Consider the following 63,536-nt stretch of genomic DNA (forward strand, 5'->3'; position numbering starts at 1 on the left):
ATTGAATCAGTTGTGATATTCCATGATGAACATTTTCCCTTCAATTTGTGATCACACAACAAATCTTTTGTCTACATTTAATATCTTTAAAGTGTTTCAAGACTATTTTTCAAGATACTTAAAAAAGATGATAGAAATAATGGAAAAAAGTGAGAGATCATATCTGGTTTACACATACAGTTGTATCACTAATGATTCAAGAAACTATTATTTTGTTGACTAACACATGTCAAACAGTTCTATTGCAAAGCAGAGACAAACTCAAAATAATTCAGGAAAAAATTATCAGGAGGAGATGAAGGTATCTTAACCGGTACAGGTATCGCAAAAGTTAATGGGTTCAAATCCCGTACAGGTCTGAATTTTTTCCAGGCCTTATTTTCACTACTGCTTAAGTAGTGTTCATTACTGCGAAGATCGCTTTCGTTTTCACGTCTTTATCCGCAGTTCAAATATATATTACTTTCATATATTCACAGTCGTTTAAAAGTACATGTAATTAAAAAGAAATAGAGGGTTTAAATTGGAGTTAAGGAATCCTCCTAACATCCAACATTATCCGGGCAAAAGAGTACCTGTGACAAACAATAACTCAATTATCGGGCGGTATGGGAAATGTAAGAAAATCATGAAATCTAAATAATAGATGAATGGAAAAGAAAATATTCTACTCCAGTCCTCTGGTGAAGATGTCAGGGCTGATTAGGACTGGGCTCTAGACACTTCCTCTATCATTATCCGGGATACTGATTCCCATCCAGTGTTAGCATCACCCAGTGTATAACCGTGACATTGTCCTACCCATAACTCCACAGTAATCCTGCCCTGTGGAATGTTTTCACAGTATCCCTCAAATGATCTGTGATGAAGCAGCTGAGGATTCCCAGATGGCCAGTGGTTGTACACAACAGCCTCAATTGTCATTGGTCCACTGCATTCATTTCCATTAAACTTGAAGAACCACCGGTTGCATTTAGAAGAAGTGCCACGGACTTGTGTATTTCCCTGGAATGAGACTTTAATAGCTGTATCAGACTGCAGCTTGTTGAATGAGCAATCCTATAAAAAATGCCATCAATACAGAAAAATAAAATATAAGAACAATAAAAATAAATCAAAAATATTTTAAAAGAGTGGTAAAGGAAAAATTTGATGATGACCTTGTACTTTTGCAGCCTGCAAGAATGCACAGAATTGTTAATTGATATTTTTAGTTTGGCAGCATTTCTCAAAGTCTCTTTCAGAGATGGCCATGACAAATTGGCACTAATGCTTAAATCGTTTTTCATTGAATTTTCTAGATATTTCTGTACCTTAATCTTTCCACTATCTCTACCATCATTATTTTTCCACACACACTGTTTCCAGTTGGTCTGTGACACTGCACTATTCACGATTTCTCCTTTCTCTCCTTTAGATCCCTGCTCTCCTTCCACACCCTTGATTCCTGGTGGTCCACTGCTGCCACGTGACCCTTCATAACCTTTATCTCCTTTTATTCCCATCATTCCAGGTGCACCATTTTTACCAAGTGACCCTGGATTTCCTTTTAGTCCTCTTGTTCCCGGCATACCTCTCGGTCCCTTGATACCAGGCTCCCCCTTAGCTCCATCTTTTCCTTGTTGTCCTTGGGGCCCTGGGGCGCCAGGAATTTCCGGCATTCCTGGTATGCCATTCGATCCTGGAATCCCAGAAAATCCGGTAGCAAAAATGGATTTCTGAGGAAGAAAAAAAACACATTCTAATTTGATGGATGTACTTGTGTTCATTGATATTTACTTGTTAGCCGAAGTAGCCCAGTAGTTTCTTCAGAAACTAATCTTGATGAGAATTTAGCTTCCTTTGAGGAGAAACAGCTCGGAACATCGAATAATCTCGTAGCGATCTATACGTAGAGATATCCCTAAAAGAAAATTAATTCAGCAATGTTCCACTTTGTCTTTGAAAACTTATGATTGATGAGGAATTTCTTTTGCGCTTAGCTTGGCAGACATGAGTGGTTAAACTTAGATGTGACAAATGAACGCGTCATGAAGTACATGCGATTTTGTAGTAAATAACCTTGGATAAAGCATGCTTAAGAGTACCTCACATGGGTCTTTGTCAGCGCCAGTATGTGGATTCTGTTGTTGAGGACTGGTGGTTGTTCCCACGGAACTTACTCCTGTTTTGAATGAGACAAATGACAAAGCAGCAAGGATCAGGAGCTTTGCCATAATTCGATGGTTACTTTGCGCGAATAGTGCGTGTTCTATGACTGAAATAAATATCTCCTTATGTACGCACCTATTTATATCCTACTGAATTTCATTTAATGCAGCTGTCAGTTCTCATGTTAAATAACAATCTTAATTAAGAAGCCTGGAACTCAATGATGAGGATGTCTGAAACTACTCGAACTCACACAGCGGGTAAACAACTTGACTGTGATATCCCTATCAGTTCACTAATGAAGCACGTACTGACTAACAGACCAACGTTTCACTCAGATTCAGAGAAATTACGCAGTAAAATCTTGGCCACAAAGAAGCAAAAAAGAAGTTTGATATGGTCTGTGATATGATATTCATTTGTCCCTTGCTCTTTTGGTGTACATGTTATTGGATCCACTCCATTATTATTACTCCATTATTTAATTGAAAAAACAGGTGATAGCACCCATAGGCGTACCTGCCGTTGGGGCTGGGGGGGCTGAAACACCCCTCTCCCCCCGCCCTTCCAAATTTTGCGCGACTCAGATTTCTGGGGCAGCAAGAGAAATTTGGGTAAACCAAATTTTCACAAAAGTTTCCATGTTTCGTTTCGATAACGGCATCGCACTTATTAACTTTGAAAGGGCCTATGCCAACTCTGTAGTCAGCAATGGATCGTATCATTGACATCTTGGTTCGTCGAAATGGCAGAGACAACTTTATATTTCTTTTAACGTGTGTTATAGGCTCATATGATAGATTGATAGGAAATAATATATTCATTTCATGTAGGCCTATGTTAGTTTATCGTATGACCCCTGTTCCTCTTCGACTGTTTCATTTTCGGGAAAGTGGTTCACTCCGTGTTCAATCCACACCTACGTGTGTTATAGGCTCATATGATAGATTGATAGGAAAGAATATATTCATTTCATGTGGGCCTATGTTAGTTTATCATATGACCCCTGTTCCTCTTCGACTGTTTCATTTTCGGGAAAGTGGTTCACTCCTTCACCCTCCCCCCCCCCCCCCCCCGCCGGCAACAAATGGCCCCTACCGGCACCCATTATGGCATTGGTTAGTTTGACCCGCTATTAAATATCACAGATAACAGTGTTGTAATTTACAAACTGCGGCAGGATAAAAGTGGGCAAGCCCTTACATGTTCAGGAGAGTGTTTCTGTGGACTCTGAAGCGCCTGATATCATGTTTATTTGTTCTATGGTCGATTACTGTGTTCATGCTTATATTGAGGCGGTGAGATATGTTTTCTTCTGCAAAATCTGCTTTTGTGTATAAATGGTACAAATGTCAGACACTTGTGTGTAGTTAAAATTAAGAACGATATTTTCTACTGGACTTAATAGGTTTTTTATCAGCGTAAGGGTCACATCTGTTACTGTTATCGGATGGAGGAATTTATCTCTAGAATGTAAACCTTCAGTGCTTCAGATTATTTTTCACACAGTCTTATGTGCCGCTATCTTGCTGGAATGACTGATTAGAATAGTTGTATCAGACTGCAGCTCGTTGAATGAGCAATCCCATAAAATATGTCGAGAAGACAGTCTTAGGGGAAAAAAAAAGGTTTTAAAAGAATGTTATAAGAAAAAATTTGATGATAACCTTGTACTTTTCCTGTCTACTGGAATGAACAGAATTGTTAATTGATATTTATAGTTTGGCGTTTCTCTTTTGTTTTTTTCAGAGATGGCCATGACAAATTGGCTCCAACATTTAGTTTATTTTCGTTATATTTTCTGTATATTTCTGTTCCTTAATCTTTCTGCGATCTCTACCGTCACTCAGATATTTCCACACACACTCTTTCCCGTTGTCTGTGACAGTGTACCATTCACGCTTTTAAATATCACAGATCACAGATAACAGTGTTGTAATCAACAAACTGCGGTAGGATAAACGAAGGCAAACCCTTAGATGTTCAGGAGAGTGTCTCCTGCGGACTCTGAGGGGCCTGATATCATGTTTATTTGTTCTATGGTCGATTATAGTATTCATACTTATATTGAGGCGGTGAGATATATTTTCATCTCCAAAATCTGTTTTTGTGTATTAATGGTACAAATTGCAGACTTGTGTTGTGAAGTTAAAATTAAGAACGATATTTTTGTGTTTCTTTTTGGTATGTTCTCGGAACTGATGTTTCTATAATTACCATTATTTTGTTGTTTTGGGTGTTTTATTTTTCTACAAGACTTAAAGGTTTCTTATCAGCCTAAGGGTCGCATCTGTTTTTTCGGATAACGTAGCTTATCTCTAGAATGTAAGCCGCCTTGAATGCTTCAGATTATTACACAGTCTTATGTGCTGCTATCTCACATGGTGCACAGGTGTGGTGTCTGCTTCCAAGGTTAAGAAAACACAACCAAGTGAGAATATCTTTGCATATCTTTTTGATAGTAGTTAGTGAGAGTTAGTCAGGGTTAGAGTTGTAACAGCAAGACATGTTACATAAGATAAGAAGATTATGAAATCCAAGATTCATGGTGCCTTCCACCCAGTTTGCTCAAGCTATTTCCTCTATATGTTCAAATAATTTTCCAACTGAACATCTAATTAAACTGGCGTACTAACGTGTTTGATTTAGGACATAGGTGATAGCATTCGTTAGCTTGACCCTTTTTTCAAATATCGCAGATAACAATTTTTTTTATCAGAAAAGTTAGCAGTAAAGGGTGGCCAAGCTCTTAGATATTCAAAGAGGGTAATTTTGTAACTGTGGTACTGCGTCGGTGAGGGGTATTATAGGATTATTTGGTAGAGCGGGAAAAATTGCCTAATGTTCATTTAGTACAATGATTGGGTATGTTCTGATTGGACTTTGTACGTTGTTTTCGTAATACGTGATGAAATGTACGTTGTTTGGCGTGTGCGTTGTAAGAAAAGGAGCGGGAAAAACACATTTTAACTTTAAAATTTTACAATAGTAGTACAAAGGCCACAATCATAACACTTATCAAATAAGCCCAAATTTCTGGTTAATGTAGATCAGATTGGTGCGAGTAACACACCACTCTTCTCGTTAAAATAGAGTTTTTTAAAAAAAAAAAACTCAATAAAACGTCCTACTAATTCTATAAAACTAGTCCAGGAAAGTAACGTCAGCGACTCTCTCGTGATGAAATGAAAACATTCCTCATCTGCAGCTCCAGACAGCCATATAAGATACATCAATATGCTTACAAAAAAAATATCCAGATTGTAGTCTAGATGTTCTGGATGCTTTAGATTCAACACGTCTTCTTCAGACATTTCTCTAAATCTTTTGACTGAACGTCTTGGCTTTTTTGGACTTTTCCCGGTGTTTCTGCATTCTTCTTTCAAATTATTTGTTTCTTTAGCTTCATCCTGACTTTTTTCTGTTGCAAAGCAAAAAAATTAATCGGTTAAAATGTCTGATCCATCAAAATGTATATCAACAGCTGAAATGTTCTTTTTGAAAGCTTTTATTAGTGCAGAGTGACACACAAGTGATCTCGTTTGGTTAAGGCAGAAATATAAATGCCACTCACAAGTAAGGGCTGTAACAAAGGGATCCCTCTTTATTCTGCATCCTTTTATTCGTGATCGCGTTAAGTTTCAGTCGTGAACCAGAGCATACATACATACACGCCCACCGATTCACCAAATCGATGAGCTTATCGTTCTTAAAAGTTATGCGCCTGTAGTAAGATCACCAGCGGTAAAAAGTACAAAGAATCTGGTATATCAAATATGCTGATTTTCAACACGGCGGCCGATTGAAACTACAACAGGCTTTTTTACCTTTGAGAATTCCATGTTTGAAGAAAAAGTAGGAACGATTTTACGGCGCCTCTGTGTGCATTAATTCTTGCCCTTTTTTATTGCTGGAGCTGGGATTGAGCTACTTATGATGATGACGGTTCGCATTGGAAAGGAAAGTTTTTGTAAGTGAGCTTAACTATTATTATGATAAACTGGGTTGAAAACGTAAATTAGCCACTGTTAAGGGTAAAATAGCTGACGTTTCGAGCGTTAGCCCTTCGTCAGAGCGATCTGACGAAGGGCTAACGCTCGAAACGTCAGCTATTTTACCCTTTACGGTGGCTAATTTACGTTTTCAACCCAGTTGTTAACACTAAATTACCTGCTATACTCTCCCACCGACGCAGCACCACAGTTTCTTTAGAAACTTACCCCTTTATTATTATGATAAAGTTCGGATATAACGCGCGCTGTCATTGGTTGAAAGAGCGTGCTCTATGAGAGTATAGAGCATAGAGCTGAGCTAAAGCTGTCACGCCATCTGCCAAATTGTGCTATGTTCGACCTTTTCCGGGACTTCTTTTTAGCTTTTTTCCGATAATTGAAAGTGAAGTTTCGGAACAAGCGAGCCGGCAAGTAGCAACAGAAGAACCAAATAAAGGTTTGTAAACATACCAGGCGCCGTAATTTACGTTATTAAAACGTGAGCACATACGAAAATCCTCAAAGGAAAAACAAAATAGACATTCCGAGTTTTAAAGATTAATTCACGCTCAGTTAGATTGCAAGCTTACGTACGGAAATAAAAATCAAACACAGCTAATACTCATATAGTATTTAAAGTTCAGTGTTCAAAAATAAAACAGAACAAAACAGAAATGATGAAAAATATAACCAAACTGGCATAACTGTTAAAATTCATTCTAATCATGACGGTGTCTGAGCGAATATGATCATGCTGAAGTCCATCGCGGCTCGCTCATTATGGCGATCTCCGGTCATCACAGTAAAGCAAGTCTCAGAAACTATATCGGCCGCCCTTCGAGTGAAAAAATAAGAGCTTGCTCTGATATCCTTTCCGATGCGTTGAGTGGAAAGTCACTGCAGCCGAGTTTTGCCGTATCCCGAGCGATCTTCATGTTTCGGTGAATTCGGCTGTCGTTCATTCACTCGCCTTGAACAGTTTGTTTCATACCTTGTCATGTGAAAAAACTCGCGTGTTTTTATGAGCCATAATTCGGCTGAAGTTTACTGAACATTTCACTTATAGATTCTGCATTAGAGACTTAAAAACTTCAGGCAAAAGTGTTGAATTCGACTTACCGAACTATTTTAGTTTGTAAACGATCGCATAAAGTGAACTTTGATGGTTTTTGAACTTTGATGATTTGACACTTTTGACAGCTTTAGTCTTGTACAGCCAATCAGATTATTTCAACCATTCTAACAGGGATTCTGATTGGCTTATTGTAGCGTGCTTTATGAGAGTATAGAGCATGCTGACGACACTGTTCTTCGCTTTGGAAATAAAGTTTGTTTTGAAAATTGAAAGTAATGCTCGGGGAATTTGATGGATTCTTTATTACAAAACAAATAGAGAAGCCTTGACTGTGCTCTGTTCTGTTATAAAGCACTTAGGAAGCGGCTAGAGCACTCAAGAAGTGGGGAGAAACACTCGACTACGTCTCGTGTTTCTCCCTACACTTCTTTCGTGCTCTAGCCGCTTTCTGCGTGCTTTATAACAGAACAGAGCACAGTCAAGGCTTCTCTATTTGTTAAATCGTGTACGTTGATCTAGTAAAAGTACTGTCTTCTTTTATTTATATTTGGTTTTTAGTAATCAAAGCTTTATCAACAGTTCGAACACATTTTATTTTAAGTGGGTCATTTTTGTTGTATAATTCTCCATATGAACTATTCACGACCACTTTGAATAATAAGACTTTGTTTGCTGCATGAGGATCGCTTGCAGTTTTTAAGGGCGCTGTTGACTTTTCCTTTCGTAGTCGCAAAATGACTGGGTTAAATTTCTTCACAGCTCCATATGCCATTATGCATACAGTACTTGGATAATGAAAGTAATGGCGTAAAGAGTAGATGGTCTCTGTGAATACGGCTTTGTTTTTAAGTGTAGGACTCCAGTCACCATCAGAAACGTTGGCATTTGGTAAGTGGGAAAAATTGAAATTTTTTTGAAATCTTTAAATTTGAAGTGTTTCCTTTCATTTTAAATTGACTTTGAGAGAGGTATTGTACAAAAATGAATCAGCTGACGCAAAAGGAGAAACGGAAACAGTCATTTGTGATGGTCATACTTTGCTAACCCTTTAACTCCCATGAGTGACCAAAACAGAGTTTCTCCTTACAATATCAACACAATATTAAGCAGAAAAGTGATGATATAAATATCAAGAAGCAATTGTTAGTTGATCCAATACCAAGTTCTCCAAACTCACATCACAAGAATTGTTTGGCAGAGAGTAAGGAGAATTACTAATGAGATCTTGAGAATGAAAACATTAACCAGAAAGTAGACAAATGAAGATCAAGCCTCTTACTTGTATGTCCCACAGATGAAGTTTATGTCAGAAAAGAGTCAGAAAGATGTCTAGAAGGAAGAAAACAAGAACAAGAAAACACAAATAAACAGCAGAGTATAGAACCATAAATTTTGAGGATGCCTGCTGGGGTATCCTGGCCTCAATATTTAACCTGCTTTGCAGTCAGTTCAGCAACTTGCCTGGCAGGAAGTTAAGAGGTGCATTTGTACTACAGACCAAATCTGGTGAGAATGTTTTGTTGCGTTTTTTTTATGATTCATGAACATAGAAGAAAGAAGATCCTGACTAGAAAACTACCCTTTGATTTAGCTACATTTCAGAAAAGCTTCCTTTCTAATTTTAATTCTGAAAGATGAGCTGAGTTATATTTGTTTGTTTGCAGTCTAGAAACTTGACTCTTTATTCTCAAGATTTGTTTTTTTATTCTCCCTAGCTGCTATATATAAGATTTGTTATAAAGCCCAGAGGATTAAGACTTGTATCTTGTGTCTGATAAGTTAAAGTATTCTTACTACTTGCTTGCTGAATGTTGCAGTGGAATTATGAAGAGAAATTTCTTTTTTTCCAATTAATCGCTTTTTGGAATTGATGGTAGGTTTCACTGACTGTCAATAATTAACTAGAGCAGCCCCTTTTAGGTGAAGCTCTTTGTTAGCCAAATTTTTTCCACTTACAGGCATGAAAACCCAGATCAAAAGAGGGCAAACTTGTTATGAAAAAGTTTTGATTCTGTCAAATGTAGCTTATTTCAAGTTGTCATTCATGAAGTACACAATCAGCTTCCAACTGAATTCTCCTCTGCCTTATGTTACAAAAAGTGACTAAGGACTGGGAATCAGTAAGGATTAAAAAGGAAAATGGGAATAATATGTTTTATTAAACTACCTAATTTGATTTAGAATTGATGAATGAAATCAAGTATAGGACAGTACAAAGAGTTTAAACAAAGGGATTTTATTTTATAGTCATGAATTCTTATGGAGAAAATATATTTCCATGAAAAGAGACTGGTGTTTACAATCTAATTGAAAAATATTGAGTGAGTTGTGAGATTCTATGGTAAATGTTTTTCTCAATTTGTGATCAAACAAGAAATCTTTTGTCTTTATTTAATGTTTAAAAAGGTTTCAAAACTATTTTTCAAGATACTGAGAAAAATGTGATAGAAATAATGGAAAAAAGTGAAAGATCATATCTGGTTTGTAATGTAACCAAAAATACTAAGAAGCACATACAGTTGTATCACTAATGATTAAAGAAACTACCATTTTGTGGACTAACGCATATCACACAGTTTTATTGTAATAAAGAGACAAACTTAAAACAATTCAGTAAAAAACTTTAAGGAGGAGACGAAGGTATCTACCGGTACATAGCATAAAATAAAAACTACCTAGAAAAGTACGTGTAATTGGAAAGAAGCAGAAGGTTTAAATTGGAACAAAGGAATCCTCATAACACTATCGGGGCAAAAAAGTACTTATGACAAACAGTAACTTCAATTTTTGGGTGTTATGAAAAATATGACATCTAAAAAATGGATGAACGAAAAACAGAATATTCTACTCCAGTCCTTTGGTGAAGACGACAGGACTGATTAGGACTGGGCTCTAGAGACTTCTTCTATCATTATCCGGGATACTGAGTTCCATCCAGTGAAAGCATTACCCAGTGTATTACTGGGACACTTTCCTACCCATAACTCCGCAGTAACCCTGCCCTGTGAAATGTTTTCACAGTATCCCTCAAATGATCTGTGATGAAGCAGCTCAGGACTCCCAGATGGCTAGGTGTTGTACACAACAGCCTCAATTGTCATTGGTCCACTGCATTCATTTCCATTAAACTCGAAGAACCACCGGTTGCATTTAGTTGAAATGCCATAAACTCTCGTATTTCCCTGGAATGAGACCTTAATAGCTGTATCATATTGCAGCTTGTTGAATAAGCAATCCTAAAAAAAAATGCCAAGAGGACAGTCTTAGTGCAAAAGAAATGTTTTATAAGAGTGTTATAGGAAATAATTTGATGATGACCTCGTACTTTTCCTGCCTTCAAGAATGCACAGAATGTTTAATTGATATTTTTAGTTTGGCTGCATCGCTCTAAAGACTCTTTCAGAGATGGCCATGACAAATTGGCTCTAACGCTTAATTTATTTACTGCATTTTCTGTATATTTCTGTACCTTAATCTTTCCACTATCTCTATCATCATTCAGATTTTTCCACACACACTGTTTCCAGTTGGTCTGTGACACTGCACTATTCACGATTTCTCCTTTCTCACCTTTAAATCCCTGCTCTCCTTTCACACCCTTGATTCCTGGTGGTCCACTACTGCCACGTGACCCTTCACGACCTTTATCTCCTTTTATTCCCGTCATTCCAGGTGCACCATTTTTACCAAGTGACCCTTGATTTCCTTTTTAACCTCTTGTTCCCGTCATACCTCTCGGTCCCTTGACACCAGGTTCCCCCTTAGCCCCATCTTTTCCTTGCTGTCCTTGCGGCCCTGGGGCGCCAGGAATTCCCGGCATTCCTGGTATGCCATTCGATCCCGGAATTCCAGAAAATCCGCGAGCAAAAACGGATTTCTGAGAAAGAAAAAAGAACATATAGTAATTGGATGAACGTACTTGATGTTCATTGATATTTAATTGTCTGCCCAAGTAGCACAGCGGTTTCTTCAGAAACTAATCACGTTGAGAATTTAACTTCGTTTTAGAAGAAACAGCTCGCAAAATTGAAATATCTCATAACGTTGTAGAGATATCCCTTAAAGAAAACTCTTTGCAGCGATGTTCTACTTTGTCTTTCAAAACTAATGATTGATGAGGGATTTGTTTTGCACTTAGCTCGGCAGACATGAGTGGTAAACTGAGGTATGACAAACGAACACGTCATGAAGTACATGCGATTTTGTAGTAAATAATCGTGGATAAAGCTTGCTGAAGAGTACCTCACATGGGTCTTTGTCAGCGCCAGCTTGAGGATTCTGTTGTTGAGGACTGGTGGTTATTCCCACGGAACTTACTCCTGTTTTGGATGAGAAAAATAACGAAGCAGCGAGGATCAGAAGCTTCGCCATACTTCGATGGTTGCTTCGCGCGAATACTTTGTGCTCGCTGTAAATAGTCTCCTTATGTACATGCCTATTGATTTATATCCTGCTGAATTTCATTTAATGCAAACTGTCAGTTCTCCTGTTAAAATAACAATCGTAATAAAGAAGCCTGGAGCTAAATGATAAGGATGTCTGAAACTACTCGAACCCACACACCGGGTAAACAACTTGACTGTGATATCCTTATCAGTTCACTAATGAAGCACGTACTGACAAACAGACCAATGTTTCACTCAGATTCAGAGAAATTACGCAGGAAAATCAGGGCCACAAAATCTACCTACTCTGATCAAACGAGAAATATTGAGAAGGAAAGTTCGATATGGTCTGTGATATAATGTTCATTTGTCTTTAGCTCGATCTCGGTATTCATGTTATTGGATCCATTCTAAAATAGTACAGACATTTTTAAAAATGTTAACTTATCATGAGGTGGTGTGTTCAAAATCTGTCGACATTTAATGATGGTACAAATTATAGTCCCGTCTCAATGATATCAAATTTAACTGAAACTATAATGTGTTTGATTGAAGAAACAGGTGATAGCACCCATGAGCGTTCGGGCCGGGGGGAGCTGAGGGCAGCCACCGTCCTTCCCTCTCCTTCCCTTCCCAAATTTTGAGGGACTCAGATTTTTTGGGCAGCAACATAAATTTTGGCAAAACCAATTTTTACAAAAGTTTCCACGTTTCGTTTCGTCTTTTTTTCTTTCAAAGCAATGTTTTTTTATTTTAAGCTTAAGTAGACGTAGTAAAGTCAGTTAAATTCATCTTCGGACTGCGAGTGTTGAGAGTAAATCTGAACAACACTTATAGTCTGTGCCGATATCTTCAGGGAAGATTCAACAGCGTATGGCAAATACTGTTAGCAATGGGTCTGAAAATTAAGAGGTGGTTAACCGGTTCTCAGTTTGAATTGCGAGAAGCCAGGGCACTCTGAGAAACGCCATCGCGTAGCCCTCAAGACCTTGTAGGTGATCACGTGCAAAACCAAACGCAGCTGACATCGGGATCGCACCAACGTATGAACACTTACTTTGCGTCCATCGACATGGTGCTGTCCGAGCTTGAGCTCAGGTTTAGTAGAAATAATCTGTGTGTTGGGAATATCTGTCACAGTGAAACACCTGATAAAGAAAGCTTCTTCGGCGACGCCAAATCTTACAAAATCGGCGGCGAAATTCTGGAAGCTGAGAAGAAAGTGTACGCGAGATTTCGTCTTGTGCGCGGATTAGGCCACAAATGATGACTGTTTCAGAGATGCCAAGGGTAATGCACGAGAATAATTTATTTGATACGTTTCCAGAGTGTTCTAAGGTGGTACATATTCTTGCAGTGATACCTGTTGCATCGTGTTCCACAGAACGATCATCAAGTCCTTTGAGCTGATTGAGAACTTACCTCTGTAGCACTATGGAGCAAGAACGTGTCAGTAACATCGCACTTATTTACGTAACCTTGAAAGGCATATGCCAACCCTGTAGTAAAAAACGAATCGTATCACTGATATCTTCAGCCGTCTCGGCTCGTGTTGTGTTGTTAAAATTAAGAGCGACATTTTTGTGTCTCTTTCGGTATTTTCTCGAAAGTGACGTTTTTACTAATTATCAATATTTTAGGTGTTTCTATTCTACAAGACTGAGAGGTTTTTTATCAGCGCAATTTAAGGGTCACATCTGTTACCATTACCGGCTAACAGAATTCATCTCTAGAATGTAAGCCTTCAATGCTTCAGATTATTTCTCACACAGTCTTATGTGCTGCTATCTCGCTGGAATGAAAATTTTTAAATTCAAATAGCTTTACCAGATTGTAGCTTGTTAAATGAGCAATCCTATAAAATATGCCGAGAAGACAGTCTTAGTGGAATAAAAACATGTTTTAAAAGAATGTTATGGGAAATAATTTGATGATGCCCTTGTACTTTTCCTGTCTGCTAGAATGCACAGAATTTTTAATTGATATTTTTAGTTCCTCCGCGTTTCTCAAAAGTCTCTTTCAGAGATAGCCTTGACAAATTGGCTCTAACACTTAATTTATTTTACACTGCGTTTCCTAGATATTTCCTTACCAATTCAAAGAAAATTGCCCAAACAGGTCATGTTATCTATAAACAATCAGATGTTGACCCAGGAAACTTCCATTAGATACCTTGGAGTTTACATAGATTACAATATTAGTTGGAAGATGCACATTACTAATATTTCTAAAAAAATCAAGGGAAGTATAGGCATTCTTTCTAAACTAAGTTATTTCTTAAGTACTAAAACACTACTTAGCCTGTACTATGCTCTGGTTGAGCCTTTTCTCAACTACTGCATAATTGCCTGGGGTAATACCTATCAAACAACTTTGCAACCTTTGTTTATATTACAGAAGAAAGCCTTAAGAATAATCACCTTCTCTAGTTATAACGAACATTCGAGTCCTTTATTTAAAGATCTAAACGTTGTAAAGTTGTTTGACATCATAACCTTTCAACTTGCAGTATTTATGTACAAGTTTCATAATAATCTTTTACCTCCTGTTTTTGATCCTTACTTTAATTCTGTTAGGATGTTACATAATTATAATACCAGATTATCTAGTAGAATGTCCTATGCTATTCCAAAAGTCAGAACAAATTATGGAATTTTCAATATAAGATTTCAGGGTTCTAAAGTCTGGAATGATATAAGCGATCACATAAAGCTTCTTCCTTTGAAAAGTTTTAAGAAAAACCTTAAGCTAATCCTTATTGAAAAATACTAATAATTTCCGTAGCCTTCCGTCGTTCTTTACTCTGATTTTCACAGCGTTTTTGATCTTGTTTGTATGACCTTGAATGTGCATGTCTTTGTGTGTGTGTATGTTATGTCTGTGTGTGTTTGTGTATGTTATATCTTACCAAAATCACTGTATTAGATAAATTACCTAAGTATAGCTGCCCTTTTCTTCTAGCCCTTATGGTTATTTGGGGCAGCTAGTACTCCTCTACATCTTTTATTGATATATTCTGTTTATTATTATTGTAACATATTTGGGTACGAATAAATTGTTGTTGTTGTTATTGTTGTTGTTGTACCCTAAGCTTTCCACGATCTCTATCTTTGTAAAAAATCCATTTACGAAAAAAGAGACTAGCTTTAGAGTCCAAACTCCGTAGTAAATATGTATTGAATTTGTTAAATGAAAAACAACATTTGGCTAAAATAAGAACTCCAAATCCCAAACAAAGGAGTAACAAATTTACGGGAACGAAAGCTCAAAAACAACGAACTTAAACTCCGCGAAAACAAACTAAAAGTGCGCAAAAATGTCCACATCAGTTTTCCAATGTCAAGGTTAAAGTTCTCTGACGTGATTGACGAATTTGTGAAATCACACGCGCCGCGCGTGAATGCTAAAAGAATACGAAGGGTAAAGAGGGAGAGAAAAATTGTTAATTAAAATTTAGAAAAACGAGAGAGATTTTCTACAATCATCATTCAGATTTTGCCATACATACAGTCTTCAGTTGGTCTGTGACAATGTAGCATCCACGCTTTTAAATATCACAGATCACAGCGTTGTAATTAACAAACTGCGGCAGGATAAAAGCGGGCGGGTCCTTTGATATTCTGGAGAGGGTTTCTACGGGCTCTGAAGCACCTGATGTCATGTTTATTGGTTCTATGGTCGGTTACGGCATTCATGCTTATATTGAGGCGATGACATATATTTTCAACTCTTGTGTTGTGAATTTAAAATTAATAACGATATTTTTGTGTCTAATGTTGGTATGTTCTAGAAAGTGATGTTTCTACTAATTACCACTATTTTAGGTGTTTCATTCTTCCACAAGACTTAAAAGGCTTCTTATCAGCGTTAGGGTCACATCTGTTACTGTTTTCGGATAACAGAATTTATCTCTAGAATGTAAGCCTTCAATGCATCAGATTATTTTTCACACAGTCTTATGTGCCGCTATCTCGCATAGAACACAGGTGTGGTGTCAACTTGCAAGGTTTAGAAAACACAACCAAGTGAGAATATCTTTGCATATCTTTTTGGTGACAGAAATTAGTGTGAGTTAGCTGGGGTTAGAGTTGTAGCAGCAAGACATGTTCCGATGGTTACTTTGCGCGAATAGTTCGTGTTCTATGAAGGAAGTATATATCCCCCTATGTACGCGCCTATTAATATCCTAGAGAATTTCGTTTCAATTTAAACTGTGGGAAGCGCTGGAGCTAAATGATAAGGAAGTTTCAAGCTACTCGAGATCACACACGGATAAACAACTTAAGTCTGATATCCTTACCACGTTTTTAATGAAGCACGTAGCCCCCTGCAAATACATAGAGAGGAATAGAAATTTGATTAAGTCTGTGACAGACGTGATCTTCGTTGGCCTTTGAACAGTACTCACGTATTCTGTAACAATTCTTAAACAATTTAAATACCGAGCGTTAGATCCTTCCTGAGGTAGTGTATTAGATGTTCCTCTTTAAACTCCATTCATATGTTTTAATGATGGTACAAATTTCAGACGGGTCTCGCTGCAAATCTTGTTAAACTGAAACAATAATGTTTTTGATTGAGGAAATTTGGGATATCCTTAGTTATGTTGTAATTAGAAAATTTGACAGTATAAAAGCGGCCAGGCCGTTTAAATGTTGAGATGTTCAGTATGGTGTTCCTGAAACACATTTCAGAGAATTAGAAAAGTGCATTGCCTAACATCCTGTACATAAGTTCACGTATAGATAACGCATCCTTATTGAAAACTGTCGACGTTTTTTTTTTTAACGAGCCTGAGCTTTTTAGAAGGGACGAGTTGTCATTTGTTCGCGAACTATTACAGTGCCTCATGGTTGCTTTTTTTTTGGCCAGTCAATGAATACATATGAATGACGGCCATAATCGGATGTTTTCTTTGCGCAAAAAGCATCTCCATATGTAAACTCTCGGTCACTATCCTAAAATAAGAATTTTAACAAGGGAGCGATGGAACTAATTAAATGAGAAGGAGTCTGAAACTACTCGAAATCACACACGGGTAAATAACTTAACTCTGGTATCCTTATCACGTTCATTAATGAAGCACGCATTGGCCAATAATCTAAATAAATTCAGAGAAATTACCTGGAAAATCCAGGCCACGTAACATCCCTTTCCAGATCAAACGTGAAATATTAAGGAGGGAGAGATATTTGATATAGTTAGTGACTTCTTCTCAGTTTGGCCTTTGGATGGTGATCGGGGCGGAGTGAATTCGCACTTGAATAGCATTTTGACCCAAATTGAAGGCAGCGTCGAGAACCCATCCGAGGTTCTCAAGTTAGTCGCCGAAGGAAAACAGTTAATCAAGAAGCGTCAGAAGCTGATCAAGATTGCCGATAGAAATAAGCTAAGGAGGGTTGGCTTGTGGCTCAAGAGTACGAGTCCAACGATCTCGAACAGAAAAAAACTTTTTGAACACCGTTTGTTTTGATCACTGATTTTGGGGCGGTGCGATAGATTTGCATCTCCAAACTCTGTTGATGTGTTTTAATGGTACAGAATTTGAGACGCTGCGGCGTTTAATCGAATTAATAATGCGCAAGAAAAAATTACGCACTGATTAGCTGGAAACGATTGAATTCTCATGTAACACGCCTGCGAAGTTGTAACACGATTGCAAAGTTGTAACACGAGTGCAAATTACAAGTAGCGCGCGCACGCTTTCAAAATTTCGTCGGTCCTGACTTTCTGCGTTTTTTTTTTCCATGTACAGTATTAAAAAGTAATAACATGATTTTTCTTGCAATTTGGTGTCAATAAATTCTGGTAAATTTTTCAAAGACTACAAATTGCAAATTATTTCAACCAAACTACACTCGAAATCATGTTATTACGTATATAAAAAAGGTAATTTTAGAGAAATTAGTCAGAAAAATCGGGGCCTCGAAATGTTCGTATTGTGATCAAACTTGCCATATTGAGAAGGAGAGTAAGTATGGCGTAACATACAGTGAGTTTAATATGGTCTCTGATATGATGTTCATTTGTCCTCCGGTCGATTATGATATTCATGTACATTCTCGATCGATTCCAAAATTGCTCAAAATGTTTTAAAAAGCGTTTGTTTGATCCGTGCTTACCATAAGGCGGCGTGATAGATTTTCATGTTCAAAATCTGTTGATGCATTTTAATGAAGCAAATTGCAGACTTGAGTTGTGTGGTTTAAATTTAGAGCGGCATTTGGTTCTTGTTGGTCCGTTTTCGATTGCGATGTGATAATTAATAAACGAGGGAGTATTTTATCAGGGTTTCTAAACACGAGGAAACTGGTAAAAGCAAGAGACCGAGGCGGAGTGCTTTTCTGCTTTTTTTTGGTTGTTTTTCTTTTAAATTGGTTTCTCAAAAGGGTCAATTTCATTATTAGTAAAATAAAAAACAACAACAGAAAAAACATCATGCATATATTTCTTTTTTTCTTTCTATTATTGCATTATCACATGTGCATATTTGCCAGTAAGCGTGATGAAATGTGTTCTTGTTCTTTTTTAGCTAGAGTAAGTTTCACATAAATTATGCGCGAAACTTGATCATTATCGTCCTGACCGTCACCCATGGCATCGTGCCGAAAATTATGCTTAAATTTTTCTTTCTGTTCAATTCGATAATTCAAAATAACAGCTTTTAAGAACCCCTCGGCCTCCCGTACCCCTGCCGTATTCCTACCACCAACAGGTAACACTTGCTAACAAGAAAATGCTTACCGAAGTTCAGAAAATAAACATTTTGCTGAACAAATTCCTCAAGCGCAAGCAAGAAAAGTAGGCTTCCTGTTGACAGCACTCAGGATGGAATTAATTTCTTGGTAAACTGTAACATGAAGGGATTTTTATGAAGTCACTTACTATAACATTATGCCCAACATTATGCCGATATAAGTTATCTGACCCTAACCAATGTTCTTTAGAGGGGAAAAGTATTTACTGTGGCCTAAATCGTCTTTGGAACTCAGAGAAATCTCCTTACCGTGAAATATATAAAGCATTACTCGGTGCCACGAAAATAATGAATTTAGCAGAGAAATGATAATTACAGATTTGGCTGATGAAGCTATAAGGTAAATGTATTCCATGGTAAACGCTTTTTTCTTAAATGAGCATAGTGACTCTCCGTCTATGTTTCAAAAACTAGCTTCCAAGAAGTTGATAGCACACTGTGACAAACGCTTTGAGGTAGGTTCTAATCAATAAACGGAACCACTCATTATTTGTCACTTGACTAAGTCAGCCAGTCAATGAATAATGGCTGAAATATTCAGTTTTACCTGCAGAATATTTGAGCACGAACAAATTGAAACTAGTGATAGGCACCCACTTCTTGATAATTATTTGAAAAACTTCTTCGATCTTAAAATTAATGGTAATAATAGTATCGATGATTACAATGATAAAATCAAAAAAAGTTGTTATTAATATGTACCTAGATAGTGGAGAGCGTTGAAATCGCGCTACTTAAATTCCGAATTCCCTTTGTTATTCAACTCTAAGCAACGCGCGCCGGATTTGCACCTGGAATTTATTTTAGTCATTGCAAGAATAAATGAGTGATCTTTTTGTTCTATTTTAACTCACTGCTTTGGTATATAATAATTTACTTAAACAGCTATTCAACTTAGTGTGGGTGGCAAGGGTAGATATTTTCTTCGCCGCTTCGCAGCTCGGGAAATATCTTCCACCAGCCACCTCTACTTTGGAAAATATTTGTGAGTTTTATATTACGAACAGTTTCTCCTTCTCGCGCGATTGAAAAGAAATCAGTAACCTTATCAACTCAGATGATGAAACCTAATTATCTTGTACCACAATCACACAAAAAGTAGGGGAAAAGTTTTAGAAAAGAAAAAGATGTTTGTGACAAAAAGTAAAACATTACGCACTATAGGATATCAATAGTGGCGGAAAATCTTGAAAGCTAAGATGATGAAATAATATAATATTGTTCACCATTCCTTGTATGAAAGTGACGAGAGTAATCAGGACTGGGCCCTAGAGACTTCCTCTATCATTATCCGGGATACTGAGTTCCATCCAGTGATAGCATCACCCAGTGTATAACCACCGTGACACTGTCCTACCCATAACTCTACAGTAACCCTGCCCTGTGGAATGTTTTCACAGTATCCCTCAAATGATCTGTGATGAAGCAGACTAGGAGTCCCAGATGGCCAAATGTTGTACACAGCAGCCTTAATTGTCATTGGTCCACTGCATTCATTTCCATTAAACTTGAAGAACCACCGATTGCATTTAGTTGAACTGCCATAGACTCTCGTATTTCCCTGGAATGAGACTTTAATGACTGTATCAGACTGCAGCTTGTTGAATGAGCAATCCTTAAAAAAATGCCATGAATACAGTCTTAGTGCAACAAAATGCATCAAAGAGTGTTATAGGAAACAATTTAATAATGCCCTTCTACCTTTCCTGCCTTCAAGAATGAACAGAATTGTTAATTGATGTTTTTAGTTTGGCTGCATTTCTCAAAAGTCTCTTTCGGAGATTGCCATGACAAATTGGCTCTAACGCTCAATCTTATTTTTTATCGCATTTTCAAGATATTTCTGTACCTTAATCTTTCCACTCTCTCTACCATCATCATTTTTCCACACATACTGTTTCCAGTTGGTCTGTGACACTGCACTATTCACGATTTCTCCTTTCTCTCCTTTAGATCCCTGCTCTCCTTTCACACCCTTGATTCCTGGCGGTCCACTGCTGCCACGTGACCCTTCATGACCTTTATCTCCTTTTATTCCCATCATTCCAGGTGCACCATTTTTACCAAGTGACCCTGAATTTCCTTTTTGTCCTCTTGTTCCCGTCATACCTCTCGGTCCCTTGACACCAGGCTCCCCCTTAGCTCCACCTTTTCCTTGTTGTCCTTGTGGCCCTGGGGCGCCAGGAACTCCCGGCATTCCAGGTATGCCATTCGATCCTGGAATTCCAGAAAATCCGTGAGCAAAAACGGATTTCTGAGGAAGAAGAAAGAACGTATAGTAGTTGGATGGACATACTTGATGTTCATTGATGTTTATTTGTCCGCCGAAGTAGTACAGCAATTTCCTCAGAAACTAAATCACGTTGAGAATTAGGCTTCGTTCTAAGAGAAACAGCTCGGATCATTGAATGATCTCATAACGTTGTAGAGATATCCCTAAAAGAAAACTTATTCCAGCAATTTTCTACTTTGTTTTGGAAAACTTATGATTGATGAGGGATTTGTTTTGCGCCTAGCTCGGCAGACGTGAGTGGTAAACTGAGGTATGACAAATGAACGCTTCATCAAGTACATGCGACTTTGTAGTAAATAATCGTGGATAAAGCATGCTTAGGAGTACCTAACATGGGTCTTTGTCAGCACCAGTTTGTGGATTGTGTTGTTGAGGACTGGTGGTTGCTCCCATGGAACTTACTCCTGTTTTGGATGAGAAAAATAACAAAGCAGCGTGGATCAGAAGCTTCGCCATACTCCGATGGTTACTTTGCGTGAATAATTCGTGTTCTATCAGTCAAATATATATCTCCTTGGGTACGCGCCTATTTATATCCCAGAGTATTTCCTTGAAATGTAAACTGTAGGAAGCGATGGGACTTAATGATAAGGAAGTCTCAAGCTCATCGAGGTCACACACGGGTAAACAACTTAACTCTAATATCCTTTTCTTGTTTTTTAATGAAGCACGTACCCTTACAAATACATAAAATTTCCCGGAAAATCTGGGAAATGAAATGTTCCTCTTCTGATCAAACGTGACATATTGAGGAGGCATAGAGATGCGATCAAGTCTGTGACTGACGTGGTCTTCGTTTGGCCTTTGGACGGTACTCACGTATTTTGCATAAACTTAAACGTTCTAAATACCGAGTTTTGGACCTTTCTAACACAGTGTGATAGATTTTCATCTTCAAACTCAATCCATATGTATTGATGATGGTACAAACTTCAGACGCGTCACTCTGCAAATCTTGTTAAATTGAAACAATAACGTTCTTGATTGAGGAAATGCGGAATATTTTTAGTTATTTTGACCCGGCCAGTCATTAATTTCACAGAAAACTGTATTTTTATGAGAAAAATGCGGCAGTATAAAAGCGGCCAAGCCGTTCAGATGTTCAGTATAGCGTTCCTGGAGACCTGAAGCTCATTTTCGAGAATTAGAAAAGTGCATTGTTTATCTTCCTGTACATAAGCTCGCGTATAGATAACGGATGCTCATTGAAAATTGTCGACGTTTTTTTTTTTTAAATTAGCCAAAGCTTTTTAGACGGGGCGATTTATCATGTGTTAGTCAAGAACTATGACAGTGCCTCATGGCTGCTTTTTTAGATCGCCACTGGATCGGAGATAAATTTTTCTCTGAAATATGTTGAACATCTCTGAGTACAACCTTAGTTTTTAAATGAGCATAATGACCTTCTGTTTATTTTACAAAATCTAACCTCAAAGAAGTTTAACAAAATCTTTCAATTTAGCAAACGAAACTGGTATTTATCTGTTACTTGATTTAGGTGGCGAGTCAATGAATACAGATGAATAACGGCCATAATCGGATGTTTCCTTTGCGCAAATACACACTTAATATTGTTAGTTGTGAAGCATCTCCTGTACGTGCCTTTTTGTATCCCAAAAAATTTCCTTTAAATGTTAACTCTCAGCTACCATTCTAAGAATTTTAACAAGGAAGCGATGGAGTTAATCAAATGGAAAGGAAGTCTGAAACTACTCGAAATCAGGCACGGGTAAATAACTTAACTATGATATCCTTATCACGTTCATTAATGAAGCACGTAATCTACATAAACTCAGAGAAATTACCCGAAAAATCCAGGCGACGTAGCATCCCTTATCTGATCAAACGTGACATATTAAGAAGGAAGAGATATTTGATATGGTCAGTGACATGATTTCCGTTTGGCCTTTAGACGGTGATCGGGTATTCTGCGATAATATCTAAAACAAACAACCGAAAAAAAAAGTTACTATTGAGCGATATAAATTCGCTTCGTCAGGAGAGTCACGTGAAGAGTTGGGTATTAAGTTTTTTAACTATTCTTGGCGGAGGTAAACAGTGCGATGGACTTCCAATGATCCACGCTTTTCTTGGCTGATCCATAGATCTGACGCTATTCTTGTAACTCTAGAAGCGAGCATCGTTCAAATGTTCCTATAGTAAAAAGATTATTTATGATAACTGTGGACAAGTATGTTTTGCTTTTCCTCTACATCCAATTCGACCTCCAATGAATCGCACTGTTGAGAACCAATCAGATTGCAAAAATGACTAGTGATTTCAGAAGGAATGTAATAAGGTACGGCGCTATCGAAAACAGCTTTAATTCCTTTCCGTGTTTCCTTATTGGGTGAATTTCCTAGAGCTGCCTCCCCAGAAGTTGCGATTATCCATGATCATTCCAGATCATCCATGAAGATCATCAGAAGACAACCAGTATGGTCGTGTTTATGACTTGGCATCTGAAGAAGATGATCGGTCGCGGGCTCGCCTCCCCTTCAGTTGCAGTGCAGGGCGTATCTTGTTCTTCATAAAAACACATTCTCTTGAGAAGTAAAGTTATAAATAACTGGGGTTCTTTGAAAGAGGTAGTGCGGATAGAAAGGGTTTCAATTCTGGTCAATATTGGCTTTTATAGGCTTCTTCCAAATCTGAGGGAACGTGCTGAGGGAATAAAAAAAAACATACATATGCGATAATGCAAGGAAGAGAATAAAAATACAAATTAATAAAAAGAAGAAAACATAGGAACCCGTGTTACAGCGTGCAGATATCTTTTGAGCCAGACCTACACACCTGAGCCCAATACCACGCAAAGAAACTCGAAAGAGTGCTATATATGAACTGGCTCGCACGTGCAAGCAGGAAAGGCTATGACAACCAGCAAAAATGATAGCAAATGCAGATGATATCTGATTAAGTGTTACTTGAAAAGAAAACACGAACAATTCTTACTTCTCATGAAAGGTCACGCAGTCACGCTACAGATACTATTTCTACGTGGAGTTTCTTGATGGTGGAAAACACATTTTCCTGTCTTATTTTCTGGAAACACAGCGCAGTTGATAAATTTTATGGGGCATTGATATTTCTTTTCAAATAAGGGGGGCAGAGTTTCTCGTTATCTGCGGTCTGGAAAAGCCAAAGTTGTTACTCACGGGAACTTGTGGGTCAACAAGCACGCGACATTTGACTTTAAAATCTCCTCTCCTGTTACAGTCATTGTGAACTGTGCGATAATGATAATAAGCAATCAAATTATAGACTAATGAATGTTTTGTTCATTACAAGAGCCCTATTTCCTGATTTTAGCAAATCTTTAAAGCAATAAACGACAGAGGAAAGAAACGCTACGATATTCTCGTCGATTTTTCGCCAACATGCATCTCTCTAAACGTGAAATTTTTCATTCCTACAACAAAGTTTTTCACATTTTTTACCTTTCTTGATAAACATTTTGTATTAAGAGCTATAAAATGTAGGTTTATTTGGTCAAGTGGCCGCTGAGAGCAAGAATTGCGTGACAGGTGTAGTTGAGAAAAACTTGTCACAGCCGCAGATGTTGAAAGGCATCCAAGACAAAAATGCAGGGGTGCCCAAAGATTTTTTTGATGGTTTTCAGAGATGAAATGATGGATAATAAAGGGGAATTAAGATTGGTGTTGTAGCTTTCTGGCAAGGGGAGATCTTTGACCTCAAAGTTGTCAAATATTTGGATGAATCAAAAAGTCTAAAAACACAGTCGTTTATTTGCCTCTGTTTATTGACAGCCGTCGATCAAATTCACTGATACTTGCGGCGGACATTAATTAAGGATGTAAATGGTTGAATACCATCGCAGTGAGAGCTTCATACATTTTAGCTATTTTGAAGCGATTTCCATGGTGAAAACTAAGAAAAACCGGGGGGCTGGTCTATCTCCCCCCGGAAAAAACAAAAACAGAAACCAGTTTGTCTTCTTAAGTTTTGGGGTAGACCCTTTAAACTGGCAAAGTTTCATTGAAATCGGTGTGATGACATGTAGCACGACTGCCTGGTGCTCTCGTAGACACGCTCTTAATACATCAGATTATGCTATGCAGATTTGTATAATACTGCAGCCTCCTTCTGCAAGGCAACTGAGTAATGTTTTCTTTAATGAAAATTGTATTTCTCATTTCATGTTTTGACTAAAGGAAATGTAATAGATATTGTTGTTATGAGCTTGGGCTATCTGTGCTTGCTGGCCCTTAATCATTTTGAATTTACTTTTAATCGACGGCAAGTCCTAGATGTGCTACCAGATCCAAAAGACTTGCTAGAACAAACAGAAGGGAGGAAACATGTCTCTTTAAAGAGAGACTGATCATTATAATTTAATTGAAAACATGCTAACTTAGTTGTGAGACTTGGATAAACATTTTTCCTTTGTGCTTAAGGGACAACTGCTTTTTCTTCAACAATGTGCTGGAAGGCTTTCAAGACTATTCTGCAAGAACTGAGAAAAAGACGAAGGAAATGATGATAAACAGTGAGAGATCCTTTCTGGTTGGCAATGTAGCCAACATCAAAAGAAGCATATACAGCTGTATCACTAATGATTAAAAAGACTGTCATTTTCTTGATTAAAACATGCAATGGATCCTTCACAAACAGCAACTACCTAATTTACCGCCTGCAGTATGTCGTATTGAGGCCTTAAATTCCTTTAAATTCTTGAAAATTCATCAGGTAAACCTCAGTGTGCATAAAATAGGAGAGAACACTGCGCATGTCAGGTTTGATACAAAAAAAAAACGGATCACAAATAACTCAGCAAAACTACTTGGGGGGGGGGGGGGAGCAAACTGCCAAGGTTGTAAAAAGTACCAGAGTCAGAAATATGTCTAGAAAGAAGAAAGCAAGAACAAGAAAACACAAATAAACAGCACATTGTAGAAATACAACTTTTGAGGATGCCTGCTGAGGTATCCTGGCCTCGATATTTAACTTTCTTTGCAGTCAGTTTAGCAACTTGTCTGACAGGAAGTCAAGTGGTGCGCTTGTACTACAGACCAAGTCTAGTGAGAATATTTTGTTGTGTTTATTTTATGATTCATGAACGTAGAAGATAGAAGATCCTGACTCTGGAAAAAGTACCCTTTGATGTATCTAACATTTCAGCAAGGTTTCCTTTTTAATTTTAATTCTGAAAGATCAGCTGAGTTTATTTGTTTGTTTGCAGTCCAGAAACTTGACTCTTTATTCTCAAGATCTGTGTTTTTCATTTTTCTTAGCTGCTTTATATAACATTTGTTATAAAACTCAGAGAGTTAAGTGTTGTATCTTACATCTGACAAGTTTAAGTATTCTTGCCACTTGTTAACTGAATGTTGTAGTGGAATAATGGTGAGTGGAATAATGAGGAGAAATTAATGTATCATTTTTTGGAATTGATTTTAGGTTTTACTGACTGTCAATAATTAACTAGAGCTGCCATTTTAAAGTGAAGCTCTTTGTTTGCTGAAATTTTTCACTTGCAGGTAGACATGGAAACCCAATGGAAAGGAGGAAAAATTGTTATGAAAAAGTTTTGATTCTGTCAAAAGCTGATCTATTCAAAGTTGTCATTCATAAAGTACACAATCAACTTCCAACTGAATTCCCCTCTGCTCTATGTTACAAAAAGTGACTAAGGACTGGGTTTGAGTAAGGATGAAACAGGAAAATGGGAATAATCTGTGTTATTAACCTACCAAGTTGGATTCAGATTTGACGAGTGAGATCAAGTTAAGGACAATACCAAGCGATTGAACAAAGGGAGTTTATTTTATAGTCATGAATCCTTACAATCTACAATAATTCCTTACTTTGCTCACTAAAACTTTTTACTTTCTTTCAAACCCTCTAATACAATGGACTTCTTCTTTTAGGCAGAAGTTATGTTATGCTCAATGAAACCACTAATAAACATGAAAAATGTTAGATACTCTTGTCATATGCTAAGGTTATCTGTGCTCACGGAACTTTGATATTTTGTCTTTACTTTCTATTTTAAGGAAATTCCAGATGTACCTCAAGATCCAAAGGAATTTCCAGAAAAAACTGGATGGAAAAAAATACATTTCCATGAAAAGAAACTAGTTGTGAATACAATTCAATTGAAAAATATTAAATCCGTTGTGAGATTCCATGATAAACATTTTTCTTCAATTTGTCATCATGCAAGGAATCTCTTGTCTTCATTTGATGTTTTAAATGGGTTTTAAGACTATTTTGCAAGATACTGAGAAAAAGATGATTCAAGTAATGGCAAAAAGTGAGTTATCATATCTGGTTTGTAATGTAACCAAAAATACAAAGAAGCACATGCAGTTGTATCAGTAATGATTAAAGAAACTATCATTGTGTTAACTTACATATGCCAAACAGTGTCATTGTAATGCAGAGACAAAATCAAAATAATTCAGTAAAAAATTTCAGAAGGAGACGAAGGTATCTACGGTACATAAAATAAACTAAAAAGTAGAAGGGAATCCTCATACCATCCAACATTATCAGGGAAAAATAGTACTTGTGACAAGCAGTAACTTCAATTTTTGGACAGTATAGAAAATGTGAGAAATTTTGAATTTAAAATAATCGATGAATGAAAAGATATTATTCTAGTCCAGTTCTCATGTGAAGATGACAGGGCTGATTAGGACTGGGCTCTAGACACTTCCTCTATCATTATCCAGGATATTGATTCCCATCCATTGTAAGTATTACCCAGTGTATTAGCACTGGGGCACTGTCCTACCCATAACTCCACAGTAACCCTGCCCTGTGGTATGTTTTCACAGTATCCGTCAATTGATCTGTGATGAAGCAGCTCAGGACTCCCAGATGGCCAATTGTTGAACACAGCAGCCTCAATTGTCATTGGTCCACTGCATTCGTTTCCATTAAACGTGAAGAACCAGCGGTTGTATTTAGAAGTGCCATAGACTTGTGTATTTCCCTGGAATGAGACTTTAATAGCTGTGTCAGATTGCAGCTTGTTGAATGAGCAATCCTTAAAAAAATGCCAAGAAGACAGTCTTATTGCAAAAGAATCTTTTGTAAGAGAATTAAAGGAAAAATTTGATGATGACCTTGTACTTTTCCTGCTTCCTAGAATGCACATAATTGTTAATTAATATTTTAAGTTTGGCAGCATTTTTCAAAAGTCTCTTTCAGAGATGGCCTTGACAAATTGGCTCTACCACTTTTTTCATTACATTTTCTAGATATTTCTGTACCTTAATCTTTCCTTTATCTCTACCATCATTCAGATTTTTCCACACACACTGTTTCCAGTTGGTCTGTGACACTGCACTATTCACGATTTCTCCTTTCTCTCCTTTAGATCCCTGCTCTCCTTTCACACCCTTGATTCCTGGCGGTCCACTGCTGCCACGTGACCCTTCATGACCTTTATCTCCTTTCATTCCCATTATTCCAGGTGCACCATTTTTACCAAGTGACCCTGAATTTCCTTTTAGTCCACTTGCTCCCGTCATACCTCTCGGTCCCTTGACACCAGGCTCTCCCTTAGCTCCATCTTTTCCTTGTTGTCCTTGGAGCCCTGGGGCGCCAGGAACTCCCGGCATTCCTGGTTTGCCATTCGATCCTGGAATCCCAGAAAATCCGTGAGCAAAAATGGATTTCTGAGAAAGAAAAAAAGAACATTTAGTAATTGGATGGACGTACTTGATGTTCATTGATATTTACTTTTCCTCTGAAGTAGCACAGCAATTTTTTCAGAAACTAAGCATGTTGAGAATTTAGCTTCAGTGTCGGAGAAACAGCTCGGAACATTGAATGATCTCATAACGTTGTAGATATATCCCTAAAAGAAACAGCAATGTTCTATTTTGTCTTTGAGAACTTGTGATTGGTGAAGGATTTGTTTTGCACTTAGCTTGGTAGACATAGTGGTAAACTGAGTCATAAATGCTTCATGAAGTACATACGATTTTGTAGTATAAAGCATGCTTAAAAGTACCTCATATGGGTCTTTTTCAGCGCCAGTTTGTGGATTGTGCTGTTGAGGACTGGTGGTTGTTCCCATGGAACTTACTCCCGTTTTGAATGAGAAAAATAGCAAAGCAGCGAGAATCAGAAGCTTCGCCAACTTCGATGGTTGCTTCGCGTGAATACTTTGTGCTCGTTGTAAAATATCTCCCTATGTAGGTGCCGATTTATATCCAATTGAATTTCATTTACTGCAAACTGTCAGTTCTCCTGTTAAAATTACAATCTTAGTTGAAAAGCGCTGAAGATAAATGATAAGGATGTCTGAAGCTGCTTGAACTCACACAACGGGTCAAAAACTTGACCGTGATATCCTCATCATTTCACTAACAAAGCACGTACTGACCATCAGATCAATGTTTCACATAGATTAAGAAAAATTACGCTGGGCCACAAAATCTTCCTCTTCCGATCAAACGTGGCATATTGAGAAGGAAAAGAAACTCGATATGGTCTGTGATATGATGTTCATTTGTCCTAAGCTCGATTTTTGTATTCACTGTTACTGGATCCATTCCAAAATGGTATAAAACCTTTCTAAAACGGCGCATTTTTGATCTAAACTTATCATGAGGTGGTGTGTTAGATTTGAGTTCAAAATCTGTTTTTGTGTATTAATGATACAAATTGCAGACTTGTGTTGTGAAGTTAAAATAAAGAACGATATTTTTATGTCTCGTTTTGGTATGTTCTAGAAAGAACAGAAATGCTGAGGGTAATTGCACAAGAATGATCTATTTGATACGTTTCCATAGTGTTTTAAGGGGGGCATATTCTTACAGTGATACCTGCTACATCGCGTTTTAGAGAACGATCATTCAGTCCGTTGCGCTGATTGAAAAACTTACCTCTGTGGCACTATGGAGCAACAACGTGTCAGTAACATCGCACTTATTAACATTGAGAGAGCACTTGCAAACTCCGTAGTCAACAATGGATCGTATCATCGATATCTTAGGCCGTCGAAATGGCAGAGACAGGTATGTCTTTTAACGTGTTTTATGGGCTCATATGTAAGATTCATATCTAAGAATATATTTATTTGATAAGTAGGCCTATGTTAGTTTATCGTATGACCAAGAAATGGCAAGAAAGTTTTGGGCAAGTGGTTCACCCCCTGGCAAAAAAATGGCCCGTACGCCAATAATAGCATTAGTTAGTTTGACCCGTTATTAAATATCACAGATAACAGTGTTGTAATTAACAAAATGCGGCAGGATAAAAGCGGTCAAGCCCTTAGATGTCCAGGAGAGCGTTTCTGCGGACCCTGAAGCGCCTGATATCATGTTTATTTGTTCTGTGGTCGGGTGCGGTATTCATACTTATGCTGAGACATTGAAATTTATTTTCATCTCCAAAATCTGCTTTTGTGTATTAATAATACAAATTGAAGACTTGTGTTGTGAAGTTAAAATTGAGAATGACATTTTTGTGTTTCTAGTTGATATGTTCTGAAAGTTATGTTTCTACTTATTACTACCGTTTTATGTGTTTCATTTTTCTAGAAGAGTTAAAGATTTTTTTTTATTAGCGTAAAAGTCACATCTGTTACTGTTTTCGGTTAATGAAATTTATCTCTCGAATGCAAGCCCTCAGTGCTTCAGATTATTTTTCACGCAGTCTCATGTGCGGCTCATTACCTCGCTAGAATGAGACTTTTTGCTAAAAATAGCTGTACATTTATCAGACTCCAGCATGTTGAATGAGCAATCCTATAAAAAATGCCGAGAAGACAGTCTTAGTGAAAAAAAAAATGTTTTATAACAGTGTTATAGGAAATAATTGGATGATGACTTTGTTTAGGATTAGGGTTGCCTGCGGGTAGAATGCACAGAATTGTCGATTGATATTTTTAGTTTGGCGGCATTTCTCGAGAGTCTTTTTCAGAGATGGTCAAGACAAATTGTCTCTAACACTTAATTTCTGTTTCATTGAAAACACAACCGAGTGAAGATATCTTTGCACATCTTTTGGCGATAGTAGTTAGTCAGAGTTAGTCAGGGTTTCAACATTCTGGGATCCAAGATTCATGGTGCCTTCCACACAGTTTGCTGAAGCCATTTCCCCCAAACGTTCAAATACTTGTCTAACTTAGCATCTAATTAAACTGGCGTACTAACGTGTTTGATTTAGGACATAGGTGACAGCACTCATCAGCTTGACTCCTTTTTCAAATATCAAAGAGGGTAATTTTGTAACTGTGGTACTGCGTCGGTGAGGGGTATTAAAAGATAATTTGGTTTTATAAACTGAGTTGATAATGTAAATTGGCCAGCGTAAAGAGTTTCAAAACCATCTGCCACGTGAACAACCTACGTTACATTTATCTTTTTTAAATCCTTTAATTCTAGGTGCACCATCATAACCATGTGACCTTTGATTTTATTTTTCCCTCTTGTCCCCGTCATGCTTCTCGGTTCCTCCCCATTAGCTCCATCTTTTCCGTGACGTTCTTGCGGCCCTGGGGCGCCAGGAATTCCCGGCACCTTGGTATGCCATTTTATCCTGGAATGCCAAAATATCCTCGAACAAAGATGAATTTCTGAAAAAAAAAATGTATATATACTGATTGAGTGTACGTACTAGACGTTCATTTCGTTATTTACTTGTCTGTTGAGGTAGCACAGCAATTTCTGTTGGATGATCATGCAAAATATTTTCGCCGGAACAAATAAAGTTTTCACCTGACGAATGCACATTGGAGCAGTAAATATTCCCATAATTTTGCATTGAATTCCCGAAAGAAAAACTCTTTCCAGCAATTTCTCGGACGAAGGGCTTGCGCTCGAAAATTCAGCTTTAGAAACTCTTTACGGTGGTAAATTTACGTTTTAACCTGAAACCGAGACTTGAAAGGGATTGAAAATATAAGAAGGGTAATTTCCAGGAAATTCCTGTACAGAGATCAACTTTAACCAGAGCAATTTATTTTCTTATTTATCGACCTGATAAACATTATTGAAATATACTGAGCTTGTTGCAAGATAATGGAAATATTCTATTACAAATTCTAGTTAAGAGAAAACCTGAACATCTTTCTCCATGTCAAATTAAGAAACAATATGCATAGATAACAATTACTCTACTCGTAAAGTAAAACCGCTAAAAAATAAGGAATGCTCAACGAGCTTATTGCATTTTTTTTTACTGAATGGCTTATGACAATATATTATTTCCATTTATTTTCCAACACTTAAATAAGTGAAAAACACATATACAGAAAATTCTTGCTAGGTGCCATTTTTTGTCTTTTAATAGCATTAAGCTTGACAGACGTGTGGTAAAGATTTAACAATTGAAAGATTCGATATGTAAACATAAGAAAACTGCGATTTTTGTTATTAAATAATCGTGCTTTAAGCGCAAAATTTACCTCACATGGGTCTTTGTCAGCGCCAAAATTTGCTCATGTGTTTTAAGGATGCAAACTGCAGACTTGCGATGCATAATTGAAATTAAGAATAACATTTTTGTGTTTCTTGTTGGTCTCTTGATGTGATTTTTCTATAATTATCTCTTTTTTATGTGATTTGTTTACAAGAGACTTTAAGCCTTTTTAACGGCGTTAGATTCACATCCGTGAGTTTTTTCTGATTATGGAGTGTATCCAGGCTCTAATCCTTTAATCCTTCAGTGCTTGAGATTGTTTATCACGCGGTCTCTGTGCCGCTATCTCTTATAAAACATAGGTGTGGTGTCAACTTCCGAGGTTAAGAAAAACCTACCGATTGAGCATATAAGTGCGCATGTTTTTTTGCGATCGTAGTTAGTGAGAGTTAGGTAAGAGTTCATCAGAGACAGAATGCTTTAGATGTTTTAGCAGCAAGGCATGATAATGAAAGAAGACGCTTTTGTGATCCGAGGTTCTTCGTGCCTTCGAATTCCGCCCATCCAGTTGGTTTAAGTCATAGTTTCCGCTAACGTTCTAATAATTGTGTCACTGAGTATCTAACTGAATTGGAACAATAACGTGTTACATTGAGGAAATGGGATATAGCATCATGGAGAAGCTTCGCCATACATCGATGGTTATTTTGCGCGAATGCTTTTTGTTCCCCATAAAATATCTTCCTTTAAAAAATGACAATCCTGTTAGCGTCCTTTAGAACTTCGTCAGACGTATTGTCAGTAACCATGTTAAATAATAATCTTGGTAAGAAAGCCGTGGAGCAAAATTATACTACTTGCAATCACACGCGGGTAAACATTCTGATATCCTTATCAGTTCATTAGTGAAGCACGTATTGACCAATGTTTCATACGAATTTATTCGATTAAACGCCGCTCTCCAATAAACGCCGCAAATAAGGCAGAAATATAAACGAACGCCGCCCTGGAACAAACCTCACACCATGATGCGGCGTTTATTCGAATAAAAGACTCAAAAATCACATGTTACATTGATCGATGAACTAACGCAATGATATACAGATTTTTGATTGATCACTATAAGCCTGGGACTTCTTCGATTGCCACATCGAAGATAGCATTACTTACGCATTGCAGTCCAAAAAAACCGATCGAGTAGTTGTGCCAGGAGGGTGCACCATGTATATCCAGGCACCGGACGTTTGCTGAAACAAGCCGTTCAAGGTCGCTTGCTCTGAAAAGTATGATGAATGGCTGGGTACCGTGGGAATTTACGAAAAAAACAGCTGCTGGAAATTTGAAAGCAACCCCGGGAAGAACCACTTTGCAGTGGGTTCTTGATTCTAGGGCAGAACTACCCACGAAGGTCATCAAAAAATCTCTTTCAAGCTGCGCGTTGAACCTTCCTGTGGACGGATCGAAAGACGACATGATCCATTGCCTCAAGGAAGGTCAGCCTTGTAACGGTGGACGATCATTGCTTCGTTCGCAGTCAGAAATTCTGAGTGAACCACACTCAAATCCTTTTGAATGTACCAGCTCTGATGTCAAGGAAGCATATCCGACGTTACATCTTTTGGACTCGGATCATAAAGAGGATGGTAACACTAAAATTGAGTGAACTTTATTCACTTTATGTACTTCAGTAGTATGAACATGCAATTCGTGAAATTTAGAACGATGAAGAAAATGACGTTTGAGAAAACCACTAATACATGTTTCTGTTTTTAAAAATTAAAATGGGCAGTTACCATACTATTCTTTGCGAGAAATGAATTGAATTTTAAATAAACGCCGCGCTCGAGTCACGAAAAGGGAAATGAACACTACGGCGTTTAATCAAATTAATAATGTGCATGAAAAAGTTCCGCGCTTCTGAATACCTGAAAACGATTGCATTCTCATGTAACACGCGTGCAAAGTTGTAACACGATTGCTAAGTTGTAACACGAGTGCAAATTACAAATAGCGCACCCACGCTTTCAAAATTTCGTCTGTCTTGAGTTTCTGCGTATTTTTTTCCATGTACATTCTTAAAAAGTAATAACATGATTTTTCTTGCAATTTGGTGTCCATAACTTCTTGTAAACTTTTCAGAGACTACATACTTCACTTGCCCTACGGGCTCGTGCAATTTTAATTGTTATCTTTGAAAAATTTACTCGTGCTTATTTCCACCAAATTGCACTCGAAATCACTTTATTACCTATACAAATAAGGTAAATTCAGAGAAATTTGTCGCAAAAATCGGGGCCTCGAAATCTTCCCATCCTGATCAAACTTGCCGTATTGAGAAGGAAAGAAGTTTGATACGGTCTTTGATGTGATGTTCATTTGTCCTCTGGCCGATTATGATATTCATGTATATTCTCGATCGATTCCAAAAGAGCCCATAACTTTTTGAAAACCGTTTGTTTTATACTTGCTTATCATAAGACGGCGTGTTAGATTTTCATGTTGATGCATTTAAATGGAGCAAATTGCAGACTTGTGTTGTGTGGTTTAAATTAAGAACGACATTTGGTTTTTGTTGCAGGTCCGTCGTCAACTTCCAAGAAGTTAATAGCACACTGTAACAAACGCTTTGAGAAAAGTTCTAATTAATAAACTGAACCGCTAATTATCTGTCACTTGACTAGGCCGGCCGGTCGATGAATAGTGGCTGAATGTTTGAGCACGAACAAATTGAAGCTAATGAAAGGCACTGCCTTCTTTGTGCTTGTTTAAAAATATCCTTCGATACTAACATTAATGGTAATAATAGTACTGATAATTACAATAATAATAGTAAAAAAATTGTTATTAGTATGTACCAAGACAGTGGATAGCGTTGAAATCACGCTCTGATTATATTGGCTCCTCATATTCCGAATTTCCTTTGAGTTTCACCTCCTAGCAACGCGCGCGCGATTTGCGCCTCAAATTATCGCAGCCATTGCAAGAATAAATGAGTGATCTTTTTGTGCTATATTAACCCACTGTTTTAGTATATACTAATTTACTAAAACAACTGTTCAACTCAGTGTGGGTGGTAAGGGTGAATATTTTCTTTGCCGCTTCGCAGCTCGGGAAATATTTTCTACCAGTTACCGCCACTTTGGTAAATATTTGTTAGTCATATATTAAGAGCAGTCTCTCCTTCTCGCGCGATTGAAAAGAAATCAGTAACCTTATCAACTAAGATGATGAAACCTAATTATCTTGTATCACAATCACACAAAAAGCAGAGGAAATGTTTAGAGAAGAAAAAAGTTTTTTTTGCAAAGAGTAAAACATTACGTACTTCATGATACCGATAGTGGGGGGAAAATCTTGACAGTTAAGTATTGTTCACCATTCCTTGTATGAAAATGACAGGGCTGATTAGGACTGGGCTCTAGACACTTCCTCTATCATTATCCGCGATACTGATTGCCATCCAGTGTAAGCATTACCCAGTGTATGACTACTGTGACACTTTCCTACCCATACCTCCACAGTAACCCTGCCCTGTGGAATGTTTTCACAGTATCCCTCGAATGAATTGTGATGAAACAGGTCAGGACTCCCAGATGGCCACTGGCTGTACACAGCAGCCTCAATTGCCATTGGTCCACTGCATTCATTTCCATTAAACTTGAAGAACCACCGGTTGCATTTAGTTGAAGTGCCATGGACTCTCATATTTCCCTGGAATGAGACTTTAAGAGCTGTATCAGACTGCAGCTTGTTGAATGAGCAATCCTATAAAAAAATGCCAACAATACAGTTTAGGTGCAAAGAAATGTTTTATAGTAGTTTTATAGGAAACAATTTGATGATGCCCTTGCACTTTCCCTGCCCGCTGGAATGCACAGAATTGTTAATTGATATCTTTAGTTCCTTGGCATTTCTCTAAAGACTCTTTCAGAGATGGTCATGACAAACTTACTCTGATGCTTAATTTATTTTCATTGCATTTCTTTCTACTTTAATAGCTGTATCAGACTGCAGTTTGTTGAATGAGCAATCCTATAAAAAATGCCATGCATACAGTCTTAGTACAGTAAAAAATATTTTCTAAGAGTGGTAAAGAAAAACAATTTGATGATGACCTTGTACTTTTGCAGCCTGCAAGAATGCACAGAACTGTTCATTGATATATTCAGTTTGGTGGCATTTCTCAAAGTCTCTTTCAGAGACGGCGATGACAAATTGGCTCTAATGCTTAAATCGTTTTTCATTGCATTTTCTAGATATTTCTGTACCCTAATCTTTCCACTGTCTCTACCATCATTCACATTTTTCCACACACACTGGTTCCAGTTGGTCTGTGACACTGCACTAATCAGGATTTCTCCTTTCTCTCCTTTAGATCCCTGCTCTCCATTCACACCCTTGCTTCCTGGCGGTCCACTGCTGCCACGTGACCCTTCATCACCTTTATCTCCTTTTATTCCCATCATTCCAGGAGCACCATTTTTACCCAGTGACCCTGGATTTCCTTTTAGTCCTCTTGTTCCCGTCATGCCTCTCGGTCCCTTGACACCAGGCTCCCCCTTGGCTCCATCTTTTCCTTGTTGTCCTTGGGGCCCTGGGGCGCCAGGAACTCCCGGCATTCCTGGTATGCCATTCGATCCTGGAATCCCAGAAAATCCGTGAGCGAAAATGGATTTCTGAGGAAGAAAAAAAACACATTCTAATTTGATGGATGTACTTGATATTTACTAGTTAGCCGAAGTTGCCCAGAAGTTTCTTCAGAAACTAATGTTGATGGGAATTAAGCTTCATTTTAGGAGAAACATCTCGGAACATCAAATGATCTCGTAACGCTCTATACGTAGAGATATCCCTAAAAGAAAATTAATTCAGCAATGTTCCACTTTGCCTTTGAAAACTTATGATTGATGAGGGATTTGTTTTGCGCTTTGCTTGGCAGACATGAGTGGTTAAACTTAGGTGTGACAAATGAACGCGTCATGAAGTACATGCGATTTTGTAGTAAATAATCGTGGATAAAGCATGCTTAAGAGTACCTCACATGGGTCTTTGTCAGCGCCAGTATGTGGATTCTGTTGTTGAGGACTGGTGGTTGTTCCCACGGAACTTACTCCTGTTTTGAATGAGACAAATGACAAAGCAGCAAGGATCAGGAGCTTTGCCATAATTCGATGGTTACTTTGCGCGAATAGTGCTTGTTCTATGACTAATATATTTTTCTCCTTATGTACGCGCCTATTTATATCCTACTGAATTTTATTAAATGCAACTGTCAGTTCTCATATTAAATAACAATCTTAATTAAGAAGCCTGGAGCTAAATGATAAGGATGTCTGAAACTACTCGAACTCACACACCGGGTAAACAACTTGACTGTGACATCCTTATCAGTTCACTAATGAAGCACGTACTGACCAACAGACCAACGTTTCACTCAGATTCAGAGAAATTACGCAGTAAAATCTGGGCTACAAAATCTTCCTCTTCTGATCAAACGTGACATATTGAGAAGTAAAGTTTGATATGGTCTGTGATATGATGTTCATTTGTCCCTTGCTCGATTTCAGTATCCATGTTATTGGATCCACTCCATTATTTAATTGAAAAAAAAAGGTGATAGCACCCATAGGCGTACGTGCCGTTGGGGCTGGGGGGCTGCAACAGCCCCTCCCCGTGCCCCCCCGAATTTTGGGGGCAGCAAGAGAAATTTGGGCAAACCAAATTTTTACAAAAGTTTCCATGTTTCGTTTCGCCTTTTTTTTCTTTGAAAGAGTTATTTTTTTATTTTGAGCTTATGTCGGCGTAGTAAAGCCAGTTAAATTCATCTTCGAACTGTGTGTTGAGAGCAGTTCTGAGCAACTCTCGTAGTCTGTGCTGATATCTTCAGGGGAAGACGGTCGACGTCATTTCCACTCGTAGAAATGCCGACATGACCATTCAGACCCTACGCCGGTGTCGTAGTGAAGAAGGTTCCAACAGTGTATGGCAGATAGTGTCAACAATGGGTCTTAAAGTTAAGAAGTGGTTAAACAATTCTCAGTTTGAATTACGAGAAGCCAGGGCACTCAGACAAACGCCATTGCGCAGCCTTCAAGACCTTGTGGGTGATCACGTGCAAAGACAAACGCGGCTGACACCGGAATCGCACCACCGTATGAACAGTTACTATGCGTCCATTGACAAGGTGCTGACCGAGCTTGAGCTCAGGGTTAATAGAAATAGTCTGTGCTTTGTAAAATATCTGTTACTGTGAAACACCCGATAAAGAAAGCTTCTCCCGCTTTGCTAAAAGTTACAAATCCCCCCCTCCTCCCGGCAAAAAATGGCCCGTAGCGGCACCCATGATAGCATTATTTAGTTTGACCCACTATTAAATATCACTGATAACAGTGTTGTAATTCACAAACTGCGACATGATAAAAGCGGTCAAGCCCACAGATGTTCAGGAGAGCGTTTTTGCGACTCTGAAGCGCCTGGTTTATTTGTTCTATGGTCGGGTGCGGTATTCATCCTTATATTCTGTGAGATATATCTTCACCTCCAAAGTCTGTTTTTGTGTATTAATGGCACAAATTGTAGGCTCGTGTTGTGTTGTTAAAATTAAGAACGATATTTTTGTGTCTCTTTTGGTATGTTCTCGAAAGTGATGTTTCTACTAATTACGACTATTTTAAGTCTTTCATTTTTCTACAAGACATAAAGGTTTTTCTTTATCAGCTTAAGGATCACATCTGTTACTGTTATTGGATAACAGAATTTATCTCTAAAATGTAAGCCTTTAATGCTTCAGATTATTTTCCACACAGTTTATGTGCCGCTATCTCGCTGGAATGAAAAATTTTAAACTTAAATAGCTGTATCCGAATGCAGCTTGTTAAACGAGCACTCCTACAAATTATACCGAGAAGATAGTCTTGTGGAAAAATTCATGTTTTATAAGAGTGTTATAAGAAATAATTTGATGATGACCTTGTACTTTTTCTGCCTGCTGGAATGAACAGAATTGTTAATCGATATTTTTCGTTAGATAGCATTTCTCAAAAGTGTCTTTCAGAGATAGCCATGACAAATTGGTTCTAACACTTGATTTATTTTTCATAGCATTTTCTGTATTTCTGTATCTTAATATTTCCACGATGTCTATCATACGATCTCTATCTGTCATATATTTTCCACACATACGGTCTCCAGTTGGTTGGTGACAATGTTTCGTTCATGCTTTTAAATATCACAGATCACAGCATTGTAATTGAAAAACTGTGGCAGGATAAAAGCGGTCAAGCCCTTTGATATTTCAAATATATTTTCATATCCAAAGACAGTTTTTGTGTATTAATGGTACAAATTGCAGACTCGCCTTTGTGTAGTTCAAATCAAGAACGATATTTTTGTGTCTCATTTTGGTATGTTCTCGAAAGTGATGTTTTTATAATTACCACTAATTTAGGTGTTTCATTTTCTACAAGACTTGAAGGTTTTTTTTATCAGCGTAAGGGTCACATCTGTTACTGTTATCGGATAACGGAATTTATCTCTCGAATGTAAGCCTTCAATGCTTCAGATTATTTTTCACGCAGTCCTATGTGCCGCTATCTCGCATAGAACACAGGTGTGGTGTCAACTTCCAAGGTTAAGAAAACACAACTAAGTGGGAATATCTTTGCATATCTTTTTGGTGATAGTAGTAAGTGAGAGTAAGTTAGGGTTAAAGTTGTAACAGCAAGATATTTTACATAAAATAAGAAGATTTTGGGATCCAATATTCATGGTGCCTTCCACCCAGTTTGCTCAAGCCATTTCCCCGAAACGTTCATATACTTGTCTAACTGAGCATCTAATTAAACTGGAGTAATGACGTGTTTGATTGTGGAAATAGGTGATAGCAATCATTAGCTTGATTCCTTTTTCAAATATCACAGACAACGGTGTTTTAATTAGCAAAATGCAGCAGGAAAAGGCAGCCATGCCCTTTGATATTCAAAGAGGGTAATTTTGCAACTGTGATACTGAGTCGGTGAGGGGTATTACAAGATAATTTGGTTTTATCCACTGAACTGATGATGTAAATTGGCCACCTTAAACAGTTTCTAAAACATCTGCTACCTAAACAACCTACATAACAATCATATTTTTTAAATCCCTTCATTCTAGGGGCACCATTATTACCACGTGACCTTTTATTTCCTTTTTTCCCCTCTCCTCCCCGTCATGCCTCTAGGTCCCTCCCCCTCAGCTCCATCTTTTCCTTCTTGTTGTTGTGGCCCTGGGGCGCCAGGAATTCCTGGCATTCCGGGTATGCCATTCGATCCTGGAATGCCAGAATATCCTCGAGCAAAGACGGATATCTGAAAAGAAAAAAAAAACGTACGTACTGCTGATTGGGTGTACGTACTAGATGTTCGTTGCTATATTTACTCGTCCGTTCAGGTAGCGCAGGAATTTCTGCTGGATGATGATGCAAAATATTTTCGCCGGAACAAATAAATTTTTCACGTGGCGAATGCACCTCTTAGCAGTGAATATTCCCATAATGTTGCCACAGGCAGACAACCCTGCAGGTTTGAGGCCGCATGACGTCAGTTATTTGATACGATAGTTGGACTCTTACATTTTTTGTAATTTGCAACGGTCGATCTCGGCAAGACGCAAGTAATCCCGAGAAATGTTTCATAAATGCCGCAAATCATAACATTTCATCCCCAAAATCCGCTTCCTGACAGTCAGATAAATAAACTTACTGTGTTGTCTCGAGTGATTTTGCGCGCTTTTGAGACAGATAATTCCCCACTTTGCACTGATGCCCCTACAAAGGCAGAAAGCATTAGCCAATCGGAACGAAGCTACTACTGACAGCTTCGTTCCGATCGGCTAATGTTTTTCCGGTTGCGGAACGGAAGTTGTAAAATAGCCAAAGGGGAGGGCTGGTTTGTACTGTCTTTCGAACGACACACTTTGCACTGGCGTGGGGAGGGTCGGGTGAAATCTGAGCTCGGTTAGTGATTTATTTGAATCGTAATACGGTTAGTCGAAGGCTTATGATCGACCTCTTCAGTCCACATTATGTGTCGACGGCGGATGATGAGCGAATGTCGGAAATCGAGCAGGCTTTTTAGGTAATTAAAGGCGGGCAGTCGTACTAATTTTTGGCTTGGCTCTTTCACGTTTATCGAATTTTAACGCGCCCCAAGCTGGGAGGTGAGCGACGTTTGGAAGCGGAAGAAATTCGGCGAAGTTCTTTGGGCTTTCTGCCCAGACGGTCCTGGAAGTTGCACGCCTTGTTTTTCCTTTTCCTTTGCGCGCATACTTTGTGTTCTCTGTGCAATATCTTCTTAAGCATGTATGAAATATTTTCATAATAATAATAACTCCCATGGTTATGAGAAAAGCGCTAAAACATGTTTCTGTTTTAAAAAATTAAAATGGTCAGTTACCATACTATTGATTGTAAGAAAGGAATTGGATTTTAAATAAACGCTGCCCTTGTATAAATTAAACGCCGCACTCGAATTCCGAAAAATTCAATCCAATTAATAATGTACAGGAAAAATTTACGCGCTTCTGATTGGCTGAAAACGATTGCATTCTAATGTAACACGCGTGCAAAGTTGTAACACGAGTGCAAATTAATTACAAATGGCCCCCGCACGCCTTCAAAATTTCGTCTGTCTGGACTTTCCGCGTTTTTTTTTCCATGTACATCCTTAAAGAATAAAAAACGCGCCGAGTGCATTGTTGAGTTATATAAGCACGGAAAAGCACGAGCCGAAGGCGAGTGCTTCTTGCACGTCTCGAGTGTTCTTAAAAATTCCCCAGTGCTTATATAACTAAACAATGCTCGAGAAACAAGCTTTTTTATTTCTTTTAGAAAACGTATCGTGAATTGCGTGCGCTCGTACCGATGACGTTGGCTGCGTACACTATATCTCAACAATGCACTCGTGGGACGTAAGGCACGTGCTTTATGGAAATATAGTGAACTCGTTCTGACCAATCACAGCGCGCATTTCTCTGAACATTTTATAATAGCAAGTAATATGATGATTTCTCTTGCAATTTGATGTCACTAAGTTCTTGTAAATTTTTTAAAGACTACAAATTGCACTCTTTTGTTATCTTTGAAAAATTTACTCGTGCCTATTTACACCAAGTTGCACTCGAAATCATTTTATTTACTGACACAAATAAGATAAATTAACGTCTTGTAAATTTTTAAATGACTGCAAATTGCACTCTCCCTACGGGCTCGTACAATTTTGTCATTTTTGAAAAATTTACTCGTGCCTAGTTACACCAAATTGCACTCGAAATCGTGTTAGAACCGGTACAAATAAGATAAATTCAGAGAAACTAGCAGGAAAATCGGGGCCACCAAATGTTCGTATTTAGATCACACTTGTCATGTTGAGAAGGAAAATAAGTTTGATATGGTCTGTGATGTGATGTTCATTTGTCCTCTGATCGATTATGATATTCATGTATATTCCCGATCGATATCAAAATAGCTCAAAACTTTTCAGAAACCGTTTGTTTGATCCGTGCTTGTGTTCAAAATCTGTTGATACATTTTAATGAAGCAAATTGCAGACTGGCTTCTGAAAAGGGTCTGATTCAATATCAATAAAATAAAAACAAGAACAGAAAAAACACCACACAAAAAATTATTTCTTGCTTTCTATTGCTTCATTATCACGTGTGGATATTTGCCAGTTAAGTTGTGCGTGTGATAAAAGGTGCTTTTGTTCTTTTAGTCAGAGCAAGTTTCACATAAACTATGCGCGAAAACTTGATCATTATGCTACTGACCGTCACCCATGACATCGTGCAGAAAATTATGCTCAAATTTTTCTTTCTGATCAATTTGATAATTCAAAATAATAGCTTTTAAGAACCCCTCGACCTCCCGTCCCCCTACCTTATTCCTATGACCAACAGGTAACACTTGCAATTGCTAGCAATAAAAGGCTTACCGAAGTTCGGAACACAACATTTTACTAAAATTCCTTACGTGCAAGCAAGAAAAGCAGGCTTGCTGTTGAAAGCACTTAGGATGGAATTCATTTCTTGGTAAACTGTAACATCAAGGCGGGATTTTTATGAAGTCACTAACTATAAGATTATGCTCAACATTATACTGGCATAAGTTATCTGAACTTAACCAGTGTTCTTTAGAAGGGAAAAATATTTACTGTGGCCCAAATCTTCTTTGGAATTCAGAGAAATTTTCTCACCGTGAAATATATAGAGCACTACTCAGGACCACGAAAATAATGAATTTAGCAGAGAAATGATATTTATAGATCTGGCCGATGGAGTTTGAAGGTACATGTATTCCATAATAAACCCGTTTTTCATAAATGAGCATAGTAACTCTCCGATTATATTTTAAAAAACTAGCTCGTGCTTCCCAAACTTCCCGCGTGCTTCATATCTCGATGAACGCACACTGACGTATGAACCAATTGTTAATAGAAAAACTTCTCGATATTAAAATCAGTGGTTTTAAGAGTACTGTTAACTACAATAGAAATTGCTATTAATATGTACCAGGATAGTGGATAGCGTTGAAATCGCGCTCTGATTGGTTGCTCAAATTCCGGATTTCTTTTGTTATTCACATTAAAGCAACGCGCGCGGGATTTTTTTGTGCTATATTTACTCACTTTTTTTTTTAGGATATACTAATTCACTAAAACAAGTATTTAACTCAATGTGGATGGCAAGGGTGGATATTTTCTTCGCCGCTTCGCAGCTCGAGAAATATCTTCCACCAGCCACCTTCACTTTGGTAAATATTTGTTAGTTATATATTTCAAACAGTTTCTCCTTCTCGCGCGATTGAAAATAAATCAATAACCTTATCAACTCAGATGATGAAACCTAATTATCTTGTATCACAAGCACACAAAAAATAGGGGAAATGTTTATAGAAGAAAAAGATGTTTGTGACAAAAAGTAAAACATTACGTACTTTAGGATATCGATAGTGGCGGAAATCTTGAAAGCTAGGATGATGGAAAAACTAAATATTGTTCATAATTCCTTGTATGAAAATGACAGGAGTAATCAGGACTGGGCTCTAAACACTTCCTCTATCATTATCCGGGATACTGATTCCCATCCAGTGTAAGCATCACCTAATGTTTGACCACTGAGACACTTTGCTACCCATAACTCCACAGTAACCCTGCCCTGTGGAATATTTTCACAGTATCCCTCAAATGACCTGTGATGATACAGATAAGGATTCCCAGATGGCCAATAGTTGTACACAACAGCATCAATTGTCATTGGTCCACTGCATTCATTTCCATTAAACTTGAAGAACCACCGGTTGCATTTAGCTGAACTGCCAGCGACTCTCATATTTCCTTGGAATGAGACTTTAATAGCTGTATCAGACTGCACCTTGTTGAATGAGCAATCCTATAAAAAATGCCATGAATACAGTCTTAGTACAATTAAAAATGTTTTCTAAGAGTGGTAAAGGAAAAAATTTGATGATGACCTTGTACTTTTCCTTCTGTAAGAATGCACAGAATTGTTAATTAATATTTTTAGTTTGGCGGCATTTCTCAAAAGTCTCTTTCAGAGATGGTCATGACCAATTGGCTCTTAACTCCTTTTTCATTACATTTTCTGGATATTTCTGTACCTTAATCTTTCCACTATCTTTACCATCATTCAGATTTTTCCACACACAGTGTTTCCAGTTGGTCTTTGACACTGCACTATTCACGATTTCTCCTTTCTCTCCTTTAGATCCCTGCTCTCCTTTCACACCCTTGATTCCTGGCGGTCCATTGTTGCCACGTGACCCTTGATCACCTTTATCTCCTTTTCTTCCCATCATTCCAGGTGCACCATTTTTACCCGGTGACGCTGGATTTCCTTTTAGTCCTCTTGTACCCGTCATACCTCTCGGTCCCTTGGCGCCAGGAATTCCCGGCATTCCTGGTATGCCATTCGATCCTGGAATCCCAGAAAATCCGTGAGCAAAAATGGATTTCTGAGGAAGAAAAAAGAACATATTGTAATTTGATGGATGTACTTGATGTTCATTGATATTTACTTGTTAGCCGAAGTAGCCCAGCAGTTTCTTCAGAAACTAATCTTGATGAAAATTTAGCTTCGTTTTAGGAGAAACAGCTCGGAACATTGAATGATCTCGTAACGCTCCATACATAGAGATATCCCTAAAGAAAATTAATTCAGTAATGTTCCACTTTGTCTTTGAAAATTTATGATTGATGAGGGATTTGTTTTGCGCTTAGCCTGGCAGACATGAGTGGTTAAACTTAGGTGTGACAAATGAACGTGTCATGAAGTACATGCGATTTTGTAGTAAATAACCGTGGATAAAGCATGCTTAAGAGTACCTCACATGGGTCTTTGTCAGCGCCAGTTTGTGGATTCTGTTGTTGAGGACTGGTGGTTATTCCCACGGAACTTACTCCTGTTTTGAATGAGACAAATGACAAAGCAGCAAGGATCAGGAGCTTTGCCATAATTCGATGGTTACTTTGCGCGAATAGTGCTTGTTCTATGACTGATATATATATCTCCTTATGTACGCGCCTATTTATATCCTACTGAATTTTATTAAATGCAACTGTCAGTTCTCATATTAAATAACAATCTTAATTAAGAAGCCTGGAGCTAAATGATAAGAATGTCTGAAACTACTCGAACTCACACACCGGGTAAACAACTTGACTGTGACATCCTTATCAGTTCACTAATGAAGCACGTACTGACCAACAGACCAACGTTTCACTCGGATTCAGAGAAATTAAGCAGTAAAATTTGGGCCACAAAATCTTCCTCTTCTGATCAAACGTGACATATTGAGAAGTAAAGTTTGATATGGTCTGTGGTATGATATTCATTTGTCCTTAGCTCTGTTTCGGTATCCATGTTATTGGATCCACTCCATTATTATTACTCCATTATTTAATTGAAAAAAACAGGTGATAGCACCCATAGGCGTACGTGCCGTTGCGGCTGGGGGGCTGCAACACCCCCCTCCCCCAGCCCCCCCCTCCCGAATTTCGGGCAACTAAGATTTTGGGGGCAGCTAGAGAAATTTGGGCAAACCCAATTTTTACAAAAGTTTTCATGTTTCGTTTCGCCTTTTTTTTCTTTGAAAGAGTTATTTTTTTTATTTTGAGCTTAAGTCGGTGTGGTAAAGCCAGTTAAATTCATCTTCGGACTGTGTGTTGAGAGCAGTTCTGAGCAAAACTCGTCGTCTGTGCTGATTTCTTCAGGGGAAGACGGTCGACGTCATTTCCACCCGTAGAAATGCCGACATTACCATTCAGACCTTACGCCGTTGTCGTAGTGAAGAAGGTTCCAACAGTGTATGGCAGATAGTGTCAACAATGGGTCTTAAAGTTAAGAAGTGGTTAAACAATTCTCAGTTTGAATTACGAGAAGCCAGGGCACTCAGACAAACGCCATCGCGCAGCCTTCAAGACCTTGTGGGTGATCATGTGCAAAGACAAACGCGGCTGACACCGGAATTGCACCACCGTATGAACAGTTACTATGCGTCCATCGACAAAGTGCTGACCGAGCTTGAGCTCAGGGTTAATAGAAATAGTCTGTGCTTTGTAAAATATCTGTTACTGTGAAACACCCGATAAAGAAAGCTTCTCCTGCGTTGCTAAAAGTTACAAAATCGCCCCCTCCTCCCGGCAAAAAATGGCCCGTAGCGGCACCCAGGATAGCATCATTTAGTTTGACCCACTATTAAATATCAGTGATAACAGTGTTGTAATTCACAAACTGCGACATGATAAAAGCGGTCAAGCCCTCAGATGTTCAGGAGAGCGTTTCTGCGACTCTGAAGCGCCTGATATCAGGTTTATTTGTTCTATGGTCGGGTGCGGTATTCATGCTTATATTCTGTGAGATATATTTTCACCTCCAAAGTCTGTTTTTGTGTATTAATGGCGCAAATTGTAGGCTCGTGTTGTGTTGTTAAAATTAAGAACGATATTTTTGTGTCTCTTTTGGTATGTTCGCGAAAGTGATGTTTGTACTAATTACCACTATTTTAAGTATTTGATTTTTCTACAAGACATAAAGGTTTTTCTTTATCAGCTTAAGGATCACATCTGTTACTGTTATTGGATAACAGAATTTATCTCTAAAATGTAAGCCTTTAATGCTTCAGATTATTTTCCACACAGTTTATGTGCCGCTATCTCGCTGGAATGAAAAATTTTAAACTTAAATAGCTGTATCCGTATGCAGCTTGTTAAACGAGCAATCCTATAAATTATACCGAGAAGATAGTCTTGTGGAAAAATTCATGTTTTATAAGAGTGTTATAAGAAATAATTTGATGATGACCTTGTACTTTTCCTGCCTGCTGGAATGAACACAATTGTTAATTGATATTTTTCGTTAGATAGCATTTCTCAAAAGTGTCTTTCAGAGATGGCCATGACAAATTGGCTCTAACACTTAATTTATTTTTCATTGCATTTTCTGGATATTTCTGTATCTTAATCTTTCCACGATCTCTATCATACGATCTCTATCTATCATATATTTTCCACACATACAGTCTCCAGTTGGTCTGTGACAATGTTAAATATCACAGATCACAGCGTTGTAATTGACAAACTGCGGCAGAATAAAAGCGGTCAAGCCCTTTGATATTTCAGATATATTTTCATCTCCAAAATCTGTTTTTGTGTATTAATGGTACGAATTGCAGACTCGCCCTTGTGTATTTCAAATCAAGAACGATATTTTTGTGTCTCTTTTTGGTTTGTTCTCGAAAATGATGTTTTTATGATTACCACTAATTTAGGTGTTTCATTTTCTACAAGACTTGAAGGTTTTTTTTATCAGCGTAAGGGTCACATCTGTTACTGTTATCAGATAACGGAATTTATCTCTAGAATGTAAGCCTTCAATGCTTCAGATTATTTTTCACACAGTCTTATGTGCCGTTATCTCGCATAGAGCACAGGTGTGGTGTCAACTTCCAAGGTTAAGATAACACAACCAAGTGGGAATATCTTTGCACATCTTTTTGATAGTAGTTAGTGAGAGTTAGTTAGGGTTAAAGTTGTAGAAGCAAGACATGTTACATAAGATGAGAAGATTTTGGGATCCAATATTCATGGTGCCTTCCACCCAGTTTGCTCAAGCCATTTCCCCGAAACGTTCAAATACTTGTCTAACTGAGCATCTAATTAAACTGGCGTAATAACTTGTTTGATTTAGGAAATAGGTGATAGCATTCGTTAGCTTGACTCCTTTTTCAAATATCACAGATAACGGTGTTTTAATTAGCAAAATGCAGCAAGGAAAAGGCAGCCAAGCCCTTAGATGTTCAAAGAGGGCAATTTTGTAACTGTGATACTACGTCAGTGAGGGGTATTACAAGATAATAAGTTTTTATCAACTGAACTGATAATGTAAATTGGCCACCTTAAAGAGTTTCTAAAGCATCTGCCACCAAAACAACCTACATCACCATTATATTTTTTAAATCCTTTCATTCTAGGTGCACCATTATTACCACGTGACCTTTTATTTCCTTTCTTTCCCCTCTCCTCCCCGTTATGCCTCTCGGTCCCTCCCCCTCAGCTCCCTCCCTACCTTCCTGGTATGCCATTCGATCCTGGAATTCCAGAATATCTTCGAGCAAAGACGGATATCTGAAAAAAAAAAAAAATGTATGTACTGCTGATTGGGTGTACGTACTAGATTTTCATTGCCATATTTACTCGTCTGTTCAGGTAGCGCAGCAACTTCTGTTGTATGATGATGCAAAATATTTTCGCCGGAACAAATAAATTTTGCACCTGTCGAATGCACGTCTTAGCAGTGAATATGTTGCTACAGGCAGACAACCCTGTGGGTTTGAGGCCGCATGACGTCAGTTATTTGATACGATAATTGGACTCTCGCATTGTTTGTAATTTGCAACGGTCGATCTCGGCAAGACGCAAGTAATCCCGAGAAATGTTTCATAAACGCCGCAAATCATAACATTTCATCCCCAAAATCCACTTCCTGACAGTCAGATAAATGAACTTACTATGTTGTCTCGAGTGATTTTGCGGGGTTTTGAGACAGATAATTCTCCACTTTGCACTGATGCCCCTACAAAGGCAGAAGGCATCAGCCAATCGGAACGAAGCTACTACTGACAGCTTCGTTCCGATTGGCTAATGTTTTTCCGGTTGCGGAACGGAAGTGGTAAAATAGCCTTAGGGGAGGGCTAGTTTGTACTGTCTTTCGACCGACACACTTTGCATTGGCGTGGGGAGGGTCGGGTGAAATCTGAGCTCGGTTAGTGATTCATTTGAATTGTAACATGGTTAATCGAAGGCTTAAGATCGACCTCTTCGGTCCACATTATGTGTCGACGGCGGATGATGAGCGAATGTTGAAAATCGAGCAGGCTTTTCAGGTAGTTAGAGGCGGACAATTGCACTGATTTTTGGCTTGGCTCTTACACGTTTATCGACTTTTAACGCGTCCCAAGCTGGGAGGTAAGCGACGTTTGGAAGCGGAAGAAATTCGGCGAAGTTCTGGAGGCTTTCAGCCCAGACGGCCCTGGAAGTTGCACACCTTGTTTTTCCTTTGCGCGCATACTTTGTGTTCTCTGTGCAATATCTTCTTAAGCATGTATGAAATATTTTCATAATAATAATTACTCCCAAGGTTATGAGAAAAGCGCTAAAACATGTTTCTGTTTTAAAAAATTAAAATGGTCAGTTGCCATACTATTGATTGCAAGAAATGAATTGGATTTTCAATAAACGCCGCCCTTGTATAAATTAAACGCCGCACTCGAATCCCAAATAATTATTTTTTGCTTTCTATTCATTATCATGTGTGGATATTTGCCAGTTCAGTTGTGCATGTGATGAAAGGTGTTTCTGTTCTTTTAGCCAGAGCGAGTTTCACATAAATTATGCGCGAAAACTTGATCATTATGCTTCTGACCGTCATCCATGGCATCTTGAAAAAAATTATGCTCAAGTTTTTCTTTCTGTTCAATTTTATTATTCATAATAATAACTTTTATGCCGGAGTCCCTCGACCTCCCGTCCCCCTACTTTATTCCTATCACCAACAGGTAACACTTGCTAACAATAAAAGGCTTACCGAAGTTCAAAACAAACATTTTACGGAAAAAATTCCAGAAGTGCAAGCAAGAAAAGCAGGCTTGCTGTTGAAAGCACTCAGGATGGAATTCATTTCTTGGTAAACTGTAACGTCAAGGCGGGATTTTTATGAAGTCACTGGCTATAACATTATGCCCAACATTATACTGGCATAAGTTATCTGACCTTAACCAATGTTCTTTAAAGGGGAAAAATATTTACTGTGGCCCATATCTTCTTCGGAACTCAGAGAAATTTTCTCACCGTGAAATATATAGAGCACTACTCATTGCCACGAAAATAATGAATTTACCAGAGAAATGATATTTCTAGATTTGGCCGATGGAGTTTGAAGGTACATGTATTCCATGATAAACCCGTTTTTCATAAATGAGCATAGTGACTCTTCGCTTATATTTTTAAAAAACTAACTCGTACTCTCCAAACTTCCTGCGTGCTTCATATCTCGATGAACGCACGCTGACGTATGAACCAATTGTTAATAGAAAAACTTCTCGATATTAAAATCAGTGGTTTTAAGAGTACTGTTAACTACAATAGAAATTGCTATTAATATGTACCAGGATAGTGGATAGCGTTGAAATCTCGCTCTGATTGGTTGCTCAAATTCCGGATTTCCTTTGTTATTCACCTTTAAGCAACGCGCGCGGGATTTGCGCCAGAAGTTTATTGTAGCCATTGCAAGAATAAATGAATGATTTTTTGTTGTGCTATATTTACTCATTTTTTTTTAGGATATACTAATTCTCTAAAACAACTATTCAACTCACTGTGGATGGCAAGGGTGGACATTTTCTTCGCCGCTTCGCAGCTCGGGAAATATCTTCCACCAGCGACCATCACTTTGGTTAATATTTGTGAGTTATATATTTCAAACAGTTTCTCCTTCTCGCGCGATTGAAAAGAAATCAGTAACCTTATCAACTCAGATGATGAAACCTAATTATCTTGTATCACAATCGCACAAAAAGTAGGGGAAATGTTTAGAAAAGAAAAAGATGTTTTTCACAAAAAGTAAAACATTACGTATTTTAGGATATCGATAGTGGGGGAAATCTTGAAAGCTAGGATGATAGAAAAATTAAGTTTTGTTCACCATTCCTTGTATAAAAATGACAGGAGTAATCAGGACTGGGCTCTAGACACTTCCTCTATCATTATCCGGGATACTGATTGCCATCCAGTGTAAGCATCACCTAATGTATGACCACTGGGACACTTTCCTACCCATAACTCCACAGTAACCCTGCCCTGTGGAATGTTTTCACAGTATCCCTCAAATGATCTGTGATGAAGCAGCTCAGGATTCCCAGATGGCCAATAGTTGTACACAGCAGCCTCAATTGTCATTGGTCCACTGCATTCATTTCCATTAAACTTGAAGAACCATCGATTGCATTTCCTTGAAGTGCCATAGACTCTCATATTTCCCTGGAATGAGACTTTAATAGCTGTATCAGAATGTAGCTTGTTGATTGAGCAATCCTAAAAAACAATGCCATGAATATAGTCTTAGTACAATAAAAAATATTTTACAAGAGTGGTAAAGGAAAAAATTTAATCATGACCTTTTACTTTTCCTGTCTGCAAGAATGCATAGAATTGTTAATTGATATTTTCAGTTTGATAGCATATCTCTAAAGTCTCTTGTTGAGATGGCCATGACAAATTGGCTCTAACACTTAATTTATTTTCATTGAATTTTCTAGATATTTCGATACCTTAATCTTTCCACTATCTCTATCATCATTCAGATGTTTCCACACACACTGTTTCCAGTTGGTCTGTGACACTGCACTATTCACGATTTCTCCTTTCTCTCCTTTAGATCCCTGCTCTCCTTTCACACCCTTGATTCCTGGCGGTCCACTGCTGCCACGTGACCCTTCATGACCTTTCTCTCCTTTTATTCCCATCATTCCAGGTGCACCATTTTTACCAAGTGACCCTGGATTTCCCTTTTGTCCTCTAGTTCCCGTCATACCTCTCGGTCCCTTGACACCAGGCTCCCCCTTAGCTCCATCTTTTCCTTGCTGTCCTTGCGGCCCTGGGGCGCCAGGAATTCCCGGCATTCCTGGTATGCCATTCGAACCTGGAATCCCAGAAAATCCGGGAGCAAAAACGGATTTCTGAGAAAGAAAAAAGAACGTATAGTAATTGGATGGACGTACTTGATGTTCATTGATATTTAATTGTCCGCCGAAGTAGCACAACAGTTTCTTCAGAAGCTAATCACGTTGAGAATGTAACTTCGTTTTATGAGAAACAGCTCAGAACATTGAATGATATCATAACCTTGTCGAGATATCCCTAAAAGAAAACTTTTTCTAGTAATGTTCTACTTTGTATTTGAAAACTTATGATCGATGAGGGATTTGTTTTGCGCTTAGCTTGGTAGACATGGGTAGTAAACTTAGGTGTGACAGATGAACGCTTCATGAAGTACATGCAATTTTACAGTAAAGAACCGCGGATAAAGCATGCTTAAGTGTACCTCACATGGGTCTTTGTCAGCGCCAGCTTGCGGATTCTGTTGTTGAGGACTGGTGGTTGTTCCCACGGAACTTACTTCTGTTTTGGATGAGAAAATTAACAAAGTAGCGAGGATCAGAAGCTTCGCCATTCTTCGATAGTTGCTTCACACGAGCAGTTCGTGTTCTATGAATGAAATATATATCTCCTTATATTCGCGCCTATTTATATCCTAGAGAATTTCCTTGAAATGTAAACTGTAGGAAGCGATGGAGCTAAATGATAAGGAAGTCTCAAGCTACTCGAGATCACACACGTGTAAACAACTTAACTCTGATATCCTTATCACGTTTTTAATGAAGCACGTACCCTCTACAAATACATAGAATTTCCCGGAAACATCTGCGCAATGAAATGTTCCTTTCTGATCAAACGCGACATATTGAGGAGGCATAGAAATTTGATAAAGTCTGTGACTGACGTGATCTTCGTTTGGCCTTTGGACGGTACTCACGTATTCTGCATTAATTATTAAACGTTCTAAATACCGAGTGTTAGACCTTTCAAACGCAGTGTGATAGATTTTCATCTTCAAACTTAACCATATGTATTAACGATACAAATTTTAGACGCGTCATGCTGCAAATCTTGTTAAACTGAAACAATAATGTTTTTGATTGAGGAAATGCGGGATATTTTTAGTTATTTTGACCCGGCCAGTCGTTAGTATCACAGAAAACCGTGTTGTAATTAGAAAAATGCGGCAGTATTAAAGCGGCCAAGCCGTCAGATGTTCAGTATGGTGTTCCTGGAGACCTCAAGCTCATTTCAGAGAATTAGAAAACTGCATGAATTGTCTATCTTCCTGTACATAAATTCAAGTATAGATAACGCATGCTCATTGAAAATTGTCGAGGTTTTTTTTTTTTTTTAATTAGCTAACGCTTTTTTGAAGGGGCGAGTTATCATTTGTCAGTCAAGAACTATTACAGTACCTCATGACTGCTTTGTTAGATCTCCTCTGGAACAGAGGTAAATTTTTCTCTGAAATATATTTAACATTTCTTAGTACAACCTTAGTTCTTAATTAAGCATATTGACCTTTTGTTTATTTTACAAAATTTAACCTCAAAGAAGTTTAACAAAATCTTTCAATTTAGCAAACGAAACTGTTAAGTATCTGTTACTTGATCTAGCTGGCGTGTTAATGAATACAGATGAATGACGGCCATAATGGGATGTTTACACACTGACTTTGTTCGTTGTGAAGCATTTCCTTCTGTACGTGCCTTTTTGTATCCTAAAGAATTTCCTTTAAATGTAAACTCTCAGCTACCATTCTAAAATAAGAATTTTAACAAGGAAGCGATGGAGCTAATCAAATGGAAAGGAAGTCTGAAACTACTCGAAATCACACACGGGTAAATAACTTGACTATGATATCCTTATCACGTTCATTAATGAAGCACGTAATCTACATAGATTCAGAGAAATTACCCGGAAAATCCAGGCCACGTAGCATCCCTTCTCTGATCAAACGTGACATATTAAGGAGGAAGAGATATTTGATATGGTCAGTGACATGATTTCCGTTTGGCCTTTGACCAAATGACCAGTGATTTCAGAAGGGATGTGATAAGGTACGGTGTTATCGAAAACAGCTTTATTTCCTTTCCTTGTTTCCTTATTGGGTGAATTTCCTAGAGCTTCCCAGAAGTTGTGATTATCCATGATCATCCATGAAGATCATCAGAAGAAAACCAGCATGGCCGTGTTTATGACTTGGCATCTGAGGAAGATGATCGGTCACGAGCTCGCCTCAGTTGCAGTGCAGGATGTATCATGTTCTTCATGCTTAGCGTGCGTATATCCAGATATGCCATGGATACATGCGGGAGGTTTGGAGAGCACGAGAGACTCGTGAGTTGTTCGAGACGAAGCTAGGATCATCCTAAGCTTCTAGAACAAGAAAATTCTCCAGACTAAAGCTACTTTTAAAGGAAAGCTAAATTTACTGCTTAGAAGCGAAAAAAAGGAACCAATTTCTTGCATGTAAAAGATTCGCGTAATAGATTTACCATGCTTGAATCGTTGTTTACTCGAATTCACGGCCTGAAATTGCGTAGCTTTGTGTTGAAAATTCTGAAAATTGTGTGCGATTTAAAACAAAATCTCCTAATAGACAATACTTTTAAGACATGTCAACACTTTAATTAGCTTAGATGTTCAGTATGGCGTTCTTGAAGACCTGAATTATCCGTCTTCCTGTACAGACGCTCATGTATGATCAGCGTATGCTCATTGAAAGTGGCATTTAGTTTCAAAATAGTTTCGAGTAACTTTGGTTTCGAGTGTCCCCCTCTGGAAACATAGCGTTATGCCAAACATCATGCTTAGAATTTTTCAATAAGCTCAAAATAACAATGTATGAGCTCATGATATTGCACTATGCGCCATGCACTGCACATCATGCACTGCGCATCATGCACTGCGCATAGATATCACGTAATCAGTTGAATAAGCGCGTGCACTCCCCCTCCCTCCCCCTCCCTCCCCCTCCCTCTCTCCTCCCCATCCCTCTCCCCTCCCCATTCCTAATATCAGAAGGAAAAACTTGCAAATTCTTTAAGTGGGAGCAAGAAAAGCAGTTTCATTATGGCCATTACTAAGGCTACAGAATTCATCTTTTGTCAAAGTGTAACACCATAGGGATTTTTTTTTAACTTACGTCATTATTTCGGCATTATCTTCGATGCTCTTGCTATTATAATTATGCAGTTATGCTATCAAACTTATGTACTGAATACGGGTGAAAAATTTAATCTTACCTTCAGGAGCGTTGCAGACATTCACTCTCAATTATTTCGCATGCCGCTCCAAAAGGCGGGAAAACCGATACAATTTTCCTACTTGTGAAAAAAAACCGTATTACCCTTATGATTAGTCAAACGATATTTTTAACTAACGAGAAAAATCCCATGACCAATGGGATTGCTTTTCATCAAAGAAAAACGATTTTTATTCGGTACGTGAGTTTACACTGAGTAAATCCCAGTACTTCTTTAACACGTTAGATTACGCTATGCAGATTTGTATAATACTGCATCATTCTTCTGCATGGCAAGAGTGATTTTTAGTTTATTGAAAATTTCATTTCACATCTCATGTTTTGACTAAAGGAAATATAATAGATACTATTTTTATGAGTTTCGGCTCTTTGTGCTTGCTCGCCCTTAATCATTTTGTATTTAATTTTTATCGACAGTAAATCACAGATGTGCCACCAGATTCAAAGGACTTACCAGAACAAACAGGATGGAGGAAATATGTCTCTTTAAGGAGAGACTAGTAAATAAAATTTAATTGAAAACATGCTAACTCAGTTGCGAGACTGTGATAAACATTTTTCTTTTGTGTACAAGGGACAACTCTTTTTTCTTCATCAATGTGTTTGAAGGGTTTCAAGACTTTTTTGCAAGAACTGAGAAAAAGACGAAAAAAATGATGATGAACAGTGAGAGATCCTTTCTGGTTGGCGATGTAGCCAACATGAAAAGAAGCATATACAGCTGTATCACTAATGATTAAAAAAACTGTCTTTTTTTTTTAAATTAAAACATGCTCAGTTTTCCTTCACAGGCAGGAACTACCTAATTTACCGCCAACAGTATGTCGTATTGAGGCCTTACATTCCTTTAAATTCTTTAAAATTAATCAGGTATAAGGACTACTCTTCCGTATTAGACATTTATTTTACCTGCTGTGCATAAAATAGGGGAGAGCACTTCACATGTCACGTTTAATGCTAAAACAAACGGATTGCAAATTACTCAGGAAAAACAGGGAGGGAACCAAATTGTCAAGTTTGTAAAAAAAACCAGCTTTTTTTGTGGAGTAATGGAATGGTAACAGGGAATATTTTTAGAGCAAAAGTTGTTACTAACAAAAAGTTAGACAAATATCTTGCGATATTGAAAATTGGAGAAAATCTAGAAAATCACGATGATGGAAGAATGAAAAAAAAGTTAAACTTTTCTTAAACGTTCCCTACCAAGGTCTGTTTCGAAAAATGCAATAGCTCGTGATCCTTGTTTTTTAATTTATGGAAAAAATTAACCGATTTTAAACGACATTGACTCAAAGCGTTCTTCGAGGCGTTGCATATAAGATCATGATTTCCATTCTCGATTAACGGGCCTCCTGCACGTTTTTAACTATATCTTCTTTTTCCACTGATAATTTTTTTTTCTGTCTCTCTGAGTGAAAGGAGATAATTTTTATACCAAAATTATCCAATAAACAATATTAGTCAATGTGCCTTTTCAAGAGCAAAAGATCAAAGTAGCTCGTCCATTGCCTGAAAACCAACACTTATTCAACTGATTACTTGATATCTATGCGCAGTGCATGATGCTCAGTGCATGATGCACAGTGCAATGCTGAAAAGTCATCTTAAGTGCAGGCGATAGGAGTGATCAGGTCTGGGCTCTTGACACTTCTTCTAACTTTATACGGGACACTAATGACCATCCAATGTAAGCCTTACCCAGTGATTCACCGGGACATCTTCCTACCAATAATTCAACGGTCACCTTGCCCTGTGGGATGTTTTCACAGTATCCCTCGATATATCAAAATATCAAGTAGCGATTGTTAGTTGATCCAATACCAAGTTTTCCAAACGCACATCACAAGAATTGTCTGGCAGACAGTAAGGAGAATTACCAATAAGATCTTGGGAGTGTAAACGTTAACCAAAAAGTTGACATATAAAGATCAAACCTCGTACCTGCATGTGCTACAGATGAGATTATTTTGTTGTGTTTATTTATTTACAGCAAGGTTTACTTTGTAATGTGTGGCACTTCTAAGAGGGTGGCAAAGGGTTCTTGCGTGACGCGTGATGGCCCCAAAACTTGCAGGGTGACGCGTGATTGAACCCAAATTATCCGCGTGACGCGGGACCGGACATCACAACTTGATGCGTGGTTTTCTATTTTACAAGTGCGTGACGCGTGATTTACAAAACTTACTAATTAGATATCCGTGATAGTGAACGCTCTTTGGCCAAGAGGAAACCAATCATTCAAAGTAAATAGAGTCTTACAAAGATCAATAAACCATGGCAGCCGTCACACTGTTTTCTGTTCTTTTCCGTCCTTTGCTGACCTTCGCCTGACCTTTGATGTCTTTGATCTTCCAGGTAGGTCCAAACAATCGTAACACAACATGCATAAGTTAATGTAGTTAACATTTGCTTAAGGACTATGTTCTTCAGTGTTCTTTTTGTCGACCGCTTGGTTGTCTAGTTTCAACAAGTAAATCATCTTAATTTGTCTTACAAAAAGCAATATGACAAGTGAAACGCAATTCATTCCAGGATAAAATCGTTGGATACAATATAATTTTCAATAATACATCCGATAGGTTGAAATCTTAGATTGTTAGATTAGTGTACTTACTCCTTTATACGTGACGCGTGATTGGTTTAAAAAAAAAATTACCCGTGATGCGTGATTCGATAGAAAATTCAACGTGATGTGTGATTGGAACCCTCCCTTTGCCACCCTCTTCTGAAACAACTTGAGAGAAAGATCAGCTGAGTTATATTTTTTTGTAAGCAGTCTAGAAACTTGACTGTTTATTCTCAAGATTTGTCTTTTTTTGTTCTCCTGAGCTGCCACATAAAACATTTGTAAATGGAATTGATTGTAGGTTTCACTAATTGTCAATCAACTAAAACTACAATTTTTAGGGGAAGTTCTTTGTTAGCGGAAATTTTCCTCTTTCAGGCATGGAAACCCGGGTCGAAAGGGTAAAAAATAAGAATGACCTATTCCAAGTTGTCTTTCTTGAAGTTCACAATCAGCTTCCAACTGAATTCTCCTCTGCCCCATGTTGCAAAAAGTGATTAAGGACTGGGAACGAGTGAGGATTAAACAGGAAAATGGGAATAAGATGTTTTATCAACCTACCTAATTGGATTCAGATTTGATGAGTAAGATCGAGTAAGTTATGAGCTTGGGCTGTCTGTGCCCACCAACCCTTTGACATTTTGTTGCTATTTTTTTATTTTAATGAAATTAAAGATGTATCACCAGATCTAAAGGACTTTCCAGAACAAACAGGATGGAGAAAATATATTTCCATAAAAAGAAACTAGCTGTGAATACAATCTAATTTAAAAATATTGAATTAATTTTAAAATTCCATGATAAACATTTTCCCTTCAATTTGTTATCATACTATGAATCCCTTGTCTTCATTTAATGTTTTTAAAGGGTCACAAAACTATTTTTCAAGATACTGAGAAAAAGATGATAGAAATAATGGAAAAAAGTGAGAGATTATATCTGGTTTGTAATGTAACCAAAAATACAAAGAAGCACACACAGTTGTATCACTAATGATTAAGGAAACTATTATTTTGTGGACTAACACATGTTAAACAGTTCTATTGCAAAGCAGAGACAAACTCAAAATAATTCAGGAAAAAATTTTCAGGAGGAGATGAAGGTATCTTAACCGGTACATAGCATAAACTAAAAAGTACAGGTATCGCAAAGGTTATCGGTTCAAATCCCGTATAGGCCTGAATTTTTTTCAGGTCTTATTTTCACTGCTGCTTAGGTAGTGTTCATTGCTGCAAAAATTGTTTTCATTTTCACGTCTTTATCCGCAGTTCAAATATATGACTTTCATATATTCACAGTCGTTTAAAAGTACATGTAATTAAAAAGAAACAGAAGGTTTAAGTTGGAGTTAAGGAATCCTCATTACATCCAACATTATCAGGGCAAAAGAGCACCTGTGACAAACAGTAACTCAATTATTGGGCGGTATAGGAAATGTAAGAAAATCATGAAATCTAAATAATGGATGAATGGTAAAAAAATATTCTACTCCAGTCCTCCAGTGAAGATGACAGGGCTGATTAGGACTGGGCTCTAGACACTTCCTCTATCATTATCCGGGATACTGATTGCCATCCAGTGTAAGCATCACCCAGTGGTTCAGTAGGACACTGTCCTACCCATAACTCCACAGTGACCCTGCCCTGTGGGATGTTTTCACAGTATCCCTCGAATGATCTGTGATGAAGCAGATTAACACTCTTAGATGGCCAATAGTTGTACACAGCAGCCTCAATTGTCATTGGTCTACTGCATTCATTTCCATTAAACTTGAAGAACCACCGATTGCATTTACTTGAACTGCCATAGACTCTTGTATTTCCCTGGAATGAGACTTTAATAGCTGAATCAGACTGCAGCTTGTTGAATGAGCAATCCTATAAAAATGTCAAGAAGACAGTCTTAGTGCGAAAAAAAATGCTTTCTCAGGGTGCTATTGGACACAATTTGATGAGCACCTTGTAGTTTTCCTGCCACTAGAATGCAAAGAATTGTTAATTTATATTTTTAAATCGTCGGCATTTCTCAAAAGTATTTTTCAGAGATGGCCACGACAAATTGGCTCTAACGCTTAATTTATTTTTATTGCATTTTCTAGACATTTCTGTACCTTTATCTTTCCACTATCTCTACCATCGTCATGTTTCCACACACACTGTTTCCAGTTGGTCTGTGACACTGCACTATTCACGATTTCTCCTTTCTCTCCTTTAGATCCCTGCTCTCCTTTCACACCCTTGATTCCTGGCGGTCCACTGCTACCACGTGACCCTTCATGACCTTTATCTCCTTTTATTCCCATCATTCCAGGTGCACCATTTTTACCAAGTGACCCTGGATTTCCTTTTTGTCCTCTTGTCCCCGTCATACCTCTCGTTCCCTTGACACCAGGCTCCCCCTTTCTTTTCCTTGTTGTCCTTGCAGCCCTGGGGCGCCAGGAATTCCCGGCATTCCTGGTATGCCATTCGATCCTGGAATCCCAAAAAATCCGTGAGCAAGAAGAAAGAGAAGAAAGAACTTATAGTGATTGGATGAACATACTTGATGTTCATTGATGTTTATTTTCCGCCGAAGTAGTACAGCAATTTCTTCATAAACTAATCACGTTGAGAATTATGCTTCGTTTTAGGAGAAACAGCTCAGAACATTGAATGATCTCATAACCGTTGTAGAGATATCCCTCTAAGAAAACCTTTTCCAGCAATGTTCTACTTTGTTTTGGAAAACTTATGATTGATGAGGGATTTTTTTGTGCTTAGCTTGGCAGACATGAGTGATAAACTGAGGTATGACAAATGAACGCGTCATGAAGTACAGCGATTTTGGAGTAAATAATTGTGGATAAAGCATGCTTAAGAGTATCTCACAGGGATCTTTGTCAGCGCCAGCTTGAGGATTCTGTTGTTGAGGACTGGTGGTTGGTCCCACGGAACGTAATCCTGTTTCGGACGAGAAAAATTACAAAACAGCGAGGATCAGAAGCTTCGCCATACTCCGATGGTTACTTTTCGCGAATAGTTCGTGATTTATGACTGAAATATATTTCTCCTTATGTACGCGCCAATTTATATCCTACTGAATTTCATTAAATGCAAACTGTCAGTTATCATGTTAAATAACAATATTAATTAAGAAACCTGGAGCTAAATGATAAGGATGTCTGAAACTACTCGAACTCACACACCGGGTAAACAACTTGGCTGTGATTTCCTCATCAGTTCACTAATGAAACACGTACTGACCAACAGACCAATGTTTCACTCAGATTCAGAAAAATTACGCAGTAAAATCCGATCCACAAAATTTTCCTCTTCTGATCAAATGTGACATATTGAGATGCAAAAAAAGTTTGATAGGGTCTGTGATGTGATGTTCATTTGCCCTTAGCTCGATTTCGGTATTCATGTTATTGGATCCATTCCAAAATAGTATAAACCCTTTTTAACGCCACATGTTTGATCTAAACTTATCTGGAGGTGGTGTGTTAGATTTTCGTGTTCGAAATCTGTTGATTTTTTTAATGGTGGTACAAATTGTAGACCCGTCTCACTGATATGAAATTGAACTGAAACTATAATGTGTTTAATTGAGAAAACAGATGATAGCACCCATAGGCATACGTGCCGGGCAAATCAAAATTTTACAAAAGTTTTCATGTTTCGTTTCGTCCTTTTTTTTTATTTGAAAGAGTTATTTTTTGTTTTGAGCTTAAGTCAGCGTGGTAGGGCCAGTTAAATTCTTTTCCGGACTGTGTGTTTTGAGAGTAATTTTGAGCAATACACACAGGACAAGGATCTTTTTGATACGTTTCCAGATTTTTCCGAATAAAGTGGTACATATCTTTGCAGTAATACCTGCTACATCCACGCATCGTTTTCTACAGAACGATCATTCAGTGCATTGCGCAGATTAGAACTTACTTCCGCAGCACCATGGAGCAACAACATGTAAGTAACATCGCACTTATTAACATTTAAAGGGAATATGCCGATTCTGTAGTCATCAGTGACATGGATCATATCATTGGTCGAAATGGCAGAGACAGCTATTTCTTTTAAAGTGTTTTATGAGCTCGTATGATTGAGTCATACACAAGAACATATATTTATTTCATATAAAGGCCGTAGTTTATCGTATGACCCTTGCTTCTCTTCAACTGTTTCTTGAAAACTTGGACAACTTGCAGGCATTTTTGGCAAGTGGTTCAACCCCCCCCCCCCCCCCCGGCAGAAAATAGCCCATACGTCCATGAAAGGATTAGTTAAGTTGACCCGTTATTAAATATCACGGATAACAGTGTTGTGATTAACAAACTACGGCAGGATAAAAAAGCGGTCAAGCCCTTAAATGTTCAGGAGAGCGTTTCTGCGGACTCTGAAGCGCCTGATATCATGTGTATTTTTTCTATGGTCGATTACGGTATTCATACTCATACCGAGGCAGTGAGATATATTTCCATCTCCGAAATCCTTTTTTGTGTATTAATGGTACAAGGTGCAGACTTGTGTTGTGAAGTTAAAAGGGTCACAAGGGTCACATCTGTTTTTTCCGGATAACAGAATTTATTTCTAAAATGTAAGCCTTCAATGCTTCAGATTATTTTTCACACACTCTTATGTGCGGCTATCTCGCTGGAATGAAACTTTACTAGCTGTAACAGACTGCAGCTTGTTGAATGAGCAAGCCAATTAAAAATGCCAAGAAGACAGTCTTAGTGCAAAAAAATGTTTTATGGGACTATTACTGTAAATAATTTGATGATGACCTCGTACTTTTCCAGCCTGAATGCACAGAGTTGTCAATTGATATTTTTAGTTTGGTGGCATTTCTCAAAAGTCTCTTTCAGAGATGGCCATAACAAATTGGCTCTAACACTTGATTTATTTTTCATTTCATTTTCTAGATATTTCTGTTCCACTATCTCTATCATCATTCAGATTTTTCTGCACACACTGTTTCCAGTTGGTCTGTGACAATGTACTATTCACGCTTTTAAGTCTTTTAAATATCACAGATAACACTGTTTTAATTAACAAACTGCGTCAGGATAAAAGCAGTCAAGCCCTTAGATGTTCAGGAGAGCGTTTCTGCGGACTCTGAAGCGCCTGATATCGCGTTTATTTCTTCTATGGTCGATTAAACTATTCATACTTATATTGAGGTTGTGATGTATATTTTCATCTCCAAAATCTGTTGTTGTGTATTATGTGTACAAATTCCAGACTTGTGTTGTGAGGTTACAATTGAGAACGATATTTTTGTGTCCCTTTTGGTATGTTCTCCGAAAGTGATGTTTTTATAATTACTACTGTTTTAGGTGTTTCACTTGTCGACAAGAGTTAAGGTTTTTTTATCAGCGTTAGGGTCATATCTGTCTTTTTCGGAGAGCGGAATTTATCTCTAGAATGTACGCCTTAAATGCTTCAGATTATTTTTCACACAGTCTTACGTGCCGTTATCTCGCATAGAACACAGGTGTGGTGTCAACTTCCAAGGTTA

The 63,536-nt window shown here is 37.9% G+C and overlaps 6 protein-coding genes and 1 pseudogene across 6 annotated transcripts in view; all 7 read right to left on the bottom strand.

Moving 5' to 3' along the window:
• The window catches only part of LOC136284351 (collagen triple helix repeat-containing protein 1-like), a 2,354-nt gene extending 108 nt beyond the window's left edge, over positions 1 to 2,246 (bottom strand). Inside the window, exons 1-3 of the mRNA XM_066174571.1 lie at positions 2,088 to 2,246; positions 1,314 to 1,718; positions 1 to 1,059 (exon numbers count right to left, since the gene is read on the bottom strand). The exon at positions 1 to 1,059 is cut by the window's left edge and continues 108 nt beyond it. Coding sequence (XP_066030668.1) covers positions 703 to 1,059; positions 1,314 to 1,718; positions 2,088 to 2,216 — 891 coding nt within the window. The 5' untranslated portion in view covers positions 2,217 to 2,246 and the 3' untranslated portion in view covers positions 1 to 702. The remainder of the gene's footprint in view (positions 1,060 to 1,313; positions 1,719 to 2,087) is intronic.
• A 7,815-nt stretch (positions 2,247 to 10,061) lies between these two features.
• LOC131791299 (collagen triple helix repeat-containing protein 1-like) lies at positions 10,062 to 11,053 on the bottom strand (annotated as a pseudogene).
• Positions 11,054 to 19,615: 8,562 nt separating this feature from the next.
• LOC131786413 (collagen triple helix repeat-containing protein 1-like) lies at positions 19,616 to 20,608 on the bottom strand. The gene is made up of 2 exons (XM_066158719.1): positions 20,210 to 20,608; positions 19,616 to 19,975 (listed from the first exon to the last, which is right to left on the bottom strand). Exons 1-2 carry the CDS (start codon positions 20,555 to 20,557, stop codon positions 19,616 to 19,618), a joined length of 708 nt encoding a protein of 235 aa, XP_066014816.1. The 5' UTR covers positions 20,558 to 20,608.
• Positions 20,609 to 27,311: 6,703 nt separating this feature from the next.
• On the bottom strand, positions 27,312 to 37,184 carry LOC131774270 (collagen alpha-2(I) chain-like). Its single transcript, XM_066174027.1, has 7 exons — positions 37,033 to 37,184; positions 36,265 to 36,672; positions 35,409 to 35,761; positions 29,518 to 29,527; positions 28,641 to 28,820; positions 27,895 to 28,302; positions 27,312 to 27,668 (listed from the first exon to the last, which is right to left on the bottom strand). Exons 1-7 carry the CDS (start codon positions 37,159 to 37,161, stop codon positions 27,312 to 27,314), a joined length of 1,845 nt encoding a protein of 614 aa, XP_066030124.1. The 5' UTR covers positions 37,162 to 37,184.
• A 6,875-nt stretch (positions 37,185 to 44,059) lies between these two features.
• Positions 44,060 to 45,494, bottom strand: LOC131784524 (collagen triple helix repeat-containing protein 1-like). Its single transcript, XM_066158686.1, has 3 exons — positions 45,373 to 45,494; positions 44,649 to 45,002; positions 44,060 to 44,419 (listed from the first exon to the last, which is right to left on the bottom strand). Exons 2-3 carry the CDS (start codon positions 44,943 to 44,945, stop codon positions 44,060 to 44,062), a joined length of 657 nt encoding a protein of 218 aa, XP_066014783.1. The 5' UTR covers positions 44,946 to 45,002; positions 45,373 to 45,494.
• A 4,572-nt stretch (positions 45,495 to 50,066) lies between these two features.
• LOC136284370 (collagen triple helix repeat-containing protein 1-like) lies at positions 50,067 to 52,787 on the bottom strand. Its single transcript, XM_066174623.1, has 3 exons — positions 52,646 to 52,787; positions 51,873 to 52,280; positions 50,067 to 51,636 (listed from the first exon to the last, which is right to left on the bottom strand). Exons 1-3 carry the CDS (start codon positions 52,772 to 52,774, stop codon positions 51,277 to 51,279), a joined length of 897 nt encoding a protein of 298 aa, XP_066030720.1. The 5' UTR covers positions 52,775 to 52,787; the 3' UTR covers positions 50,067 to 51,276.
• A 6,757-nt stretch (positions 52,788 to 59,544) lies between these two features.
• LOC136284371 (collagen triple helix repeat-containing protein 1-like) lies at positions 59,545 to 60,405 on the bottom strand. Its single transcript, XM_066174624.1, has 2 exons — positions 60,148 to 60,405; positions 59,545 to 59,914 (listed from the first exon to the last, which is right to left on the bottom strand). Exons 1-2 carry the CDS (start codon positions 60,403 to 60,405, stop codon positions 59,558 to 59,560), a joined length of 615 nt encoding a protein of 204 aa, XP_066030721.1. The 3' UTR covers positions 59,545 to 59,557.
• Positions 60,406 to 63,536: the final 3,131 nt, after the last annotated feature.

The sequence above is a fragment of the Pocillopora verrucosa genome, chromosome 11 (genome assembly GCF_036669915.1).
Source record: "Pocillopora verrucosa isolate sample1 chromosome 11, ASM3666991v2, whole genome shotgun sequence".
Classification (NCBI taxonomy): domain Eukaryota; kingdom Metazoa; phylum Cnidaria; class Anthozoa; order Scleractinia; family Pocilloporidae; genus Pocillopora; species Pocillopora verrucosa.

Coding starts and splice junctions, on each gene's coding strand:
- LOC131786413 (XM_066158719.1), bottom strand. CDS start 20,557: ATGCCGGGAGTTCCTGGCGCCCCAGGGCCACAAGGACAACAAGGAAAA. Junction 19,976..20,209: donor GAGAGAGTGGAAAGATTAAG/GTACAGAAATAT, acceptor CATTTTTTTAAG/GATTGCTCATTCAACAAGCT.
- LOC131774270 (XM_066174027.1), bottom strand. CDS start 37,161: ATGGCAAAGCTCCTGATCCTTGCTGCTTTGTCATTTGTCTCATTCAAA. Junction 36,673..37,032: donor CTGACAAAGACCCATGTGAG/GTACTCTTAAGC, acceptor TTTCTTCCTCAG/AAATCCATTTTCGCTCACGG. Junction 27,669..27,894: donor GAGATAAAGGAAAGATTAAG/GTACAGAAATAT, acceptor CATTTTTTTAAG/GATTGCTCATTCAACAAGCT.
- LOC131784524 (XM_066158686.1), bottom strand. CDS start 44,945: ATGCCGGGAATTCCTGGCGCCAAGGGACCGAGAGGTATGACGGGTACA. Junction 44,420..44,648: donor AAGATAGTGGAAAGATTAAG/GTACAGAAATAT, acceptor CATTTTTTATAG/GATTGCTCATTCAACAAGGT.
- LOC136284370 (XM_066174623.1), bottom strand. CDS start 52,774: ATGGCGAAGCTTCTGATCCTCGCTACTTTGTTAATTTTCTCATCCAAA. Junction 52,281..52,645: donor CTGACAAAGACCCATGTGAG/GTACACTTAAGC, acceptor TTTCTTTCTCAG/AAATCCGTTTTTGCTCCCGG. Junction 51,637..51,872: donor GAGATAGTGGAAAGATTAAG/GTATCGAAATAT, acceptor ATTGTTTTTTAG/GATTGCTCAATCAACAAGCT.
- LOC136284371 (XM_066174624.1), bottom strand. CDS start 60,405: ATGACGGGGACAAGAGGACAAAAAGGAAATCCAGGGTCACTTGGTAAA. Junction 59,915..60,147: donor GAGATAGTGGAAAGATAAAG/GTACAGAAATGT, acceptor ACATTTTTATAG/GATTGCTCATTCAACAAGCT.